Here is a 72,089-nt window from a genome sequence, read left to right as displayed (position 1 = left end):
GACTTGGAAAGGAAGAAAAGCTTGCCAATGACAGACGAGGAATAAATAGATGAGCTGCGGCTGAAGCTCTTGGCTGTCTGGCTCCAAAGCTTTTGCTATTTTCTTTCTAACATGTTGCATTCCTTCACATGTAATGTGCAAAAATTACAAGGGTATAAAAAGTCCTATATCGTGACAGATTTGCCTCTCCTCTCTCTCAATGCTTCCCCCAGTTCTTTTTCCCAGCCCTCCCCAATGGCAGGCTGAAGAGGAAAATTAGAGGTAAAGCTGAGTGCACACACACACACAAATCATATACACATTTAATCTCTAGAGCAGGGGTTCCCAAACTACGGCCCGCGGGCCGCATGCGGCCCCCTGAGGCCATTTATCCGGCCCCCGCCGCACTTCTGGAAGGGGCACCTCTTTCATTGGTGGTCAGTGAGAGGAGCACAGATGCATCCTGTGCTCCTGGAGTACTGATTGCGGCGGTGCTGCAAAGCATGGCATCGCTCACGTACAGTACTACTTCCGATGACACGGGATGCACCATTACGGCTCTAGAAGCGCGTCATATCACTTGTTACGGCTAGCAGTAACAAATATGGAACCGGACATTGACCATCTCATTAGCCAAAAGCAGGCCCATAGTTCCCATTGAAATACTGGTCAGTTTGTTGATTTAAATTTACTTGTTCTTTATTTTAAATATTGTGTTTGTTCCCATTTTGTTTTTGTTTTTTTTACTTTAAAATAAGATATGTGCAGTGTGCATAGGGATTTGTTCATAGTTTTTTTTATAGTCCGGCCCTCCAACGGTCTGAGGGACAGTGAACTGGCCCCCTGTGTAAAAAGTTTGGGGACCCCTGCTCTAGAATATTGTTATATGTTCACCCTGACTCAAAACACAGTATATACTCAGGGGCACTGAGCATTCCAGTGTAAATTTTCCTAAATGCTTAGTGAAAGGCTTTTCCCATCTCTTCCTTAAACACAACCAATGGGGGACCCTTAGGCAATCCTGTGTCCCTGGCTCCTCAAAGGTGACATACTCTGAATCAGTGCATTGCTCCTAATTCATCTCCCATAAAAATCTTAAAGGATTTTAAGACTCTTGCAGAGACTGGGAGAATTTGGGGGAACTATGACTAGATATGTTAGGAGACGAAACTCAAGGATGTCCCAAATCCTCGAGCTTGATAAAAGAAAGAAAGGGAGCAAAATGAGTGGATGTTGTGAAAGCAACCCGATTCTGTTTAAATATTTAATATATATGCTGGCCATTCCTGAAAGAGCAAATGAGGCCACTGATACATTTCTACTGGAATACCACTGACTGTGCCATAGAATGACTAGTTCCTATTTGTTCCTTGTGCAAATCACAGTTCGGTTTGTCTTTTGTTGATGGTTTAGGCATCTGTGTGTGTCAGAGTTCCTGCAGTCCATTGTTAAAGTAATGGTGATACTCTGATTAATGATGTCCCCATTTCTCTTTACTGCCAAATCCAACAAGAACAGCCACACAGAAACCAAATATATGTTGTTCATTTGCCTCTTCAAGTAGAAGCAAATATCCAGGGATAGAAGTATGCTCTGTTCAAAGTTTACCCATTAAAAGAGAATTTGAATATGTAAACGCAGATTAATTACCCCGAAATGACTAGCTAAAGTTTAATAAAATATAGGCTCATTAACATTCAATAGTGCTGCTTAGAGAAGAGAAGATAGAAAGAAAAGATTAAAGTTAAATGAGAACAAGTATATTTTCAGTAATTGCGTTGAGTTTTTCAAGAATGGATTTTTCCTCTATTCTAAAACAAATTCTGTTGATAAACAGCCTCTAGTGACAGATTCGTTGGGTTCAAATTCCAGCTTACTAGCTGTGCAACTTGAGAAAATTCCTAAACGCCTCTGAGCCTTAGTTTCTTCGTTTGCAAAATAAAGTATACTGTCTAGAGTTGCTTGGATCTTGAAATGATTTAAAACTCAGGATTGTTTTGATGGTGAAATAACTTAAAACACATAGGACGGAGCACTCGCAGTCCTTGTTCCTCAATAATTTAGCTACATTTAGTAATGTTTTTATTTCCACAGTGTTCTGTCTATTTATTTATCTCTTAATTATGAAAGGTTTTGTTGTTGCTGTTCTTTCGAGAGCTGGAAAATATCCCTTTGGGTCAAATAAAATACCACAGTGGCAGTATTTTGAAAAGCATTAAGTGTTATATAAGTGTAAGCAAGGGAAGTAGGAACAAAGGAGAAAATAGTACTCATGTCTTTTTCACAAATAATTACTTTTATGAAGATAACAATGATAAAGATTATACCACCTGTTTGTCTCACCAACAGATAGCTTCTAAACCTTAAACTATCGGGTGGTTATCTTCAAACAAACCATTTCTAGGAAAGAATCACGCTATCCACTTCAATAAAAGATAAAAATTCTGGTTATCTTTTCTCCCCATTTTTCCAATGAATAACTCATGATTTTAAAAAATCAATTTGATTTAAATGTTGCACTCCCTTTGCGAATACTAATAACACTGCTGGCAATATGTGTGGGCATGCCTGGGATAATTGTCTGGGGTCCACTTTGCATCTCTGAACATTCTCTTCATTTAAGTGACTATAAATGAAAACACCAGATAAGAGGAGGTAAATGAAGACTGTGACATATCTACAAATGGAAGATAATTATTATTTATGACTGATGTCGGCATATAGCCACTATATCATTTTAGCATTGCACCTAAACTTGAGTGCGCGTTGATCAGAGTTTTAGTGACAATTTCCTCTTAACTGAATACTAAGCTCACTAGGTTGATAGGAGCCTTCAGCCCATGTCTTAGTCCCTTTGAGCTGTTATGACAGAGGCAAGGTGGTTTATTCACAACAGAAATTTATTTCACCGTCTTAAAGACGAGGAAGTACACAGTTAAGGCACTAACAGACACGGTGTCTGGGGAAGCTCTGTTCCATGTTCATCGATGACTGTCTAGTTCATGGATGACTGTCTTCTGGCCCTGTCCTTCCATGGTGGAAAGACAAGGAAGTGCCTAGGGTTCTCCTTCATTAGGGCACTAATCCTTTTCCTGAAGGTTTCACGCTAATCGTGTCATTACCTTCCAAAGCCCTCATCCTAATATCATCATATTGGCAGGACTTAACTTACGAATTTTGGATGGCTGCACTCGGTATAGATGATTATAAAATTTAAAAAATCAAACAATGTTAACAAAAAGTATGAAGTTCCCTGGGCTTGAAGATTCCTGAGATGAAGGAGCATCATGTCTTTGAAGAGACCACTCCCTACAATACATTCAATATGCTCTGCCCCTGGACTGGGTGAAGCTTCCTTGTAATGCATTAAAGCCTCATGGAAAGGGCCTGCTTTTATATCTGAACTGGCATCATATCATACAGAAGGGAAGGCAAAGAACAGAGTCAGAAAGAATTTAAATTTAAAATACTGGGACATATCCAAGTGCATGTTAAGTCTGAGACCTTCTAGTCATCGCTCACATTCTAGGTCTTATTTATTTGCCACACACACATTTGCTGTAGTTGCTCATACATATACCTTCTTTCCAAGCCCTTCCAACTTTCCCCCGACCCATATCTCTTTCAGGAGCCAAAGAAATTATCGTATATATCAATGTATTTTTTTCTGCTGCTGCTAATAGGTGAACAAAAAACTTATACTATGTAGAAAGTAATTTCTTCACAACCTAAAGTAGGTACAAATTGCCATGGGGTTTTATCTGTATACTGTCCAGAGATAGAACCTTATATTCTTAAATTTGTGGCAGTATTATTTTCTACACGCTAAAACTTCAGGGTCTGGGAAATACTTAGGGAATTAACAAAGCTGCCCTGGCCGGTTGGCTCAGCGGTAGAGCGTCAGCCTAGCGTGCGGAGGACCCGGGTTCGATTCCCAGCCAGGGCACACAGGAGAAGCGCCCATTTGCTTCTCCACCCCTCCGCCGCGCTTTCCTCTCTGTCTCTCTCTTCCCCTCCCGCAGCCGAGGCTCCATTGGAGCAAAGATGGCCCCGGGCGCTGGGGATGGCTCTGTGGCCTCTGCCTCAGGCGCTAGAGTGGCTCTGGTCGCAACATGGCGACGCCCAGGATGGGCAGAGCGTCGCCCCTGGTGGGCGTGCCGGTGGATCCCGGTCGGGCGCATGCGGGAGTCTGTCTGACTGTCTCTCCCTGTTTCCAGCTTCAGAAAAATGAAAAACAAACAAACAAAAAAAACAAAACAACAGAAAAAAACACAAAGCTGTAACTGTAGCCCTGCCCTTCTCAGCCCTGCGTGATCTCTAACAGGAGATGATGGGCCATGGCTTCTGGACTGTTCTCTCCCCTCCTAAATGGATTACACTTTCCTATCAGTGGTGCTGGCAGATGACCTATTTAAAGTCCCAGAAAAAGTTTCCCAGGAAAGCACCCTTCGGAAATATGATTTAGAGGAAGTGCAAGGAAGGAGAAAGGGACCATTCAAGTCCTTGCTTGCATTCCTCATTAATTTAGAGGCATCTCAAGTCTTAGCTCCTTTGTCAATAAGTGATATTTTCATTTTGTCTTTTTGGTTCATAGGGCTGTGGAGAGAACCATGAGAAATCAAATATGTAAGCCATCAAGTACGCTACAAAGAGGAGAGAGGATTATTTTCCTACCTCTCTCCCATTCCTTGTTCCAGAAATATAGAGGCTTGATCACAAGACTCTGAGACACCCTTGCTGTTGAAAAGACAAAGACAATGGCAGGAACGATCCTGACACACCTGGATGACACCCAGGCTGGGATAATGACATAAGGCACCGAGAGTTCCTGGCTGAGATGCGTGCTCCTTCCAGAGATGAGGCAGATGACTCCATTCGGGAAAGAGGATGGGCCAGGAATAGACAGGAGGTATTGGGTCTCGCATCTTGTTTAAACTGAGGTCTTTTCTTACATTAAATCCAGGCTTTCCAAAGCTATTCCCATCCCAAACCAAAGAAGCACAGGAAACACATTGTCAGGATTACAGAGGGTCCAGGGACTGAGAAGCCACACAAATAGTGAGGCTCTTCATAGAAACATCAGCAACTGCAGAAGGCATTTTGAAAACATGTGGGAGATGAACTCTTAAGTTCTACAATACACATCTTCACAATAACTGAACCACTGAAAATGTTGTTGGTGAGGACTCGGTATTTAACACTAGATTCTTCAGAGGCTGATGATTCTTTGGTACTGATAAAAAACATCTTGGTGGATGTTTATGTGGATTGTATAGGATGTTTCTATAGCCCTTGATCATTAGTGAAGTGGCTCATTATAAAATCCTGAGTTGTTGAGAGAGATAAAAGAGAGAGAGAGATGGGTGGAGAATTTGGACTCCAATTAACAACTAAAGATGACAAGCTAATCATATAAGAAAGTGGCACCACTTACAGATCAGGGTCTTACCAAGGGTTAGTGCTGTCTGCGTCTGCTTTAAGTTATATATACTCTGGGGAAAGGAATTGCTTGATAAAACAATATACAGATTGCAATAGAATTTTATCTGCACTGTATCTAAAGAATGAACCTTGCACTCTTACCTTACAAAAAGGTTATTTTCTATACGCTGCAGCTTCAAAGTGCCAAGACATATCAGCAGGGCTGCCATTCTGGGTTGCTTGCACAAGGATAATTACATCTTGGTTATTGAGAGCTCAATTCTGGCTATGGTATGGGGCCACACTACAAAGCTCTTTGCTATGTAGCCCATGTGTTGTAGCTATCTGTCCCAGGGAGGAAATGAAACCTATATAGCCTTATCATCAAAAGCAGGAAGTTACCCCTTATACACCATTGTTGGGAATGTAAACTGGTGTAGCAGTATGGAAAACAGGATGAGTTTCCTTAAAGAAATTAAAAATAGAACTACCATACGATCCAACATTTTCCACTTCTGGGTATTTATCTGAAGAAAGTGAGAATACTCATTTTAAAAGGTATTTTGGAACCCATGTTCATTGCCACATTATTTATGATAGCCAAAATATGGAAACAACCTAAGTGTACCTGGAGAGATAAATGGATAAAGAATGTGCTCAATCATAAAAAATAATGAAATTTTGCCATTTGTGACAACACGGCTGGACCTTGATGGCATTATGCTAAATAAAATAAGTCATACAGAGAAAGACAAATACTGGGTAATCTCACTTACATGTGGAATGTAAAAAAAAAAAACATACACACAAACAAAAACTTAACTAAGTTCATAGAGCAAAAGAACAGACTAATAGTTGACAAAGGTAAGGGCTGGAGGGTGAGAGAAATGGGTAAAGAGGTCAAAATATACAAACCTCCAATTATAAAATAAATAAGTCATGGGGACATAATGCACAGCATGGTAACTACAGTTAATAGTGTATTACATATTTGAAAGTCACTAAGAAAATAATAGATCCTACAAGTTCTCATTGCAAGGAAATAAGTGTTTTATAACAATGTATAGTGACAGATGTTAGTTTATTGTGATGATCATTTCTCAAAAGTATACAAATAGCAAATCATGATGCTGTATACCTAAAAATAACATAATGTTGTATGTCAATTATACCTCAATTTTTAAAAAGAGGACGTTATCACTGATTTTGCTAACTGGCTCATACTAACTACTAAACTTTAGCTATAAAGAACCATGACATTCTATATTTCTGACATGTAATCAATTATGTGTTTCAAGTATATTTCTTTTGGAGTATATATATTAAGCCTAATTTTTGCATATTTCTTTTATCCATTTGCTGGTTTAAATAATGTTTTACTTGGAAGTGTATTATTTATTACTATTCTGTTTCTTAGGATGTAATTAAGCTATTTACTTTATAATTTTGAGCACACACATACCGACTAACATACCTGTAGTGTATACTCACTGTACCGTGGCAAGACTAGAAGACAATACTCCGGGTCTTATATATAGGAGAAAGTCTCTTTCAGTCATATCCTTTCTGGATATGTAGTTTCATATGACAGTCTGATTTTGTTTGCAATTTTATTCGATAGTTCGTTCCCTTGATTCCTTGACACGGCTCTTGTTTCTGATCCACTAGATTTCCTATCACTTTTTTCAACTGAATATATCTAACAGAGGCATTTTATTACCAGACAAAAATACTATTTCTTCACCTCTTTTCTTTGGTACTTCTAGTTTCACTGACAGGGTGCTCTATAGAAATGAATGTCTCAAGGAGAACCAGGGGCTCTAAAACACAGTCAGATTATACACACTGTCAAAATTAAGTTAATTGATAACATTATACGAAGTGAAATAAGTAAATCAGAAAACACTAAGAACTATATGAACCCATACATAGATGAGACATAAAAATGAGACTCAGAGACATGGACAAGAATGTGATGGTAACAGGGGGTGGGATGGGGGGTGGGGAGGAGGTGAGGAAGGAGAGAGAGGGGGTTGGGGGAGGGGAGAGGCACAAAGAAAACCAGATAGAAGGTGACAGAAGACAATTTGACTTTGGGTGAGGGGTATGTAGCATAATCAAATGTCAAAATAATCTGGAGATTTTTTTTGGAACATATGTACCTTGATTTATCAATGTCACTGCATTAAAATTAATAAAAATAAGATAAAAAAATTAAGTTAAGAAGAAAATAATAAAACCTACTGAGTCTCAGTAACAATATGGTCGACAACTCAGATTTCTTCCGATCTTCTGTTTGAAAGACTGTCTGAAAACTCTTATGCCTTCTGAGCAGAAATGTAGAAGAAGAACAGGGTCTAAATTTACACCTTTAAATCCCTTATCCTTTTCAAAGCACCTTTCCCAGCGAGTGCAACATGGACAGTCTGAGAACCCGCGCCTGGCTGCCCAGGTATCCAGATGGTTTTAAAGGGAAGCTCAGGAGTCTAAGAATTTATTTTTCATATTTCAGAGAACTTAATGAAAACTGTTCATTTTTTTTTCCAAGCTAAGGATGGTCAGACTGACTAAAATGCCACGGGATATCATTGAATCTAAGGCAGTTACTCAGTCTCCCCACGGCCGTTAGAAACTGTTTTATGGAGCAGTAGATTTAACAGAGACGAGAGCAATGAGTTCTTACTTTATAACCTTCTTTTACTTCACAGGCATCATTTCTCAACATATCGTGTTCATTCGGAGATACATAATTAAAGACTTCTTCACTGATAGAATGCTTAGAAAATGAATCCCTGAGGGTTGGTCATCTAACCTTATTTTGAAATCCTTTAATCATACACATTAACACATGTTCCGGAAGTCTCATGGTTTGCTCCAAAACCATCCCACATAGTCTTTCCTCAAACTCAGAAGATGTTAATATATTAGTACCTTTCTTTTCTCTCTTATGTAAACAATCTAAAGTTCAATATGCCCCAACTGTGGCTATCCATCAATAAAAACAAATTCACTTCTTAAAAATTCCATATGCTATTTCACCCTATTCTATTTGTACTCTGTCTGACTCAGCTACTTTTCTGTTTCCTCTATGTATTAATAATCTAGTCTGTTCCAACCACAGCACAAACTTTCTTATATTTTATTTATTTATCGTTCTTAGTTAGTTCCTTGGCCAAAATGTGCTTTCATTTCTGTCCTGCTTCCCAAACACTTCAGCACAAACTGTAGATGTTTTGTCCATCAGCATCATAAACACCTTTGGCTTATCTGTACTTGGAACTCATTTTTTCTCCCTAGGATTGGTAATATTTCTTTATTCTTTTTTTTTTTTTTGTATTTTTCTGAAGCTGGAAACGGGGAGAGACAGTCAGACAGACTCCCGCATGCTCCCGACCGGGATCCACCAGGCACGCCCACCAGGGGGCGTCGCTCTGCCCACCAGGGGGTGATGCTCTGCCCCTCCGGGGCATCGCTCTGCCGAGACCAGAGCCACTCTAGTGCCTGGGGCAGAGGCCAAGGAGCCATCCCCAGCGCCGGGGCCATCTATGCTCCAATGGAGCCTTGGCTGAGGGAGGGGAAGAGAGAGACAGAGAGGAAAGGAGGGGGGGGGTGGAGAAGCAACTGGGCGCTTCTCCTGTGTGCCCTGGCCGGGAATCGAACCCAGGTCCCCTGCACGCCAGGCCGACGCTCTACCACTGAGCCAACCGGCCAGGGCCTATTTCTTTATTCTTAAATGCAGTAACATCATATGTAACTTCCTATTTGTATGCCCCCAGTTTCCCCACGGTTCCACTCAGAAGTTATAATTTCTTAAATTCTATTCCAGTTTTCTGACCCTGCTTAAACATTGCCCTTGTGAATATCTACACAGCAGCAGACAACAAAGCAGGATTCTGCCAAGTGTGAAGAATCCTAAAATAATAAGAATGACACTACCAAAAACACCTTGTTCTCACTGAAACATCTGAGACGCAGCCACAGAAAGAAAAATTTAGCTCTAAAGTTAAAATATATTGATGTCAAGAGAAAGATATTTCTTTACAGCAATCAGACACTTTGATCCCAGAAGTTGGGAGTAGCTAGAATACAAATATCACCACATTAAAAATGCTATAATTTATGAAAAAGTTTTTAAGTGCTTTTTAGAATGAGAAAATGAGACCCAAGAAATGAATGCTGTACCTAAACATAAAAAGAAGTGTCAAATATGTGTAGATCCTAAATCATGAAAGCCTAGTGGGGATGGTTAGAGCAACCAGTCAGCGCCTCAGAAGGTGGGAGGGGGACTTGGCACTCAGTTGGAGCTCATCACTATAGAACCAATGTCTTGGGGGAAGAGTTAGCAGATGTTACATATTACACAGATACTGAATTTGGATTAAGAATTAAGGAAAACCAGTAAGTGTCCCCACAAAAATCTATGCAGAATAGAGCTCACATGTAAGAAATATAGGTTAGCTACTGGGCAAACTAGTTTTTGTAAGAAATATAGGTTAGCTACTGGGCAAACTAGTTGTTGTAAGCACCAAATTAGGTGGCTCTGCTCTTTTTTTTTTTTTTTTTTTTTTGACAGAGCCAGAGAGACGGTCAGATAGAGGGACAGATAGGGACAGGCAGACAGGAAGAAAGAGAGATGAGAAGCATCAACTCTTTATTGTGGTACCTTAGTTGTTCATTGATTGCTTTCTCATACATGCCATGATGGGGCGGGGTGGGGCTACAGCAGAGTGAGTGACCCCCTTGCTCAATCTTGAGCCCAATAATCTTGGGCTCAAGCCAGTGACCTTGAGGTCATATCTGTGATCCCATGCTCAAGCCAGTGACCCCCACACTCAAGCTGGTAAGCCTGTGCTCAAGTAAGTGACCTCGGGGTTTCCAACCTAGGTCATCTGTGTCCCAGTCCAATGCCCTATCCACTGTACTACCACCTGGTCAGGCTAGTTCTACTCATTTTAACAAGAGGGACTGGTTGTTGGCAAACCCAAGAGTGATCAGTCAGAAAGAAGTAAGATCATCCCAAGTGTTTACAACAGCTTTGTGTGGAGGTCATTATTAGGATACAACCATTGAAATCAGAAAGTAACCTGTAGGCAAACCTGCCCTTATGGCACCAAAGTGCAAGCTTTGGGAAGAGTTACCTAACCAGGAGTCCTCCTACCAAATACCCATTTTCTCCTACATTCCAACATCTTCTATTTCTTCACTGGTTGTATGCTCAGGTCAGGGGTCGCCCATTTGAAAATAAAAACAAAATCCTTCTCTGAATTCATATGCCTTTAATACCTGCCCTAATGCATTTTCCTTTCAGAGTGAAATTTTTCAACAAGTCATGTACGCCTGACTTCGTTTTAACACTAACAGACTCTCCCTGACTCCACTCAGCAGCACTCACCAGCTCTGAATCACCGAGTTTACTTCTATTTCTCTCCCCTTTGACCATGGTTATTCAGCACCTTAAACACTATTAAACCCTACTTTATTCTCCCTCCAAATATGACTTTCTGACTCAAGCTGTTCTTATCTGCAAGCCTTCATTTCATCTCCCTACATTATACTTACAGAAACTGCCTTCTTTAATTCCCTCTCATGGGTTCCTGACCTATTCCACTCCATTATTCACACAGAGCTGCCAAAATAATTTTCCCGAACATTTTCCATTTCATTCCTTTAATCAAATATTACGGAGGTGATTTCTCTGGTTAAGCCTGGCAAATTGAATACATGTGTTTACCTCTATTACTTTCTGAAACCCCATTGAAAATTACAGTTAAAAGTATTTCAAAAAATATAACTAGCAAGGACAATGAAAACAGGAGAAGAAAAAGAGCAAAGGAGAGAGGTCCACCAGTGTGGGCAAACTGGGCAGCAGACATCTGACTTAAGAGAAAATCGAATATAAGCACTTAAGGGCTGTGAAATGTAAACGCCAGTCAAAACCTCAAAAAAGTCTTCATTAGCCCTGGCCGGTTGGCTCAGTGGTAGAGCGTCGGCCTGGCGTGCGGGAGTCCCGGGTTCAATTCCTGGCCAGGGCACACAGGAGAAGCGCCCATCTGCTTCTCCACCCCTCCCCCTCTACTTCCTCTCTGTCTCTCTCTTCCCCTCCCACAGCCAAGGCTCCATTGGAGCAAAGTTGGCCCAGGCGCTGAGGATGGCTCTGTGGCCTCTGCCTCAGGTGCTAGAATGGCTCTGGTTGCAGCAGAGCAACGCCCCGGATGGGCAGAGCATCGTCCCCTGGTGGGCATGCCGGGTGGATCCCAGTTGGGCGCATGTGGGAGTCTGTCTGACTGCCTCACCATTTCCAGCTTCAGAAAAATACAAAAAGGAAAAAAAAAAGTCTTCATTAATTGAAATGCAAAGAAGAGAAAAAAGAATGAAAGAGTGATTGGGTTGTAAACAAGGGAATACAGTCTGTTTGAGCAGCTTTAACAAAGATACTATAGACTGAGTGGCTTAAACATTATTTATTTCTCACAGTTTTCGAGCCTGGGGAGTCCAAGATCAAGGCATCAACAGAATCCCATCTTCGCGCTGTGTCCTCACATGATAGAAAGGACAAGAGAGCTCTCTCTGTGGTCTCTTTTAATAAGGGCACTAATCCCATTCATGAAGGCTCCACCCTCATGACCTAATCACCTCCCAGTGGCCTCACCTCCTAATACCCTCACATTGGGGAGGTTGGGATTTCAAGAGGTGATACAAAAATTCAATCAATAACAAAGACTTACTCAAAATCTACATAAGGAACTCTCCTGAGTCTGCTCTCCTCTTTCAACTAAGCGGTGAGACAAGATGGATAGACACTGAGCAAGGAAAAAATAGCAGAGATCCACTAAAAGAAATGCACTTTAAAAATAAATGTGTACCATTAGCGGTTTGAAATATATTACAGTCCATTAGAGCGGAATAGGATATGTATTATCACCTATTCCAACTCTTCTATAGAAAGGTAAGGAAACTTTGGCCAGTGTATGGAAATGTCTTGCTCAAGTCCACTGTGTAATCGTTGACAAAACTGATACTTAAACATAGGCCCTTGACTCCCAACCCAGTGCTCTGAAGTGGTTTCGCAACTACTATATAGACTATTAAGATTGCAACATGAGAAAATACCTACGAATGAGAATGTCTCCCTGGTACTAAAAAGAGAGTAGAGGGTAAAAATAAAAGAATGTTTTCCTGTAGCCACTATAGGAGGTATTTTAGATATTTTTAAGTGACTGAAATCAGGTCTTTATTAGATGGTTCTAAAGTTTAGAAGAGCATTTCATCAGCTTATTTTAGAGAGAAAGAACATCAGTTTTCTTTGATGAGACTTAATATGTGAGAAGAAACTCATTGCATTGTTTTATCTCCTGAGCTAGAAGAATTTCTAGCATTGATGCTTGCCAACCCTCTTACCACAACCCCACTGGGATCTCGTTGCCTACCAGACCCTACTAGTTCTCAGGAGAAGTGAATTTCCTACTGTAAAATAACTCTGATTTATGAGTCATGTTCTTATGATTTGGCTAGCATGAATCAGCTTGCCAGAGACGGATTGTCCTCACAAATTTCTGGAATTGAATGCTTTATCCTATAGACCTGAGTAAGAGCAGAACCAAACAGCAACTGCAAATCTGCCCTACAATAAAGAAAAAACTGCACCCTGACCTTCTCTCAACACCAGCTGTATCAGCCCTGTACTTCTGGAATAGCTCCAGTCTCTTCTCTTACCATCTCCCAAGATGACCCATCTCAACAGCTAGACTCATTTATTTCCTGCCCAAATCTTGCTTATTTCTTTGTTTCCGTAACTTTACAACAGGTATCCTGAAATTTCTTTGTAGCTAAGTTCAGATTTATTTTATTCAAGTAGCAGAGTCTGCTCATTCTGATTATTTACTGGCTCTCCCTCTGGAGTTGGAAGACTGGGGTCATGTATCAATGTCAATGAAGTGCTTCAACTCTGAACTCAGTTTCCTCATCAATAAAACTGGAACGATTCTGTGTAATTCAGGTCTAACTGTAAAGATTAATGACATAGTGAATGTGAGTGTCCTCAGCAAAGCACATCCCTGATAAGTATTTCACCCTACAACTGGAACCACAATATGTCAAAATAGGGTGGTGGAAATAGCATCGAAATGGGAATTGGGAGACCAGGTTCCAGAACAGGTGCTATTTATTGGATAAAGGCTTCAAGGCAAGTAGATCAACTCTTCAAAACTCCAATTGAAAAATACATGCATTTAACAAATATTTATTATGAGCCTTCCATAAAGCCAGGCAGTGTTCGAGAGTCTTAGGAGGCATTAATAAATGAAAATGAGAAAAAATCACTGTCCTTATAGGATGGGAATAACCTTAAAACCTACCTCACAGCATTATTGTGAAGATTAAGAGATACTTAAAAAGGAAAGTACATTATACATAGAGTTGTATTTTACTGATTCTGCCTGCACTCATAGAATCACAAGCTGGAATGGATAAGATTTTGTTAAACAATCACATTCTAGTGATAAAGAAATGAAGACCAAGCTGTGATATGATTACATAGCCATAGAGTTGATGCAAAACCTTGTCTCCTACCTACCATAGTAATCCTCTTTCCCCTACACAGTGGGGTACCAGGTGTGGGGTGCTGAGCAGGTGAAGATGATAAAAAGGAGCAATATGGAGATCTAAAGGTAATAAAGCCAACTAAAAATTGCTCTGCATTATGGATTCAAACATAGTTCTGTAATAATATTTATAGTATTTTGTTTTACAACAGCCAAAGGTGCAAATAATCCAAGTGTCCATCAACCGGTGAATGAATAAACAAATTGTGATATATACATACAATGGAATATTACTTAGCCTTGAAAAGGAATGGAATTCAGATACATGTGTATACAACACGATCAAACTTAAAGACATTATGCTAAGTGCTAAGTGAAATAAAGCAGACACAAAAAGACAAGTATTGTATGATTCCACTTACATGAGATACCAAGAGTTAGCAAATTCATAAAGACACAGAGTAGAATGGTCATTGCAGTGGATGGGGTGAGGGAGAAATGGGGAATTATTTTGTAATGGGAACTGAGTTTTCATTTAGGATGGTGGAAAAGTTCCGGAAATGGATAATGGTGATGATTGCACAACAATGTGAATGTACTTACTGCCAATGAACCATAATCTTTAAAGGTGGTAAAGTTTGTTATGTATATTTTGCCACAATAAGAGAAGAAATGCTATTTTTATTACCGCCACACTCCAGCAATTTTAAACAATGTCAGCATATACTCCATCCAACCAAAATCTTTCTTTTGTATAAAGTTTAAAAATGTATCACAACATTAGAACTACCCATTGATACTACTGAGTATACTTAAAAAATCATTACTGTCAGGAATTCTTAGATCTGATAAATTCCAAGACTTTGGTTCTCTTTAAAACCCAGAATTTGGGGGAATATATAGACTAAGTCAGTAAATGATGTTAAGACACCTGAAAAACAAAGTTTGCTGCAATTACTGTTGAGATCTAAGTAGATAGATGATAAGTACATAGATGCATAGATGGACAGATGTGTGTATATAAGCATATATACATAAAATTATGTAGTAAACGCATTTACTTATAACATATAAATATACACGGGTGTATGCCTCAAATAAGCACATTTTTTATTACTATCTTTAAATAATCCTTGCATTCTACGTGAAAGTTAATGGGGAGAGATCTGTTACATAGTCAGCCTCCAAAATATGTGGACTCAACCACATGTGCTCATTTTAGGAGTAAGTTCCTAGCAGTTACAAATCATCCAAACACACTCAGACACAGTTTGTTTCTCCCACTAAGATTCTTACATTTAAACAGTAGATTTGAAATTACAATAATAATAGAGCAATTGTGAAGACAAAGAAATGGAACTTGGGTTAATTCAATTCTATCCTGTCATATGACCACTTAGAGTTTCTTATTTATGTTTAAGGATTTAACAGTGAAATAGTATTTAAGCTGCAAGGTGTAATAATTTTCCTTAGTAGGTGCAAACTTCTGTTATATATGTGTATTGGTTTCACTTCATCTTTACTGCTGAAAATGATGTTGAAATATAGGGAGCGAATGGGTGGTTTTAGAAAATATCAGACATCAACTTTGTTTCATATAGCAGCATCTTAATAAATGCCTGACAGATGCAATTAATGAATGAACAGTGAACAATGCAAATACTAGAGTCAAAAACATCATATAGCCCTCACTTGAAGCAAATAAATCTTGTACTTTTGCAGGAAATTACTTGAAAATATTCAGAGAGATTTTATCAAATGACAAGATCTCTGGAGCTGTAGGATTAAGTGCCACACCCAGAAACACCATAGGGAAATAGCTTTTGAATGATTTATTTTTCTTGTTCACAGTCAGGCGATATCTGTTCTGATGTATCAGCCATGCTAAGAATTCTGAAGCATGTCTCTATACTAAGGAGCACACACACTCTCATAAAGATTATTCTCCCAAGGTTCCAGTCCCATCTTGTGGAATATTGGTGTTTTAATACCAAATCTATTTTTCATCTGGAGAAACAAGAAAGTTATCATTGTTGGAAAGCTGTAAGTCAATTCTCTTCCTTCTCAAACTAAGGAGGAAAATTGGGCTACCCTGGAAAGTGGAAACAGACTTGAAGTCTCACTCATGCTACATCAGCTCCTCATACATACAATCCAGAATAAATTTTAATCAGTTAAAAGCATTTATAAAGCATTATAAATGACTGGCTTTTATTTTATCTTCTGGAAGCACATCATGTATGAGCATTAATTGCTTTTTCCCTTTTTGAAAGGCTATTAGAAGAAGTGAATTGAGCTGTATACAGATCACTTAACTGGCTTATATTGGTTTCTTCCACAGTTTCTGTAAATAGCAATTATTTACCCTCAGGGACAAGCTCACAGTGAATGTCTTCAACTCTAAGACCAGATAACATTGCTCAGGGAATCAAAACCAACACTTTGAGTCGTGCACAGTAGCTCCTAGGCTATCATCCCACCAGGAATCCAATCTTCATTCACAGAACAGCGTGCATACTAAATTGAAAATGGCTACAGAGAGAATGGGGTACCGCACCACCACCCCAGTCTTGCCAGGTCTAATATTGAGTTGAAGAACAATATGTTAGGCACTGTTTGTTTTGGGATGGGGAGGAAATTTCTTCAATTGGTAACCCATGGTGTCCTAAAAAAACTGGATTATAAAATGGTTTGTTTTGTTTGGATCTTTTTTTATTTTCAAAGAAACACAGATGACACTTTTTTATTTTGTAAAATTAAATATACTCACAGTTCCTGTGGTGCAATTTAAATGTTTTCAGTATTTCCTCTTGAAATTTACTAAGAGTGTAAAGGATGTGCACAGCTTGAGTTTCTCTTTTTATTGACATAGAATTAACTCTGATGACTTGATAAAACAAAACTAAATTAAACCATAATTATATTAATTTTGTTTTTTTAGAAATAGCTGCTTCAGTTAAGAAAGCCTTTGTGCAAATGTCCATTTTCTGCTTTAACTCTGTGGAGTTTCTCTCTCATTAATGTCTCGGTATTGAATTGCTTCATTTGGATGTTTTTGTTTACTTACTGGTTTGGCAAAAAAGCAGTGTGGTGTTATGTCTGGTTTCCTTTTTAATGAATCAGAACTTCCAAAATGTGAAGATCGTTTGGGCTAATTAGGCCACTCATTAAAAAAAATTGTAGCAAAAGTGAAATTTTAGTAATGCCCATTTCCCCTTGCATGCAAAGAATTCTCATAAATATATAACTAATCATACACATAAAGCTATGGAGGGGGGGAGGCCAGGACAAGTGTGGACAACATGTTTGAGGGGTTTTATGATGGATTAGAAGGGGAAACGGGCAGTGGTTGAAGGAGAATGAGGAGTCAAGGTCAAGTTTTCTATAGTAGTTCTCAGATTTTACCATAATCAGAATTACCTGGTGGGTTTATTCAAAAGCCAATTACTGGCCCTGGCTGGATAGTTTGATTGGCAGAGCATCGTCTCCAAGAGCAGAGGTTGCCAGTTTGATCACCAGTCAGGGGACAAACAGGAACAGATCGATGTTCCTATCTCCTTCTCCCCCTTCCTCTCTCTCTCTCTCAAATCATTAAAATAACCATAAAATAAAATAAAGCATTTGCTGGACCTCACTGTTTCGGATTCAGTAGGTCTCGAATGGAATGTAGGAATTCACATTTCTAACAAGTTCCCAGTTAATATTGATACTGTTGATCCTGGGATTACACTTTGAGAGTTTGGGTCTAGAGCAGGGGTCTCAAACTCGCAGCCCACGGGCCGCATGCGGCCCGCCGAACAATTTTGTGCGGCCCTCAGACTAATCCACGAAGTTCAAAATATTTTGGATAAAATTAAGTAAGCCTAGGGGCCTACTTGTACTTTTCATTTCTCTAGCATCCTAGCTAGATATTAGCTTAGTTAACAGCAGTTGTGATGCGAACTACAGTTTCTGGTCGTTTTGTGACACTGAGTAAACTGCATGTACGACTGTGCTTGTTGTACTGATTTTTTTTTGTTTTCAACTGCAGTGAGAAAAGTGTTGCGTAACAGTTGCCTTTTGTAGACCTAGTGCGGCCCGCCTAACGGTTGTGATCTTGCTCTGCGGCCCACATGCTGAGTTGAGTTTGAGACCCCTGGTCTAGAGTATGTGTTTATACTGCAGAAAATGGTCCTGTGGAGAGAAAAACATTAATAGTGCAAGAAAGGAAGGACTTTAGGAGCGAAGTTTCTGAAACTGTGTGAGGGTGTAGGATCCAAAGAACAAATATTCTTGATTATAACAGGGACACTTCTGTGTAATCAGGAAGACACATTCATGGTCCCTAGCATCTCTCTGGAACCTCCCTCTGCTCCTAGATCCAGGTCCAACCTGCATCCGTCATATGGGATGACAGAGCCTGATCCGTTTCATCATGTGGGGGTCTCACTGCAACACTGTTACTGCTAGCACTCCTGACTTTCTGCCTCTTCCTCTCCTCCCCTACTCCAGCTTTGGCATCTGTACATCTGCCATGTTCCTTTAAACCAGGGGTCCCCAAACTTTTTACACAGGGGGCCAGTTCACTGTCCCTCAGACTGTTGGAGGGCCGGACTATAAAAAAAACTATGAACAAATCCCTATGCACACTGCACATATCTTATTTTAAAGTAAAAAAACAAAACGGGAACAAATACAATATTTAAAATAAAGAACAAGTAAATTTAAATCAACAAACTGACCAGTATTTCAATGGGAACTATGCTCCTCTCACTGACCACCAATGAAAGAAGTGCTCCTTCTGGAAGTGCGGTGGGGGCCGGATAAATGGCCTCAGGGGGCCGTATGCGGCCCGCAGGCCGTAGTTTGGGGACCCCTGCTTTAAACTAAGACTTTATTCACTTGCTAAGTGGAACCCTAGAGATATTAAGAACTAACTTTTGGGGCTGCTACTCTATAGGAAAAAGAGGGGGAGACCTTGATGATTGCAACCAGAACAGCTCTGCCTCTGTTGTCATCTAACTTACATCTTTGGAGTTCCGGATGTTTCATTTGAAATAGCAATTAAAGATGTAAAAGCTAGTGCCTTACAGATGGCTGTGTGTCTTTAAGTCCTAGCTGTCTTCTCTAGCATGAGTTCCTCCATCCGTAACCTGTGCTCCGTGATGCACACTCACCCCTCGGCATTGCTCAGTGACGGGAGTTAATTCCTAGACTCCAGTTTCCTATCTGAGACTCTGCCTCCTGCTGATACCAGTCTACATCAATCTGTGCATAGTCCGTGCTCCGAAGTTCTTACGCCCATTGTCTGTCTAACTGAAATGCAGTCCTTATCCCTCTGGGGTGGGGCTTTGTAATGCCAACTGCTTGTCTGGATGGAAGATACATTCTTCTCTGGCATTACACTCTCTCAGGTCATTCACAGGTTAAACTTGTTCCTGGACCTTTTCTCCTGGCGTTTTCTCAGTAGATGATGTTGGTTTATGATGTCCGCTTCTTTGCTGGCGATCCCAACCACATGGCCTCTCTATGTGGTCCCACACATTAGGAGATGGGCTATTTGGGAAATATTGGATGATTTGGGACAAAGGTTATATAGGAATCTCTTTGGTTTAGGGAAACTTATTTCATGACAATGTACAAGAGAAACAAGGGTTAAGGAGGCAGTAAAGAAAAAAAAAATGTCTGCCAAAAGACTAAAACAATGGCTTAGGTGAGCAGTTAAAAAAGACCAACCTAGTAAAGTGACACACAGGAGGAAAAGGTAAATATATCAGACCAGTGGTGGGATTCAGCTAGTTTGCACCGGTTTGGCAGAACTGATAAATTTTTGTTGAGTTCAGTGAACTGGTTGTTAAAATGGCACTGGTAATCAGGGTTCTCTTTAAGGTGGGCGCCTGGGCAGCTGCCCATTGTGAAAATCACAAATTTACATTCCTTACTCTTTTTTAACATTCATCTGCGCAACAGTGTATTCTAAGCACCTGTAGTAATATTCATTCCTCCCATAGGTGAAAAAATTGCAAGTGAGGATGCCAATCAAGAAGCAATATGGAAATATCTTAAATAACAGTTCTATTATTTTTTGCCAGGTACTATTTAATATTTTTTCGTTAATATTTTAAAACTCTTTCTTATAACATAATCTGGTTTCATGTACCTCTTTTATTGTTCTTATTTAAGTATTAAATGTATGAAATAATAAACTATCTTTTGATATATCATTCTTTTATACTTAAAACAGTCATTAGGGCAGAGAACCAGTTGTTAAATTATTTGAATCCCACTACTGCATTACACGATGTGAATACATAAAACTTTGTGATAGACATTACTTCCTGGTGCACAAGATGGTTGTAAATACTTAACTCCCCTTTGAAGGCAAATGTGCCACGTGATTTCTTTTAACTAAAGAAGTGTGGGTAGAAACAATTTTTGTTTTTGACAGGGGAAGATAGACTCCCACCTGTGTCCCAACCAGGATCCAACTGGCAACCATCTGGGGTCAATGCTTGAATCAACTGAACTATTCTCAGTGCCTGGGGCTGATGCTCAACTAAGTGAAGCCACTGGCTGAGATAGGAAAAAGAGAGAGAAGGGGGAGAGGGAGGGGAAGAGAAGCAGATAGTCATTTCTCATGTGTGCCCTGATCAGGGATAGAATCCGGGATGTCCGCATGCTGGGCCGATGCTAGATCCACTGATCCAACCAGCTAGGGCTGAAATGATTTTTTAACTTCCAGTTGAAAACATTCAGACTGGTGAGAGGTTCACCATGGCCTCTCTGCCCTCACCAACCTTTAGGTAGGTATTATTTGTAGAAGCCGTAGGAGAAAAACAGCCTGAAATACTGAGCCTCCCTTGGAACTGCCCTGGAGAGGCCCTCAGATACCCATGAAACAGTGTGTGCTGTCTCAGCCCCTTTGGGGGCAGGACAGAGGGGAGAGAATGAGATGGTTTCTGCTATATAACCTAGGCTAACCTATGTAATGCAAATTTTATCAAAAATTATTGTACTCCTGGCCCTGGCCGGTTGGCTCAGCGGTAGAGCGTCGGCCTGGCGTGCGGGGGACCCGGGTTCGATTCCCGGCCAGGGCACATAGGAGAAGCGCCCATTTGCTTCTCCCCCCCCCCTCCTTCCTCTCTGTCTCTCTCTTCTCCTCCCGCAGCCAAGGCTCCATTGGAGCAAAGATGGCCCGGGCGCTGGGGATGGCTCCTTGGCCTCTGCCCCAGGCGCTAGAGTGGCTCTGGTCGCGGCAGAGCGACGCCCCGGAGGGGCAGAGCATCGCCCCCTGGTGGGCAGAGCGTCGCCCCTGGTGGGCGTGCCGGGTGGATCCCGGTTGGGCGCATGCGGGAGTCTGTCTGACTGTCTCTCCCCGTTTCCAGCTTCAGAAAAATACAAAAAAAAAAAAAAAAATTATTGTACTCCTTGGCAAACTATGACCTGGAATCTAAACATCACCTTCCCCCGCCACCAGCTTCTCTCTCATTTCTTCAGTCATCGCTTTTTCATCTCAGAAACCTGGTGCATATATATATTTTTTTGCAGTGCCCTAGATAAATCTTTACAAACGTCCCCAGTTTTCTTCATACATCTCTCATTTCTGATGTAAGACAGTCTTAAAAATTTCTAGGATCAGACCTACTTACTAATGCCTGAGAAATAGAGAAAAAGGAGCTTATTTTCATTGGTTCTCTTCAAGTTTCTTTAAACTCAAGTTCAAAGCTTCCCCTGGTAGTTTTTTATAACAGATTTTGTCTTTCCCTTGGGCAATTAGTGACCTGAGATCATTGGGATTTGAAAGAAGCCAAAGTTTTGAATCTTTTTCTAAAGCTAATTGTCTTTCTAGTTAAAACTGGCAACAAATCCTTTGTTAAAAATCTTATTTGGAAAGAATACATTGTTGTTAGACAATAATAATCTATGGGACACACACAGAAATCCATATTTACCCTTATCAAAGCATCTTGACCATGTACTTCCCTGGCTACTTTCTATTTCTCTTTAGGCAATGTTTAAACAGTGTTTCAGACCTTAATGTCACAGCTATTTCAAATACTAAAAAATGCTTGGCATTGTGCAATAGAATTATTTTCTTGAAAATACCAACACATTGTCAAGTGGAAAAATGGTTGAAATAATGACACAGTATATCTGCAATGATTAGGCAAACACTAAGTGAAATATTAGAATAAAATTGAGAAAAATGCAACATACAATGTCTTTTGATTAAAAATGCAAGTAAATTTTTTGTGAATTGCTTATATTTTTAAAATATATGTGTTTTAAATTATTTCCTAGGCCTCACTAAAAAACTTAGGAGAAAAATCTATTAACTTATAGCATAGCTATTGATCTATTTATAATAATAAGTTCTATGATAATTGCATTATTAATGCATATGAACTCAGAACTGACTTAACAACCATCTCTTTATAACAGTCACTCATTTATTTATGTAACACTCGTTCTTGAAGTGATGAGTATGTCACAGAATTACATTTGACCTCCTTGTAGCTAAATTGGCTGTGTAAGCTCTGATAAGAATTCTCAGACTCCCTATTGTTTTCAAGCAATTCCTCTTGGTTCCCATAAGGGTTATAATGTGGCATAAGTAATTATGATATTCATGTGGTCAAACCTTGTGTACATATGATATAGGGAAGGGCACAAAACCCCTTCTCAAATGCAGAAATCTCTGAGAGTGCATTCATTTCATAGTACTTTACAAATAAAAAAGAGTTCCATAGATTTACAGACTTCATGAGTAATTAATATGTTGCAACATGTACATGAACTCCAGTCTGGATTGGTTCTGAGATTAGCAGAGATGAGGTTAGGGATGCTAGTAGTAAAATTTTTAAAGAGACGTTCCTAAGATATGTTGGATAATGGCCAAGGCCTTGATGTCAAAATGTGGTCCATGAACCAGAAGAAATCGACATCATCTGTGAGCTTGTAAAAATGCAGACTCTTGGGTACCACCCCCGACCTCCAGAATCAGACTTTGCCTTTTAAAATGATCTTCAAGTGGCTGTAAAGTATAGCATAGAAAATATAGTCAATAATATTGTAATAACTATGCATGGTGTCAGGTGGGTACTAGATTTATCTGAGGGATCGCTTTGTAAGTTATATAATGTCTAACTAGTATACTGTACACCTGAAATTAATATAATATTGAATGCCAACTACAGTTGAAAAAAATTAAAAATAATTCAAAAAAATAAATAAGATCCCCAAGTGATTCTTTTGTATATTAAAACTTTTGAGCAGTATTCAGTTTTACAGAATAAGCCTTTAGGATTAGAGCCAAAATCAAATCACTTTGCTTCCAAATGAAACCTTGGACTAAGTAAGAATTGATGGCTCTAACAAGATCCTTACTTCAGCTACTGTTACGCTCCTGGTGAGGTTTCATCAATGTCTCTTTGAGCTTTATGCTGTGATGATGCTAAGGGCGATGCTGACGCAGTTATTTTTCCTTTCCCATGAATTAGTTGTGGACAATTCAATATATAATATAAAGAACAGAAGAGAGTCAATATTACTGCAATCCCATATCCCTTTTATGTTCTTTGCTGAACAGTTTATTTTATTCCTTCATTTATCCATTGAAACTACTTTACACAAAATATAGGATATGTCACGCACTGTGCTAGGCACTGGAACTATAGAAAAGGAATATATTCCTCAGCATCTGGTATCATTCCCTATTTAATAAAAAAAATTATTTTCTAGATGAGTATTGTAATACAAGGAAGAAAGCCATTGAAGATGCTATTAGTAGATGAGTTATTTTTGCCCTCTAAAATGTTAGGCCATATATTTTTAACTGAGCAACTGGCATATAATTTGCAGTGTTCTCCATCCCTTTGGGTATATTGTCTTGATAACTAGATGTATGCTCCTTACAGCAGAGGCTCCTTCTTCCTTTGACCTGGTTGCTAGCATAATACCTGACTCAGTGAGTAACTTTGATTGATGATCTGAACTGGCTTCTCTTCAAGAGAGTGCTGGAAACCTGCCTTTGACATGAGTCAATATTGACCACCCTGATATTAGATATTCTATTCAAAGCAACCACTTGAACAGTAACTTCATGGCTAGTGACAGTGTTTTGGTACAGTATTTATGATTTCTTGTACCTAAATGATGAATACCGATACTAATTAAAAAGAGAACAACAACAATAATAGCTACCATTAATTAAGCAATGAGTAGTGTGCAATACATTATTTGGAGTATGTACCAGTATTCTTTAATCTTCACAATGTTATGATTTCTATATGTTTTATGACATAATGCACCTTTTATATGAGCTATAAAACCTTTACATCATCTTCGTTTTTATTTAGAAGTTAAATTTAATGGGATGATATTAATCAATGAGTATATAGGTTTCAGGTGAATATCTCTATAGCATTTGAACTGTTGATTGTGTTGTGTGCCCATCACCCAAACTCAAATCATTTTCCATCACTATACATTTGTCTCTCTTTACTCCCCTCTCCCAGTACATCATCTTTTATAATAAAAGCTGAGAGAGTTTGAATGATTTTCCTCTTGTTAAAACACTACTAAGGGGCAGTGTTACTATTTGATTCCAGCTTTGGATCCAAATACTATGCTAATTAACTATGCACATAAAATTAATGTCAACAATAAGTATAACCATTGCATTTTTATATAACTTTTTTCAAAGTATTATATTTAGGAATGTGGCAAGAGAACCCATTTGCTTTAAAGATACCGACATTTTGAGAAAAACTTATTCACTTGCACTGAGCAGTTAATGTATATTAGAAGCACATCGAGAAATGGTTTTTATAATCAGGATTTTCAGCCTCCTTCTATCAAGAATAATGCTTTATATCCATCATCAATTCATTTAACAAATAAATTCTGAAAATATATTTTCCAGCTCTTCTCTTAGTCACCAGGGATGCTAGGATGAATGAAATCCAATTTCTGCCCTCAAGTTGCTCACACCATTGGAGACAGACCTCATGACACACAAACCTTAAAATGTTTACTAGCACAACAAAGTGGACCAACAAATGAATGCTTCTGTGTGTGTGTGTGTATGTGTGTGTGTGTTTCCCTCTTCCTCTGCTTCTCTAAAATTAATTAAAAATTAATTTTAAAAATGTTTACTAGTTGAGTCTTAATAGAGTGTTTCTTGATCTGCCCCACACCCCAACCAGCATCCAAATACATAAATGTAAAACTCAAGGAAGACATCAGAGCTGGGAATCATCAGAGTCTAGTTCCACAAAGCCAGGAGGCAGGATATGATCACTCACGGAAGGAGGAGAAGCCTGGGGTATGAACGCTGGATCACAACATTTAAAAAAGTGGTGCTCAGTGCAGTAGTTAAGACTGGGGGATTTGATATTAGGTCTACTAGCAACTGAAACACATCTATCTCAGCCAGTTAGACTTGTGTGTAACTTAGGCTAGTTCCATAAACTTAGTGAATTTCAGCTTTCTCATATGTAAATTATGATTAAAGAACCCACCTTCCATGAAGGGTGCTAAGTCATTAGAGTGCTAAGTCAATTCACCAATGATAGATACATCTGATTAAGGGATAACATCCAAAATTTATAAAGAGCTCATACAACTCAACACACACAAAAAAAAACCCCACCCAAATAACCCAATTAAAAAATAGGCAGACCTGACTAGACACTTCTTCAAAGAAAATATACAGATGGCTAACAGACATATAAAAATATGTTCAATGTTACTAATAGTCAGAGAAATGTGAGTCAAAACCCCAATGAGATAACACTTTATACATGTCAGAATGGCTATCATCAACAAATCAACAAACAAATGTTGGCAAGGACGTGGAAAACACGGAACCCTAGTGCACTGTTGTGGGAATGCAGGTTGGTGCAGACACTATGGAAAACAGTATGGAGGCCCTTAAAAATTAATAGTAAAATTGCCTTTTGACTCAACTCTTCTACTTCTGGGTATACATGGGTGAGCAAAAGTAGGTTTACAGTTGGAAGCAACCCAAGTGCTCACCAAAAAATGAGTGGATAAAAAATGCTGTGAGATATATATATATATATATATATATATATATATATATATATAGTGATATATATATATATAGTGATATATATAGTGATATATATATATAGTGATATATATAGTGATATATATATATATGGTGGAATACCACTCAGCCATTAAAAAGAAGAAAATCTCACCTCTTACAATATCATGGATGGATCTCGAGTGAATTATGCTAGGTGAAATAAGCCAATCAGAGAAAGACAAGTACCTATGATTTCACTTATATGTGGAATCTAAAGAACAAAATAAATAAACAAACAACATTGAAACAGATTCCTAGATACAGAGAATAGACCGATGGCTGCCACATGGGAGGGGGGTTAGAGGACTGGGTGAAAAAAGTGAAGGGATTAAGAAGTACAAACTGGTAGTTACAAGACTAGTCGGGGGGGGGGGGGGGTATAAAATACAGTGTGTCCGTAAAGTCATGGTGCACTTTTGACCGGTCACAGGAAAGCAACAAAAGATGATAGAAATGTGAAATCTGCACCAAATAAAAGGAAAACTCTCCCAGTTTCATACTTATTCAATGCAGTTCGATGTGGGCTCACGCACAGATTTTTTAGGGCTCCTTAGGTAGATATCCCGTAGAGCCTCTACAGACTCGTCACTGACTGATGGCCTACCAGAACGGGGTTTCTCCACCAAACTGCCGGTTTCCTTCAACTGCTTATCCCACCGAGTAATGTTATTCCTATGTGGTGGCGCTTTGTTATAAACACACCAATATTCACGTTGCACTTTGGTCATGGATTCTAATTTACTGAGCCACAGAACACACTGAACTTTCCTCTGTACCGTCCACATCTTGACTGGCATGGCCGTGGGCTGCTCCCCTGTATACATGGTGTTATGTCATCATCTGCGCATGCTGCCACATCATCCTACAGAAACTGGAAGGGTTTTCCTTTTATTTGGTGCAGATTTCACATTTCTATCATCTTTTGTTGCTTTCCTGTAACCGATCTAAAGTGTACCATGACTTTACGGACACACTGTACAATATAAAGAATATAATCAATAACATTGTAATAACTGTGTATGGTGCCAGGTGGGTACTAGACTTACCAGAGTGAAAACTTTGTAAAATAAATAGTTGTCTAACCACTATGCTATACACTTGAAACTAACACACAATAATATTGAATGTTAAACTCTAATTGAAGAAAAAAATTTAAAGACTGTTAATTCATTTAAAGTCTCTGGCTTTTAATGATGGGCCACACAGCATAGCTGTTGGAAGCACAGGTGATAGGGAGCTTCGTTGGTGAGTGCTGGCAAGCTCCTGATGCTCTCTGTGTCTCTGTTTCTCTATCTACAATATGGGAATAGAAACAACACTCTTGCCTCCTAGGTTGTTGTCAAGATGTCCTGGTTAATTCTTGAAAAGCATTTAGAAGAGTGTCTGGCGAACAGTAAGAGCTGTATTGGGTTAGTACCATTAGCTAGTTAACAAGCACTGTTGTGAGCCACTCAAGAGGCCATCTTTCTATCAGCCTGGGCTTCTGCAACAAAGAAACAGACTGGGGAAAACCCCACAGAAGAAATCAACCGAGCTAACTAAGCAAGCTCTTCTCTCGAAGAAAAAGAAGTAGGTGCTAAGAGGAATAGGAAACTTTAATCAAACCCAAAAGAAAGAGCGAGTCAAGCAAAATTTCAATAAGGCCTCAATCTGCTGGAACAAGCTGTCCCAGAGAGAATGTGCTTCAGGACACTGAGCGATCAAGACTGAGTTTCGGGCACTGAGCCACAATTTGGGTGATTCAGCAGGCACGCAGGCCTGGTGTCAGAAGCTGCACCACTGGGGCACGGGGTTTTACTTTCAAAAGTCACCTCTGTCCATTTGCCGTAGATTATACCTGGTTTTATTCTAAACGAATAGGTGATGGGCATTCAGTCTATCCTTTCCCCCTAATTTCCCTAAGCAATTACTCTAAGTGAACTGCCTTTTCTATAAATACTCACCATTCAGGGAGTCTGCTGCTGTTTTCTCTGTGGCTTCCCAACCTTTTGAGAGGTCAGTGGGTCTACTGTAGTCACTCAAATGGAAAATGTGAAAAACACCTGCAGATGAACTTAGGACATTTTGCGTACAAGCTCCATTTGGTGCCGCACACACATTTACCTCCAGCATAGCATGAAAGAAAATAAGAGATCAAAGAGAGCTCTTACTCACACTTAAGGTCTAATAGAGCCAAGGATTATGAAAATGGAAAGCTCTTTGTGTCTATGTGCATACTTTTCTCCAAAGGCATTATTTCAACAACTCTATTCCTTTTTTGCTCCTTGCTCCCTGGAAAATTCCTATTCATCTTTCAATACCCAAGAAAAATGTCTACTATTGGATGAAGCCTTTCACTCCCCCCAAACTGAATTACTTGCATTCTTCACTAGGCTGCTTCAGAATCCATCCTTTCTCTACTACCACATGTGATGCCACATTACGATTATTTACCTGGAAGATCCTACTTTCAGAACGCCGAGTGTCTTGTTTTATCCCCAGTGTCCGTCAGCATGCTAAAGTAGGCTCCCAAACCTGTAATAATTGATTAAGAGCTGATGTAGTCTCGCTTGAAGCTGAAATTCACCAGGGGCCACATGGAGACGAGAGTATTTACCAAGTTAAGAAATGTGGCTTCAACCTCAGAATTCACACCGCAACAGGCAATGTACTGATTCACTCATCCGGCAAGAGCTCCAGTTTTCTCTTCAAAACTTCTGAAGCCTCTCTTCTCAGATCAAGGGTGTAAGGTTCCAAGATCTAGAAGCACCTGATTTCAGTTTCCCTCGCTGTCAAACTGTCCATCAGTAGTCTCGTCTGTTTCACTAACTCTCCTAGTCGCAGTTATTTCGTAGCTCATGACATTTGTGTAGAACGAAAACGTAAGTGACCAAAAGAACTCAGGAAGGCTTAAGTCTTGAGTTACCTCAAGGATATGTAGTCAGAAAAATATTTGTAAATTCTGCTCCTGATGTATTATTTATGGTGAGGGAACAAAGGAAGTAAAAGAAGACACAAAAAGAAGAGTAATACTTACAACGCACTAGTCTGGAAAATACTACATTTCTGAAACAGGAGAAAGAAGCTATTCCCCCGTGGAGGCAGAGCCCAGGACAGCCATTACTCTGCTTTATTCTATGCCCAGGACAGAGTTATGTTTTGAATGCTGGTCATCTATTCATATAACCCAGTTAGAGGCCCCATAATTGAAGGGTTATGTATTAAAATCTAACATCTAATGAGTCAGAAATGGGTTTTTGCTACATTCCATACATGTTGAAAAGAGATTTTTGTTTCCTTCCACAAGTCAGGATATATAATGGATCCTTAAAATGTTTTGTTTTTTTTTCAATAGTGACTTAAATAGCTTTTCAAGAAATTCCAACCTCTTTAGCCTTTTTTTTTTTTTTTATGGTGCCAGTGACAGGGATGAGCTGTTTTTTACTTAATTTATATAGTATTGTTAACATAGTAAGTGGTCCATTTGAGAAAACTCAGTAATTTTGTAAGCAGACACCAGTTAACCAGTCTCTCTTTTGGGATCACCTAGCACCAAATAACAGAATGTTTAATTTTCCAGTTAGTTTTCTTGCTGCCACTGACATATAAGGCCATTTCAAGATAAACTTTCTAGATAAGCATTCGACAATATTTAGTTCCATTTATAAACTAAATTTTTAAGAAGTCACCTTATTGAATATGAAAAACATGGACATTACTGAGCATTGGGGAATATAATCCCAGATGAAAGGATAAGGACAAAGCTAATTATATGACATGAGAACTTTGTAGTAGCCAAAATCTGGTGTGATGGAAGGTATATGTAGATGGTCCTACCACCAGATGGCTCCACTTACATATTTCCATTCCCTAGTCTCCACTGAGAGGACTTGAGGCACAAGGAAGAGAACTGTGTGGATTCCTCAACGTCAGTTTAAGGCTACATAGATCTGGTGTCCCAAAATATCTGGACATGTCTGACAAACTAGGGAGTCTGACCTACTGGAAACCATTTTTTTTTTTTTTAGATTTTTTCCTAAGTGAGAAGTGGCGGGGGGGGGGGGAGGCAGACAGACTCCCACATGCGCCTGACCGGGATCCACCCCGCATGCCCACTAGGGGGCGATGCTCGGCCAATCTGGGGCGTCGCTCCGCTGCAATTGGAGCAATGCCCCAGATGGGCAGAGCATTGCCCCCTAGTGGGCTTGCAGTGTGGACCCTGGCCAGGGCACATGTGGGAGTCTGTCTCTCTGCCTCCCTTCCTCTCACTAAGAAAAAAAATGAGTAAGGACTTTATGGACTAGGTTTCTAGACATTGGTTTCATAGATGCTTTATTATTATACTATTCTCTGGAACCTTCTGGACATTCTGATAAGTGAAATTTATTATTTTTTAACCATGTTTACTTAGTTTGTTTCAGGTAAAGAAATTGTTTTTTGAGGTAAGGAAATTAGCCTTTTGGTGGAAGTCACAAATTACTACATATTGTATAATCCCATCACATCAAATGTGTAGAATTAGCAGATCTAAGGACAGTTGTCAGAGGCTGGGGAGGAAATGGAGAGTTACTGCTAATGGGAGCAAGGTTTCATTTGCAGGTGATGCAAATGCTCTAACATTATGGTGATGGTTGTACACCTCTACAAATACACTAAAAAACACTGACTTGTATACTGAATAGGTGAACTTCATGGTAAGTAAATTATATCTTAGTAAAACTATGTTTAAATAGGCTCTTTTTCAGTAAATAAAAACAACTTCAAAATAAAAGTGTTTTTATATTACCATAATCCTAGTTCATCATGATTTTAGTGAAAATCACAATTATATATATATATTTTTAATTAAAAATGCACTGTGTCAATGGGAGAAGCATTTGAAATACCAAGGTATAAGGCAAAATGTAATTTTGGAATTGTATATATTTAACTAAACATTATCTTTTTATAGTTCTTATAAGTTACCTATGCTATTTCAAACATCATAATGATTTATAGTATGTAATATAAAATATATAAAGTGTTTCTTCAGTGTCATATTTTCTTATCACCATACAGAATTATGATTTAAAATTTCATTAAAGGAATTAGTCGAATGGTCCTAATATGGTAACTACTTGGCACACGTGGCATTTCTATTTACATTTAAATTAATTAATATTAAATAAAACTAAAAGTTCAGCTTTTTTATCCTGTTAGCCACAAAACTAGTGCTCTAGAGCCTCATGTGGCCAGTGGCTATGGTATTAGTAGAGATAATAGAACATTTTTATCATTGCAGAAAGTTCTACTAGACAGCATTTGTCGGGAGCCGATCCACTAATGCTGGCTAACTAGGTCACAGCAGGAGAAGATCCACAACTGCTAGTTGACAAAGTCACAGCAAAAGAAGATAGAGTCACCGCAGTAAGACCAACAGCTGTGGGTTGACAAAGTCACCGCAAAGGAAAGGCACGATACTTCCCTCTTTAATCTTTTGAATTAATCTGGCCTTATATTCCCCCCTTTTCTGGGTGTGTGCTATTATTTATGGCACAGGGATAATAGTACTGTACTTTCCCTGTAGATTTGTAGTAATTTCTTTGGAAATGAGACAGAAGGTGTAAGTTCCACAGAAAAGCCTGTAAGCCCCTTGAACTGGGCTCATAAACATAAGAGGCTGGCCATGATATCCCTCATAAAGGGTTAAGTTTGTAGGAGAATTTCTTCTTATTAATCATGTTAGAAAGAATAAAGTTAGAACTTAGCTAGTATATGAATATAGTAAATAAATAAAGTTTAACTAGACATTAGAATCTTAGGTAAAGTGTAGTAGAGTGGCCTGTTGCGTGGCCTTGGATAGGAGTGCAGCTGGCTAGTAAAGAATGTTTTGTTAAAAGACTTGTTTTGTCACTGAAGACAGTTGCTGGGCTTTTCTCAGTAAAACATTCTCATGAGATTTTTGCATTTTCCAAGAATAAGGGGAGGAATGTGGTGGGATTCATAGCAGCAGTAGCAACTAATGCCTTCTGATATTATGTTGCTACTAGCTATCTTGCAGGTGCACTCTATGTATCTTTAAGTAAAAATTACTCTTAATACTATGTCAGTTTCTTAATAGCAAGCCTTTTGTAGTCTTGTGAGAAAAGAATTAGGACACTACATGAACTCAAGGCTATTTGCCTGAGCAAGCGGTGGTCCTCTGCTAGTCCTTGATGATTTCATCTGCTATCTCTTTCTGTGCCCTTGACTCACAACAAGAGTAAAATAGAGTTATTAATTAGTAGTAATCTTTTAGAAGTTTGTACCAATATTATTATTACTATTGTATAACTGTACTTTGAATAACTTACCACCTGACTTGTAGCTTATAGATATGAATTAACTGTTATCTAAAAATATGTAACCATAGTGAAACTAAAACAATGATGTATTCAAAATACCATGTGATTGTAACTTAGTGTGTGTGCATAAAAAGTAATGTTAGACCAGCCATTGGGAGAGATGCCTGGCAGTAAATGCTAACCAGAGAATAAAGAGAAAGAAAAGAATTCGGCTCTCTCACTCAATTTTCGCCGACGCTGTCTCCTCCTGTGGGACCCCTGGATTTCCCCCCCGGGGCTGGACCCTGGCAAACATTCACTTTTAGTCTTCAGGTATATAAGATAAGTCTATTTAGAGATTGATTTTTGCATTTGTAATTCTTATGTTTTAAAGAATTTACTTATAAATAAATCACTGTTAATTTATTGTTATTTATATTTTTACCATTACTTACAAAAATCTCATCCAAATGCATGGGAAAAAAAAATTTCTGGGCATGACTATTATAATTATCTGTTAATGAGACTGTTTTACCTAAGCCTGATAATTTTCAGAACTGATGTCCATAAAATAACTGCAGGTCCTGCCTAGTACCTCTGACATCATCCTAGTCTCAGACGACCACTGGTCATTACACTAAAATAATTTCCCTTCTGTTCCATAATGTTCAAAAGGATCCATCTCTTCCAGTGACTTGTGAAGTGGTAATCAAGAGAGATCTTAAGGAAGGAAAAATAAAACCACATTAGAGGGTTGGAGAGAAAAAAAGCTTCTGGGAACAATAAAATAATCACTGATTCCAACTGTAACTTTGGGGTTTCTTTGGAAGTGGGACCCATAGTGTTCTCTTTTAAAAAGTGAAGGATGGATGGTCTGTTGACTTCTGTTGAATACCAGAGGGACTGTCCAAAATAACCAGTGAGTCTCATCTCACCTGTTCAATACTTTGATCTATAAAGCAAAGTAGGAAATTTTGGGTTTTATTTATTCCGGTGACTTTGCTAGTTGTTCCAGATCAGCTATTCCCAGAGGCTATTTGGTCCTTTGACAAACACAAACACTGTATCATGCTCACAGCAGAAAGCCAGATATCCCAATTATTTCAAGATGAGTTGAAGGTAGACTCTATCTATGTCTAACTTCCGTTGTCTTCCTGCCTTTCATAACTTATGATGCTGTGACTATAGCTAGGTTTTGTTGTGTTTAGTTTTATGATGTTACCACTGGTCTTTTTTTTTTAAGCCATAAATACAAAGCATAGTTGACTCTAGTATTAAATGCCTCTTCCTTGTCCACAAGTGAATATTTCAAAGGACGTAGAAGAGTGATTGCCTCATAGTGAGACTGCATGCAAGATAGATAAACAGACAGACAAAGACAGAAGTCACTCATTTCTCCTCATGAATAACAACTATAAGTTGTGAAACACTGTGACCCAATCATACAAAGTTTTCAGCAGTCTCCCTCTTTTTTGCCTCAATGGGTCAGGCTCAAGACTGAAGTTTCTTATACAGATGAAGGTAGATATATTTCCTAGCAACCATTTCCCTCCACTCCAACCACACAAGGCTAACATATCATCTTAGAATAATTACTATGAACCAGGTCTCTCTGATGTCTATATATCATACTTAGAAAAAATTAAGATTATTATTATTAATAAAGTCACTAGATTAATTTATCTCATCATAGACATAATGATGAGTTACAACTATTCAGCTGAAAATGTTTATCTCCTGGCAATGATTCTCTGGAAATTCTCAATAACTTGAAATACTATCTCTGAGGCTGCAAAAATAACCTTCGATGAAAATTTCCTACAATAAGCTACTTCAGTCCAATTAGACTAAACATTACCAGCTAGATCAGGGCATGAATAGTGAAGCACTTCATAGATAACATGAAGCCTTGAAGTTTGAAGTCCCTAAACCTTATTGCCAGAATTCACTTAGACATCTCATCTTTGCCAAAAAGAAACAGTGGTATTAGAGATTATTTTGAATTTCTAATTTTTTTTATAAATGTGTCATTTCTTACAAAGAACATTATAAACTAGAAAGTAGTCTATAAGATCTCATATGTTATGTTCCCTTGTGTTCTAGTGATTTGTGGCAGATCCTACACATTGGATCAGAAGTTTCTTTACATGTATTTAACTTATGATTATTTTCATTCAGTGTACCGATGGAATCAACCTATCAAGAAGAATCAAATAAGTGAAGAGTGTAAGCCCATAATAACTTTCTTTGTGGCTCAATTACCATAAACTTTCTTGGTTATAGTCCTTCAACTAGCTTTTTGGGTACATTTACCAGAAGGGGCTGCCAAATTATTGTTTAATTCAAAAACAGATGATCGACTTTAAAGCAGCACATTAAGATCTTGAGGTTGACTCACAAACCGGCTTAAAACGACAATTTAAATGTGTTTATTGTAACTGTAAAATAATGGGGTATTAATAAACCAGTTTATCCATTCTTCTGCCAAGCTAAGCATAAAGAATGTAATCAGCATTTCAAAAGGCTTCTAAAATTAAACTGAAATTGTAAATAGAGAAGCTAAGTGAAAGACAGCCAGCCAACGATGACTTTGGAATACTGTTTGTTCTCATGATAAAATTTGGGAAGAAGTGAGCCTCGTTTGCCCAAGTCCATATTAGTACATCTTAGAGTAAATCTGATCATGTTTTTATGTACTAAAGGGTTTGGGGGCGGGGGCACACTCTGAGTTCAGGAGACAAGAAGAAAAAAAAAGGTAATTCAGGCAACGGAAATGGGAAACAGCCCCAGCAAGTAAGACAGGACATTTCACCTATTAGTCAGCCTTCTCAGAAAAAGCATCCCTCTGGAGTGGAGTAGGTTCTCTCGCTGTTTTAAAGGTGACAGGGCATGTCTTTAAAATGAGGCAGAGATCCAAGTTTTGCTGTGAAGTTGGGTCTATTTTGCAGGGAAAATAAAAATACAGAGTTTAATAGTGAACCCTCCAGAGTGCCACCCAAGCAGGCAAACACTCCAAAGTGCTAAGAAAACAACTGCAGCACAAGGATGATGTTTTCTTTCTATTCTATACAGTCATCACATTTCTAAAGATTACAAAATATTAGGTTAAGGAATATCATCATATATAAATTATATGAAAATATTCATGCTATGCTAAGTGAAAAAAAAAAGTAGGTTATACAACTATTTACAAATCCCTGTATTTTATAATTAGACATTTATATTTCTTTTTAAAAACCAGTCTGTAAGTAAAAAAGGTAGGTAGACTATTTGGGAATATGAATGATTACCTTTTTATATAATAAATCTATTAACCCTTTATGATCTTAAGGAAAAGCAATAAATGTTATCTTCCTGTGGCCTGACATTCTCTCTTTAATACTTAGCCCATTAATAGATTGTTTCTGGATAGGAGTTAAGCAGCCTTGACTCTTTGTCTTTTTTAGCTCTGAGAATATTTCCCAGGAAGTCCTTACCATAAACAGATTACAAAGACTTTCATTTTATCAGGGAAATGAGGAAAGGGAGAGAGAGATACTAAAAAAAATAATGTGATGGATATTTTTAACAGGTCTGGAAAATGTAGGATTAAGTTAAACTATTGAATTAACTCATTGAGTTAATAAAATTAACCACTGACACCTCGGATAGTATTATCTGCACTTTAAGGCTCAATATTTTTATTTTTTTTAAATTTTATTTTATTTATTCATTTTTAGAGAGGAGAGAGACAGAGAGGGAGAGAGGAAAGAGAGACAGAGAGAGAGAAGGGGGAGGAGCTGGAAGCATCAACTCCCATATGTGCCTTGACCAGGCAAGCCCAGGGTTTTGAACCAGTGACCTCAGCATTTCCAGGTCAATGCTTTATTCACTGCGCCACCACAGGTCAGGCCAGGCTCAATATTTTTAAAAGACTGATTGCTTATTAATGGTTTTACTTTACTTTTTTTTCTTATTTATTTATTTATTTAGACAGAGACAGAGAGGGAGTCAGAGAGAGGGACAGATAGGGACAGACAGATAGGAAGGGAGAGAGATGAGAAGCATCAGTTCTTCACTGCAGCTTCTTAGTTGTTCATTGATTGCTTTCTCATATGTGCCTTGACTGGGGGAGAGGGGCTACAGCAGAGTGAGTGACCCCTTGCTCAAGCCAGCAACAACCTTGGGCTTCAAGCTGGTGAGCCCGCGCTCAAGCCGGCAACCTTGGGGTTTTGAACCTGGGTCCTCCATGTCGCAGTCCAACACTCTAGCCACTGCAACACCACCTTGTCAGGCCTCTTTTTTATTTTTAAATTAAGAATTATTATGGAGACAGATAGCAGACAATATATCTACCTACCAATCTACCAGGCACACATATTTAACAAATGTTAATATAATTAAACATACTTCAAAATAATTTTTTTACTGAAGCACAGCATACAAAATGGAAAGTGCATTATTCAAAAACATACAGATAAATAGTGTCCTATGGAATGTATACCCATGTAACCACCACCACACTCAAGAAATAGCACACTCACTTGAAAGTACTTCATCCTGGCAATCATTATCCTGACATCTGATAGTGCAGAAGGTTTTAGACTGTTTTTAAATATTGTACTAATAATATCATACATATTTTTGGACCTTGATTATTTTGCTCAAAATTATGTAAGATTTATACAAGCACTTGCTTATAGTAAAAATTCATATTCATTGCTATGTCTTAGTCCATGTTGTAAATATAACATTCTTTTATTCACTGTGCTGTTAATGTACACTGAATTATGTCCAGTTAACTATTATGAATACTACTACAATGAACTTCTCTTATATGTTCTGTGGTGAACATATAGCACATTTCGCTTGGGTGGATAGAAGTGGAATTGCTGAATCATTGGATGGGCCTATGTTAACCTTTAAAAGATACTGCCAAATAGTTTTTGCAAAATACTAATGCCAAGTTTTATACCAACAAGTAAAGTATAAGAATTCCATTTACATCACATTCTTGTCAATATATAATATTGCAAATTTTTTTCTTCATTTTGGCTAGTTTTTAGTTGATTTTTATTTGGTTTTAACTGAACATCATATATTTGTCAGTCATTTGAAGTGATTATTCAAGACTCTTGCTCATTATTCTATTGAGCTAACTGTCTTTTTCTTATTGATTTGTAAGCGTTATTTACATATTCTGGATATAAGTGTATTGTGTTTTATATGTATCTAGGACAGCGATTTTCAACCGAAGTGCTGTCAGAGGCACACTGTTGTGTTGCAAGAATTTTTAAAACATGTACAACCTATTTAGTCAGGGCACTGACCTCTTTTCCCTAATGTTGTCAAATAAAAAAAAGTGACAACAGCCAACACAACAATACCCATCTAGTGTGAATCAAACTTAAACCTTTTTTTGTCAGGTTAGCAAAAAATATATTTTGGGTGTGCCACAGAATTTTAGACATTAGTTTATGTGTGCCATGAGATGAAAAAGGTAGAAAATCATCTATATAGGATATAGTTATCCATCTGCTCCTTGCTTATTAACCCACTTTTTAAAAAAAGCAGAAAGTAAAAGAATAGAAAATGGTATCCTGCAAACAGTATGCCCTCCCTGGAGAAAGATTTTAATTATTTTATTTTCTACCTTCCTATGTTCTTATGTCTAGGTTATGGTTCATATAAATAGATTATAACTGAATTGGGCTTTTAAAAATATTTGTTTTCTCCCTTTACTTTTTAAAGCCCATTTTGGCAATCACTATATTTTCTGGTAATAGCTATGCCTTAAATCCGTGGTAGTCAAGCTGATCCCTACTTCCCACTAGGGGGCGTTCCAGCTTTCATGGTGGGTGGTAGTAGAGAAACCAAAGTATAAATAAAAAGATAGAGTTAACTATAGTAAGTTGTTTTATAAAGATTTATTCTGGAGAGCAGGCCAAGATGGCCAATGTGCAGGATCGGGTGTCGGATGAGGAGAAGATGATTCTGGATCGCCTGTAGCTCCAAGAAGGTTGCTGAGGGCCAGTCAAAAGCGGTGACTCCCACTGGTCTTCGCCAGTTTCCGGCCTGTGAGTTCCAGGGCCAGTACATCCAGCGGCCAGATACAGAGCATCAGCTCAAGGCCTAACAACCATAGTTAGAGTGGTATCTTAAGGAAAGGCTCCTCACACCTGACCCAGCTAAGGCAAAGAAAACGTTGTCACAAACAGCAAAAAGAGCAGTAGAAGCAGACAAGTAGCCCACAGTGGATTACAAACAGCTGAAGCCAACACAGGAAGATTTAGAAATTACACAACTGAAAGCTGGAGTCAGACAACTCCAACCTTATACTCAGCTACACAAACAACATATTTGAAGGAGCAGTCTATATTGAGACAAAATGGAAAGACAGGGAAGTGCAATTCAAATGAATCAACTAGAGGAATCCCCAGAAAAAGAATTGAATGAAATGGAAATAACTAAGATGCCAGATGCAGATTTTAGAATAATGATTGTGAGAATGCTCAAGGATCTTAGAGCAACCATAGATAGACAACATGAGCACCTAAACAATGAGATATCTGGCATCAAAAAGGACATTGAAATCATAAAAAAGGATCAGACAGAAATGATAAACACAATATCAGAAATGAAGACTACACTAAAAGGAATGAAAAGCAGGCGGGATGAAAAAGAGGATCGAATCAGCAATTTAGAGGACAAGATAAGCAAAAGCACAGAAGCAGAACAGCAAAAGAAAAAGAGGATCAAAATGTCTGAGAAAACTCTAAGAGAGTTCTGTTACAATAGGAAGAGAAACAACATCTGCATCATAGGGGTTCCTGAAGGAGAAGAGAAAGAACAAGGGATAGAGAACCTGATTGAAGAAATCATAGTTGAAAATGTCCCAAAATTGATGCAGGAAAAAGTCACAATCCCATTAAAAAGGAACCCAAATAAACCTAAACGAAGACACATCATAATTAAAAAACCAAAGCTAAGAAATAAAGAAAGAATACTAAAAGCTGCAAGAGAAAAGCAGTCAATCACCTACAAAGGAGACCCCAAAAATATGACATCTGACTTCTCAACAAAAATACTTGAGGCGAGAAGGGAATGGCAAGAGATATTCAAATTTATGCAGAACAAGATCCTACAACCAAGACTTCTTTATCCAGCAAGGCTATCGTTTAAAATAGAAGGAGAAATAAAAAGCTTCCTGTACAAAACAACAACAACAACAACAACAAACCCTCAAGGAATTTATTACAACCAAACCAATGATGTAAGAAATGTTAACGGTCCTGTTGTAAACAGAACAAGGGGGGGGAGGGCGGGGAATCTAGTAAAGAGGAATGTAGATTTAAGATTTTAGAAATGCATCCAAATTGAAAAAGAAGAAGTAAAACTGTCATTATTTGCTGATGATATGATACTGTACATAGAAAACCCTAAAGTCTCAGTAAAATAACTACTAGAGCTAATAAATAAATTCAGCAAGGTGGCAGGATATAAAATTAATATTCAAAAACCAGTGGCATTTTTATACACCAACAATGAACTGTCTGAAAGAGAAATTAAGAAAATAATCCCCTTCACTACTGCAACAACAACAAAGAAAGTACCTAGCTGTAAATTTATCCAAGGAGGTTAAAGATTTGTATTCAGAAAATTATATAAAACATTGATAAGAGAAATCAAGGAACATAATCAAATCAAAAATGGGCAAAAGAAATGAATAGACACTTCAAAGAGGACATTCAGATGGCCAATAGGCAAAAGAAAAAATGTTCAATATCACTAATCATTAGAGAAATGCAAATTAAAACCACAATGAGATATCACCTCACACCAGTCAGAATGATACATTAACAAAACAAAACACAATAAGTGCTGGTGAGGATGTGGAGTAAAGGGAACCCTCCTGCACTGCTGGTGGGAATGCAGACTGGTGCAGCCACTGTGGAAAATAGTATGGAGATTCCTCAAAAAATTAAAAATGGAACTGCCTTTTGACCCAGCCATCCCACTTTTAAGAATATATACTAAGAACACCAAACAAAAAACAACAAAAAAAAAAGAGAACACCAAACCACTGATTCAAAAGAAGAAATGCACCCCCATGTTTATGGCAGCATTGTTTACAATAATGAAGATCTGGATACAGCCCAAGTGTCCTTCAGTGGATGAGTGGATTAAAAAGCTGTACTACATATACACATGGAATACTATGGGGCCATGAAAAAGAAGAAAATACTACCTTTTGCAACAACATGGATGGACCTGGAAACTATTGTTAAGTGACATAAGCCAGACAAGAAATAAAAATATCATATGACCTCACTCATATGAGGAATCCAATGAACATTGTGAACTGAGGAATAGAATAGAGGCAGAGGAGGGATCAAAGGGACCAGTGGGCAAGCAGACAGAGGGAAAGGGGATGAGAGGATGAGATAAGAGAAGGGAAAGAGCTTGGTGAAATTATATATACATAACAGCATTATAGAGAGCAGAAGAGCAAATCCTGGAGGAAAGTGGAGAGGGTGCTGGGGGGAGGGGGCAAGAAGGATGTTGAGGGGAATTCGGGGGTGCGGGACGATGTATTCGGTGGGACACTTGAATCTATGTAAACACAATAAATTTAAATTAATAAAAAAAAAGAAATTAAAAAAAAAGATTTATTCTGCCAAACAGCGAAAATCCGACATAAAGTACTTGGTAAGTAATTATTATTATATGCTTTAACTTGCTGTAACTCTGCTTTATAAATTTTATAAAGTAAAGTTACTTCCCTACTTTATAAATCACCATTACTGTGGAACTGGTGGGCGGTTAGAAAATTTTACTACTAACAGAGATACAAAGTGGGCGGTAGGTATGAAAAGGTTGACTACCCCTGCTTTAAATAAAGAGTTTAATTAACAGGTATAGCTATAATTTAAATATTTGGACCACTTTTTCCTCTAACTCCTTCTTGATAACCCTTCCCTCATATGTTTGTTATAATCTATCCAATATCTTCATTTCAGCATAAAACTCTTTATATCTGATCTCCCCTACAATTAGAAACAATATTATCATCTCTCAGTTGATTGACATTAAAGTTCTTCCTATAATGTTGATGTTGCCCACAATTCTGGACTGTACATCCTTTTGTGTGTTTCCTGTTGATCTCTATTTTATTTCTCTGAATTATAGCCAAGAGAATACTAACTGAGCATGTAAATATTTAAATATATTTGATTTCTGGGGCAGTTAAACCAATTTATATTACAATTCATAGCATCTATGATATTTTCCTACTTCTCTAACATTTGATATTTGAATCTTTCTCAACTCCGCCAGTTTGAAATGGTGCTAATTATCTGATTACAGATTAGATTTGCATGTATTTATTAGTGACCTTGAGTTTCTTGTGTTTATTCAACATTTCAGATTCTTTTCATTCATATCAGTGCCTATTATATATTGGGTAGCTTTTGTTTTACACATTCACGTGAAATTTTTTTATATATTCTTGATTCTCATCTTATATATTGTTTCACTTTGTTTATTCTGTCTTGTTTTATATTTCCTCGCCCTGGCCAGTGGCACAGTAGATAGTGTGCCATTCCTGAGCACCAAAGTGGCCAGTTCTATCCAGGGGTTGCCAGCTCAATCCTGGGGTTACTGGTTCAAACCAGAGGCTGCCAGTTCAAGCCCCAGTCAGGGAGAGAAATCAATGGATGCAGAACAGTGAAACAATGAGTTGATGCTTTTCTCTTTCTCTCCCTCTCTCTCTCTTCACCCTCTCTCTCTCTCCATTCCTCTCTCTCTCAAAACAAAGGAAAATATTTTTTTCTCAAGTTTTTAAGTAGTTTTCTTTGTTGTGTTTTGAATCTCTGAAAGAATATCTCTCTCCTCTTTCATCTTTTTAATTAAATTTTGAGAGCTCTGGTATCAGCTTACATTTGTGAAGATTTCCAACCAATTTCACCTTTCTTTCATTTTTCTAAAGAGTACTTGTCATTTCTTAGGAAATATATGGGTAATTTTAAAAAACATTTCTTTGGTTTACTGCAAGGATTTTAAAGTAAATCTAACACAGAAAGGCCAGCATTTGAACTTCGAGATTGGACTTCAAATAAACGTATCCTGTATGTGAATAAAACTGCAATATAAATAGAAAAACACTGAGAGCTTTTACCCCATTGTACACCTAAAGTTTACTCGCAATAGTACTAACCTATTTATGGGAATATCTATATTCCCACAAACAGAATGAGAGAAAATGAAGTTATAACATGTCCCTGTTGTCTGTCAACAATCATCACCGTAACACTTGAACAGCTGGATCCATTGGACACGTTGATTGATGTGACTGAGATACCTGAGCAGGAATTTTAGATCAATGATTGGCAACTTAAACTATGGATAAGCCAGTTTTTCTAAGGCTATAGCACAACAGAATAAAATAGTAATTTATTTTAGGACTGCATACAAATATCCATCCATCCTGCTATTGGTTGCTCCTGTAATCAGAACTAATATCTCCACATTTTAACTAGAGACATGTTTGAAGGCACCTATGTGTGTGTGTGTATTGAGACACGCTCATTTCAGTTGTCTGAATATTCAGTGTAGTTGACTGTATGATTAATAGTGATTACTAATTGCCAAACAAATTGAGTAATGGAGTGGCCTTTCTCTAAGCCCTCTGCTTTCCTAGAAGATGGATGTACTTGCTTTCTACTGAAGTGACCTTCCTAAATGGTCTCTACAACCTTCCTCTTGTTTATCTAATACAAGATTTATGTAAAATTTAGCATACAGGATCAAAAACACACCAAAACTTGGAAGAAAGGTAAACAAGTCAGGACTTAATAGAGACAGTGGTTTCACAACCATCTGAACACATTAGTACCACTGAATTTTGCACTTTAGAATGATTAATTTTATCTTACATATATTTCACCTCAATTTAAAAATAAAGCACTAAGACAAGATGTGCCCAGAGTTAAGTAAACTATTCTATGTTGTAATTACAACTGCAATTCTCAACCCCCAAATAAATATTTAGAAGTATATCACTAGTAGTTTGTAATCAATAGTAATCAAGGTATAAAATTTATGAAAATTGGTGTTGGTATAAATTAGTACTGACTCAAGATTAGTCTTAAAATAAGTCACTCTCACACACTTTCATCCTAATATGCTTTTTTAACTAGTAGAGAAAAAGTAGAGTAATAGCATCTACCAGCTACAATTACACATAATCTACATTCTGTCATATTCTTCTAACCATGTGAGGAATAGAACTCTACAGACACACCTTAGAGTAGGATGCTTGAAAATTACCACTGTGCCTTTTAACTGTAATTTTATATTTAGTTCTGAATATAATTTCATTTTATCCATAGATAAATAGGTAATAGGGAAAAAGAAAAAAATAGTGATTAGAGCTTTTATATTCCCATTGCCTTTAAGGAACAAAAATGCCAGAATATCCCTATACAGACAAGATAATTTTACATATCAAATCAAAACTAGGCAAAATTATGATGCAGGTGAAATTGAAAATATTATTATTATTTAGTGAGAGAGAGAAAGAGAGAGAGACAGACAGGAAGGGAGAGAGATAAGAAGAATCAACTCGAAGTTGCAGCACTTTAGTTGTTCATTGATTGCTTTCTCAAATGTACCTTACCTGGGAGTGCTCCAGCTGAGCCAGTGACCCTTTGCACAAGCTAGTGACCTTGGGGTTTTGAACCTGCATCCTCAGTGTCCTAGGTCACCGCTCTATCTACTGTGCCACCACCTAGGTCAGGCAAAAATATTATTATTTATATTAAGAGTCATGTTAAAAAATCTATATATTCAGTATATTCTCATTTTAACTAAAAACTGTCATTTTGTTTGTTTAAATGACATACTTGTCTCCATTAATGTTTACAAAAACATTTTATCTTTCCAAAGAAAGTAAAATTCAATTTTTTTCTTTTCTTCCTTTTTCTAAATTTTATTTTATTTTTTATTTATTCATTTTTAGAGAGGAGAGAGAGAGGGAGAGAGAGAGACAGAGAGGGAGTGAGAGAGACAGAGAGAAGGGGGAGGAGCTGGAAGCATTAACTCCCATTTGTGCCTTGACCAGGCAAGCCCAGGGTTTCGAACCGGCAACCTCAGCATTTCCAGGTCGATGCTTTATCCACTGCGCCACCACAGGTCAGGCCAATTCTTTTCTTTTAAATCAGCATAATCATATTAATTTTTTCATGTAAACTTCTGAAGTTTAACATGAATAATTTTGTGAGTCTTGGGCTTATAAAATGGTGTGTGTGTGTGTGTGTGTGTGTGTGTGTGTGTGTGTGTGTATATATATATATATATATATATATATATATATATATATATATATATATATATATAAATTCCAGGCCAAAAGGAAAAAAAAAACTTTTATAGGTATAGGTTATCTGCTTTACCTATAAATTGTGAAGTGGTTTTATGAAAATCTGCACAGGCCCATTATAATACCATATATGTGGTTTTACAGTGACTTAGAAAGTCAGAATTAACATAATTATCCAAAAGGGATCAATAAATCATGAAACCCATTCTCATTAATTCAGCAAGCATTTGTCAACCAAATATTCTGCGTCCATTTTTTTTCTGGCTGCGTCATTTGTATATTCCATAAACTGCTCCTCCCTTTGCCTTTCAATGGCTCTCACACCACTTCTGTCCCTGAGAGTCAGTCCTGCTGCTCTGGTCTCCTTTGATTGTACACCAAGTCAAACATCATTTCCTATTCTCCTCCCAACCAAGTCCCTGCCATTTTTCTTCCAATACCCTAATTTATTCATTACCCTCAGGATGGTCTTGTCTTTAAGAGAAATCTGGATCACAACCCAAGCCGGAGAGGGTGAATCATAATGGGTCTAAGCTAATTATGATAGTGTCATTCATCTTCCCAAGTGATTGGTTTTGGCCTTGGCCTGGGACACAATTACAGTCAATAAAAATGAGAGGAAGTCTGCTGAGTGGTTCTGGGAGTGGTTTTCTTGCTCCTCAAATTGACACAATAGAGGTATGTTCTCTTTTTATACCTGGAGTTAGGATAGCGGGCAATCTCAGGTGGAAGGCCTACGGGGAATTGGATATGTCTGAAACAAATACTAGCAAAGAGGTTGGGATATTATTCTGCCATTTGTGACAATATGGATGAACTTGGAAGACATTATGTATGCTAAGTGAAATAAGGCAGTCACAGGATGACAAATACTGAATGATTTCACTGACACGAGCTATCTAAACTAATGAAATGTATACACGCAAAAAATGGAGTAGCGATTTAGAGAAAAGAATTGTTTAATGGTTATAAAGTTACAATTATTAGATGAATAAGTTCTAGAGATCTGCTGTACAACATATACCTGAAGTTAGTAGGGGATGTGTGCTTTAAAGTTTAAGAGGGTAAATTTCATGTTGAGTGTGCTAACCACACACACAAACACACACCCAATAAGTTAAGGACATAAGGAATATTTTGAGGCTGATGGAGATGTTTATTACCTCAATTGTGGTAATGGTATCATGAGTGTATGCATTTGTCCAAACTCATCAAAATAAATATAATATGTATAATTTGGGGTATAGCAATTAAATCTCAATAAAGCTGCAGAAACAAAAAGAACACTTAGAATGGCATAGCCTTTAACCCAATAATTCTATATTTGAGAACATATCCTAAGATAATCATTTGGAATACATAAGAACCTTTATGCACCAGAGACAGAGGTTGGGGTTCAATGTGCTTACTAGGGATCAGAACCTGTGATAGGAAGTGGAAAGAAGCAGGGAGAAGTTCATTTGTAACACAGGCCCAACAACACTTCACAGAGCCCACAGAGAGCAGCAATATTACCTATACAAGTTGTCCTGCTGGGCGCTGAAATGGCTGTTTCTTCACACCTCACTTCACTTAGCCATCGGAAGGCATGACCTGAGGCAACTCTCTTTAGCTGAGGCAAAATGTTTCCAAAGGCACGGACAGCTGGAGGTCACCTGTTGACTTTACCCCTCATAGCAAGACCTTCCTTGAAGCAGGATCTGGGTAACAAGCCAGTCCACTGAAGATTTCATCAAGAATGATGGAAGATGTCTGGCTCCTTGTCCATGCCCGTGGCTCACTAAGTTATCCAGTCCTGGAAAGGCCCCACCTCTGGACTTACTATGGGATGAGATCATAAAGGGTTGCATTTTGCTAACATTTCCATTTCTGGCAGCAGGCAGGGTCTTATTTTATACATTGAAATTCATCTCAAAGCTCTTGACTTTTACACATTTGGGGACAAACTTCTTCAGCCCAACTTTGAACTCTTTCTTCAGGCGTAAGTCTATGTATGACTTTATCTTCTATTGTACTGCTGAGACCAAGAGATTCTGCCTGTTTTCTGCAGCTTCCTTCCTCAAAATAGGGGCTCAGACCTTATAGGTGTTTTAGGTTGGGAAAAAGAGAAGAAAAACAAGGAAAATTCCTATTACAAAGAGTTCAGGGACATATGGAGAACCCTGTTTTGACTTGTGTAATAAATAGAACTCACTAGAGTTATAAGCACCCTTTAAATGAGGCCAAGTGTGTGTCTCCATCTCCCTGCATTAAATTTAATCTTATCTACCAGTTAACTTAATTCTTATAAAGAATATTCAAGATCCACCTCCTCTTATGAACCAATACTGAAAACTTCAGAAAGTCCAGTATCTCACTAACCCTTGATTTCTTCATTCATTAAAAGAACGTTTAGGGCCTCTTCTAACTTTAAAATCCTACCATTCTATAAGCCATGCATTTATTTCTGTTCATGACTTTCTGTTTCCTGAAGTACTTTTTAAATAACAGCCACCAAATGATAGCCATCCAGACAGTCTGCTTAAATCACCCCTGTCATGGGATGTCACTCTGAGGGCCTCCGGACACCTTAGTGGAACAAGAGATGCAAGGGAAGCTATCAGACAGCAGCCTTCCGAGCTGTCTTCTGCTAAAATGCCTCATCATATCAGCTGTGTGCAAGCAGCCATTCTGCCCCAGGCACGAATCAGTCCCCAGTGACGTCTGTGTTCTAACAGGTTGTGAGCAATGAGAACATTTTACTGCAGGATCTTTTGGGAACCAGCTAAAGGACATCTCTGTGGATTTTTTTTTCTTTTTCAGGAAGTCATAGTTCTTTACAGACAATTAGCCTTGATCTAGAAAATAAAAATATATTTGTGTTGATTTGATTTTTCTTAAATTGGTTATTTCCAAGGGAAGAACTTAGCTATCCACATGAGAACATCTCCCAGAAAGTACAGTTGGTCAACAAGTCCTTGGTTCTATTAATGGGCTCACAAGAGAAGACAGACACTTCCGGTGGGAGTAGAAGTTGGAACATTCACTCTGGAAAACAGTTTGGTAGTTTCTAATAATTTTAAACACACGTTTCCCTTTTGACCCAGCAATTTTAATCCTAGGAATAAATCAAGAGAAATGAGAGGGTATGTTTACAAAAAGATTTGTTAAAGAATGTTGGGCCCTGGCTGGTTGCCTCAGTGGTAGTCAGTTAGCCCAGCATGTGGAATTCCTGATTAGAGTCCCAGTCAAGGTACACAGGAGAAGCAACTATCTGCTTTAATACCCCTCCCCTTCCCTTTCTCTCTCCTTCTCTCTTCCCACAGCCATGACTCAAAAGAGCAGGTTGGCCCTGGGCACTGAGGATGGCTACATGGCCTTGCCTCAGGCACTAAAATAGCTTGGTTGCTGAGCAATGGAGCAGCGACCTCAGATGGGCAGAGCATCAGCCCCAGATGGGGGTCGCTGGGAGGATCCTGGTCAGGGCACATGTGGGAGTCTGTCTCTCTGCTTCCCTGACTCTTACTTGATAAGAAAAAAATAAAGAAAGAAAGTTGATAGACTCTTTCATAATAGCCAAGCACTGAAAACAACCCAAATACCTTTTTTTTTTTGAGTCAGAGGTCACTTTATTATATCTTAAAACAAGAAAACATTCTTGAAAGCATTCTTGAAGCAAATGCAGATTTCAAATCTAAGCTTTGTCACTGATATAACCTTGAACAAGTTACTTAAATCTTTCTAGACCTATTTCTTTTTTTTAAAATAATTTTATTTTTTTAATGGGCGACATCAATAAATCAGGATACATATATTCAAAGATAACATGTCCAGGTTATCTTGTCGTTCAATTATGTTGCATACCCATCACCCAAAGTCAGATTGTCCTCTGTCACCTTCTATCTAGTTTTCTTTGTGCCCCTCCCCCTCCCCCTTTCCCTCTCCCTCTCCCCCCTCCCCCCGTAACCTCCACACTCTTATCAATGTCTCTTAGTCTCACTTTTATGTCCCACCTACGTATGGAATAATGCAGTTCCTGTTTTTTTCTGGTTTACTTATTTCACTTTGTATAATGTTATCAAGATCCCACCATTTTTCTGTAAATGATCCGATGTCATCATTTCTTATGGCCGAGTAGTATTCCATAGTATATATGTGCCACATCTTCTTTATCCAGTCATCTATTGATGGGCTTTTTGGTTGTTTCCATGTCCTGGCCACTGTGAACAATGCTGCAATGAACATGGGGCTGCATGTGTCTTTACATATCAATGTTTCTGAGTTTTGGGGGTATATACCCAGTAGAGGGATTGCTGGTTCATAAGGTAGTTCTATTTTCAGTTTTTTGAGGAACCACCATACTTTCTTCTATAATGGTTGTACTACTTTATACATTCCCACCAACAGTGTATGAGGGTTCCTTTTTCTCCACAGCCTCTCCAACACCAAATACCTTTTAAGAGGTAAAAGAAATGAAGTACTAACACATGGGTGATTGAAAAAATCTATGTTAAGCAAAAGATAGTAGACCCAAAAGACATTGTGTATAGTTCCCTTTATGTGATATTCTAGAATAAACAAAATTAATCTATGGTTACAAAAGTCAGAAGAGTGACTAGCTCTGAAAAGATTAGAAAGAGGTACAAGGGATCTTTCCAGGATATCCTATATTTTGATAAGATAGCAAATACGAAAGTACATATATATGTAAAAACTCACTAAGCTGTACATTCAAGAGTTGTGCTACTTATTCTATGTAAATTGTACCTCAGTGTACAAAATAAAATGACAAAATTTTGGTTCTTTCCATAAGATAAGAAGAGTAGCTTTGTTTCATGTAGATCCTACAGTGGACATGCTACTCTCCTTCTTGAAGCAATATTGCCAAATTGGACCCTCTTTGCTCCACATCACATAGAGACATGCACAGTTCAGACTGACTGGAACTTAATGGAGAAGTCAAAAGATATATCATCCATATGAATGGCTTCCATATATCATAGGCTTTCTATGTACCACACCCTGCATAGATCATGATTTCTCATTCCCAATCCATCTTGCAAGGCAGGTACCACTAACTATATTGTCTATATGAGAAAACTGATGCTCACAGCAGTTAAGTAGCTTTCCCTATTTAACCCAACTACTCAGTGTTAGACCTGGGACTCAAACAGAGTTTTATGTGGCTATACATCCCTGATCTTTTTAATGTGTCCTGCCCCTTTGCTGAAGAGAGGTGATAGAGGCCCTGTAACCCAGTGGTCCCCAACCCCCGGGCCATGGACCGGTACCGGTCCGTGGGCCATTTGGTACCGGTCTGCAGAGAAAGAATAAATAACTTACATTATTTCCATTTCATTTATATTTAAGTCTGAATGATGTTTTATTTTTAAAAAACGACCAGATTCCTTCTGTTACATTTATCTAAGACTCACTCTTGATGCTTGTCTCGGTCACATGATACATTTATCCATCCTACCCTAAAGGCCGGTCCGTGAAAATATTGTCTGACATTAAACCGGTCCATGGGTTGGGGACCACTGCTGTAACCCACCAGGGGAAATATCTGCATATTCTTTTTTGCTGTTTTGGAGATGGTCTCACTGGCCTGAGATAAGGCCAGAGTGGTCAGAGTGCAAGCACCTCCGGTGTTAGAGAAAGCTCCCTTGTATAAAGTGAGAAGTTAATGAATCACCCAGGCTGCCACTGGCCAAGCATGGTCTTCACACCTCCTCTGGGGAAGAAAAGAGCAACAAAGATCCCTGCACACACACACATACAAACACATACACACACACGCAAGTGAAACTTTAAGAATGTGCTCCTTAGTGGCATCACAAGATTTGCATTTTTCATTAAAAAAAAAATGACAACACAATTTCTACCTGTGACCCTCACTGTTCTTCACTTCAGGCTGCCAGGCATTCAGGTCAAGGAATTTTCACGTCTAAAATAGTTTCAAACCAAACAGTTCCTTGGGGACGGATAGCTGTGATTAAACCTGGCAACTGTTATGAGTCATATGAAAAGGACACTGAAATTAATGCCATTATGCTACTAATATCTGCCATTCTGCTGTCTGTGCCTTTGCAACAACCTTTTCCAAGTTATTATTAAAAATATATTGGGGCCTGGTGTAATTATAAATGCAGAGAAAAATAATGAAGGCAAACCACACCAAGCACCCACTGTAATTTCAACGTACGTACAGCAGCTGCTTAAATGTATGTGCTGGAAAATGCATAATAAAAGGCTTGAATGTTTAAAGTAAGGTTTTTAATCTTTTGGTTATTATCTGATGCTTAGCAAAAACCCAGTGGTAACAAGGAGCCCAAATTGAGCACTAGCAGCTTCTTGGGGCTTAAAAATCAAACTAAGAAAACAAAACACACTAAAGAATATCAAAGCCTCGTGCAAACAGCTGTGCAATCATTATACTTAGATCACTACAATTCCTATAAACTAGGATTGTAAATATATGCCCTACCTGTGGGAAAATTATCTAAAATAATATATCCGGTCATCAAACAGAAACGTTCATGCAAATCAATCAATAAAATAGGAATTCTAATTATTTTTTGGAAATACTGTGTCATCTCTGCAGATACATCTCAATATATATATATAAGCTGCCATTTACTACAGTGGTCCCCAACCTTTTTTGGACCACGGACCAGTTTAATGTCAGAAAATATTTTCACGGACCGGCCTTTAGGGTGGGACGGATAAATGTATCATGTGACCGAGACAAGCGTCAAGAGTGAGTCTTAGACAGATGTAACAGAGGGAATCTGGTCATTTTTTAAAAATAAAACATTGTTCAGACTTAAATATAAATGAAATGGAAATAATGTAAGTTATTTATTCTTTCTCTGCAGACCGGTACCAAATGGCCCACAGACCGGTACTGGTCCGCGGCCCGGGGGTTGGGACCACTGATTTACTAGATCTGTGACCTTGGGTAAATCTCTTAACCTATTAAAAGCTCAGTTTTCTTATCTACCTAGCAAAGGTGATAGTGAGGATGGAAGAAATTCAATGTATGCAAAGATCAATACCAAGGAATGGAACAGGTATGGGCTTGTCAGAATAAGAATGCTTTGTTTCACCCAGAGCTGAAGAAGTCATTTGGAGCACAAAATACTAAAATAGCACTCTGGGGGGTGGGGGTGGGGGTTGGGGGCTTTTACACCTGAGGGGGCTAACAGCAAAACCTTTCTCAGCATGGGCTTTCTCAGCATGGGCTTTCTCTCTCAGCCCCACTTTATCTTTGAACTGCCAGACACTGATCACATCAGGAAAATGGGCAAAACAAGGGACCACCAGCCCTTAAATATAAGCCAGGTGTCTTTAACACTGTGAGCTTGCACTTGGAATTTTAAATACATTTTCTTTTTTTAAAATTTAAAAAAAATTTTTTTTTTCAGTGAGAGAAGAGGCAGAGAGAGATAGGGTCCCACATGCACCCTGACCAGGATCCACTGGGCAAGCCAACTAGGGGGGTGATGCTCTGCCCATCTAGGGCATTGCTCTGTTGCTCAGCAACTCAGCTCTTCTTAGCACCTGAGGCAGAGGACATGGAGCCATCCTCAGTGCCCAAGGCCAACTCACTCCAATTGAGCCATAGCTGCAGGAGGGGAAGAGAGAGAGAGAGAGAGAGAAGCAAGAGGGGCAGGGGTAAAGAAACAGGTGCTTCTCCTGTGTCCCCTGACCAGGAATCGAACTTGGGACATCCACACTCCAGGCCAATGCTCTACCACTGAATCAACCAGCCAAGACTAAACGCATTTTCTTGTACCATATTTCAAATGGATGTATTTTATAGCTACCTAGAATCTGACGAGGCAAGTTGTAAACTTCTAAAAATCCTACAAAAAGTCTATTTTTCCAAAAATTCTAAAATAATCTAGCATGCCCACTCTGCCAAGATAAAACACAAGGTGTATGCTGGTTGATAATACATACTATTTTACCATTGTCTTCTCTTTCTCTCCTTTGCCCCATCCTTGGTAGTTATCAGTCAACAACACCTTTTATCCGTGGGCCACTGGGAGGTGGGTGTCCTCTTTCAAATAGTCTCTTTGGTGCCTCCTATGTGACCAACACACTGGATTCTATCACACCTGTGTCTGAACACAAATGCACCACCGTCCACCATCATAGGCAGCCACCCACACAGAGACAAAAAGGCACTGAAAAGAAGTCAGCTGTATGGAGCTGGCCTGGCTCCTGCAACTTACGGGAACAAAGTGCCCACTAGCAAGAACGCTGAAAATGGCAGCCATTCATTCTCAGGCCATTTGGCGCTTCTGATCCCCTCACAGATCAACAGACTACAGGCTGTCACTGAGCTGGGAGCCAAACCTGCATGCAGTTCCCTCTTCCTTCTCTTGTGAGTCTCAGGAGGCCCACAGGCCCGGCTCCCAGAGCCTCGGGCAGGAGGGACACAGGGTCCGGCAGCTGTTCATGGGAGAGCACTTGCTGCAGATACCACTTTTCAGTCTATAATCTCAAACTTTATATATATTGTATGATAAAACTTTTCATATTTAAATGGCCGAATTTATCTTTTCTTCTATAATATATGCTTTTGGTGGTGTTTTATTTAAAACAAATCCTTTCTACCCTCAGGTCATAAAAAATATTGTTCTATGTTGTCTTTGAAAATTTGAAAGTCTTTTGTTTGTTTTATAATTATAATAAAATTTTTGTATTATGCTAAATAGTGAACTAATTGTATTGGAAAAGGCAGCCAGCCAAATTTGCAGCTTACCATTTCCCTAGCTCATTGTCTCCCCGGTGATGTGAATATCATCTCTAGTCTATGCAATTTGTCACAGGTGTTTGGCTCTGTTTTGAGTTTTTGTTGTTTTTCGTTTGGGGTTTTGTTTTGTTTTTTAGTGTGAGAGAGAGGGAGAGAAAGACAGATAGATAGACAGGAAGGGAGAAAGATGAGAAGCATCAATGCACAGTTTGCAGCATCTTAGTTATTCATTGATTGCCTTATCCTATGTGCCTTAACCGGGAGCTCCAGCTGAGCCAGTGACCCTGGCTCAAGCCAGCAACTTTGGCTTCAAGCTGTCAACCTTTGAGCTCAAGCCAGCAACCATGGGGTTAATGTCTATGATCCCATGCTCAAGCCAATGACCCTGTACTCAAACTGGTGAGCCCGTGTTCAAGCGGGCAACCTCAGGGTTTTGAATCTGAGCCCTCAGCATCCCAGGTCGATACTCTAGCCACTGCGCCACTGCCTGGTCACGCTGTTTTGAGTTTCTGTATAATGTTGTTGATCTTGTCAGTACTTACAACAATAGCATATTATTTTATTCAGGTCATCTTTACAAAAAAAAAATGTTTTATTATGGTAGGACTTCTCTCTTCCTGTTTTTTTCTATAAGAATTATCTCAACTATTATTAGAACTTCCATCATCCATATTAATTTTTTAAATTACTTTGTCAAGTTTGTGGGGGCCTGAGCAGGCGGTGGCGCAGTGGATAGAGCATCGGACTGAGATGCAAAAGGACCCAGGTTCGAGACCCCGAGGTTGCCAGCTTGAGCGTGGGCTCATCTGGTTTGAGCAAAAGCTCACCAGCTTGAACCCAAGGATGCTGGCTTGAGCAAGGGGTTACTCTGTCTGCTGAAGGCCCGCGGTCAAGGCACATATGAGAAAGCAATCAGTGAACAACTAAGGTGTCGCAATGAAAAACTAATAATTGATGCTTCTCACCTCTCTCCATTACTGTTTGTCTGTCCTTATCCATCCCTCTCTCTGACTCTCTATCTCTGTAAAAAAAAAAAGTTTGTGCGGGAAAAGCCTTATAATTTCTACTGGAATTATAATAAATTTTTTGATTAGCTTGAAATAAAATTAGCTTAACAAATTTATGAAATCCAGTCACTCTATCCACAAACATGACTCAATTTATCTGTCTCTTCTTATATACCTTTCAATAAACCTGAAAATTTTCTTCAAAAGGTGTTTTAAATATAATTTTAGATTGATTTCTTGATACCTTGCAACTGGTCACTATTGCTAATGGAATTGTTTTCACCTTTTGAAGTCGCTATTCCTGGTATAAGTGAATACTATTAAATTTGGTATACTAATACTTTATTGAGTGACTTTCTTTAAATTATATTCACATTTATAAATCTGACTAGTTTCTTAAATTATATTGTAGACTTATGTTTTATCTATACATAATGATTATTGTACCTCTTCCTTTTAAATAACCCTTTTTCCTTCTTATTGTATAGGCTGTTATTACCTATAGATTGAAGAACAGTAGAGGTAATAGCAGACATGCATATACTCTTTCTAATTCTAACTAGATGCTTCTCAATTTTGACCGCTAACTATGATATTGATATATACCAGGTATCAGATAAAGGAAGTTGCCTTCTATTGCTAGTTTGGTAAGATATTTTTAATAAGTGTACTATTGGGTTATACCAAATGTTTTTCTATATCTTTTTAGATATTCATGTATATTTCCTTAGAATAGATTACATTAATTTTTCATCTGGATTATTGTTATAATTGTGAGATATACTCTACCTAATAAGATCTGTCTTTTACACAGTGCTAGATTTTAGTTTCTATGTTTTATTTAAGCAGTTTGCAACTATAGTATATATTCATAAGTGAGTTGTCTTAAAATGTTCTTTTCCTTTACAATGCTTGCCAGGTTTTGATATTAAGATAGTTTTACCATCATACAAAGGTAATACAGTTGGCAAATACTATAACTGTTTGTTTTATGAAGCCTTGGAAATGAAACTGTGAAACTGACTGAATCTTATTTTTCTGTTTATATAGAGGTAGAAGAAGACAATGGAGAAGGGAGGGACAGGAAATTTGACTAAATCATGGGTTTCACCAGCATTTTGGTTTTTTTGTTTGTTTTTACAGAGACAGAGAGAGGGACAGACAGATGGGATCGAAGAGAGATGAGAAGCATCAATCAGTTTTTCGTTGCGACACCTTAGTTGTTCATTGATTGCTCTCTCATATGTGCCTGACCGTGAGCCTTCAGCAGACTGAGTAACCCCTTGCTCGAGCCAGTGACCTTGGGTCCAAGCTGGTAAGCTTTGCTCAAACTAGATGAGCCCACGCTCAAGCTGGCAACCTCGGGGTCTTGAACCTGGGTCCTCCACATCCCAGTCTGATGCTTTATCCACTGCCCCACCACCTGGTCAGGTTCACCAGCATTTTGATCTCATGACCTTTTTACCAGCTTATCAACTCTTGAGGACCTCAAAAAGTTCCTGTTTATCTCAGTTATTATATCTATGGATATTTATTATATTAATTTTAGTCATGCAATCTCACTTGTATTATTTCTCTGGAATTTTTTCAGACTTATTTTATTGGCTTGTACTAAATAAGTATACACAAGGCTAATAAGTACTAGAAAAGAATATATCTTATCAATTTGTTGGATGAAAGATTTTGTATACATTTATGAGTTTAAGCTTATTAATTCTGTGTTTCCATTATGTCATAGTCTTACAAATGCTGTTGTCTACTTTTTCCATTTTTTATCTGTGTTTCTGAAAGAGCTGTGCTGAATTCTCCCAAAGTGTGATTATTTTCATTTTATGGCTCACAAATCCTGCCTCGGTTGTTAAATGCATAAAAGTCTTGAGAGTTACATATTCTTAGTAGACTATTTCTTTTCACATAAAGTGATTTTCTTCTTTATCACTTTTATATTTTTGGTTCTTATGCACTTTAGATTTCAGCCCTTTATTTTCAAAATTTCTCCAGCCTTAGATTTTAGGTGTCAGTCTTACTAAGTACACACTGCTTGCTCTTTTTTTTAATACTAGATAAACTATCTTTATTTGAATAGGTAAATTTAGTTATTTCACATTTATTGTACTACTGATACATCTGGCCTTGACTATATCTCCATGTAGGTGTTGAAGCCTTTGCCTCTACAGCTTATAAGACATACCAACAGATTGTTTCCTCAGCTAATATTTTCTCATTGTCAAAACTTATCTTATTTAGTATTCAAAATCCATACTCTCAATACAATGATTTTATGTGATGTTTATATAGAATAACAATTATATTTGAGTCCATAAATTCAATACAGTGTTTTTAACAAAATTCTATGTGGGACAATTCTTGAACGATGTTCTAAATACCTTAGCGAGAATGACCCAAGCAGTTGTATGGAAACTCATGTGAAACACATCTCAGAACTGTCCCACAGGATGATAGGGAGGCTGGGCCATTTAGGACCAGACTCTCATCCCCATTGTTTGAAGGTTTTCCCAGGGACATCTTCTCATAGAGAAGCTCTCGTGGGGCAAGAGAAACTGTCAGTATGTGAGGCGCTGTGTCCTCTACACAAAGGTAAACTGAACTCAGATGGTCAGAAGGGATGGAATGCAGAACATCAGCAACCTCTGTTACAGCCTGCATGCTCATTTCCTGGATTGTTATTCCTGTGAAAATTCATTATACTGTCCTTATGCTATACTTTAATTTATTAAAATATTGTTTGTAGGAAATATATGAACAATGCAGAGGGTGTCATTCCAGGAAAAAAAAAATAGAATAAAACTGAGTGCCTTACACTTAAGATCAAAACTGTTTCCCCAACTATTCTGGCTGGAGCTTCAAGGTGACCCAATCAGCTACTGCTTGTCTCACCAGTGGTTCTGTCTCAGAGCTCCCGATGAGGCATAAACGGCTTGCCAATTTGGAGGATGATGCTGGCCAGGCAGTTTAACTTAAGCTTATAAATATAATTATTCATTTGGTCACTCAGTCACTTGTTCACCCAGTATTGGCTGAGCCTTCAAGGAGCTCACAGACCAGTCAGGAGAATAGATAGATAGGTAACCAATTAAGTAAGACAAAGAAAGTTAAAAAACAAAACAGAACAGCAGCATTCGCAAAGTTCCATAAGCATTCATTTTGTCCAAGAAGTTTGAGAATGGCATTGAAGAGACATTTACAGCAGGACTAGGACTTTGATGAGATGAGAAAGCAGGAAAGAGAGAGAAATGTAAACAAAGTCATGAGGCTACATGGTGCATTCTGGAAGGAGGACAGAGTTGAGGATGAATAAACACTAGATGGTGGGGTGTGTGGTAAAGGAACAAGGAATGAAGCTGAGAGGGTAGGTAGCTTCAGATGGTAAGAGACTCCAAATTGTGTATTGGGACCAGAATTTATTCTGCAGAGAAATCAGAATCAGAAAAGTTTTTTAAGTAATAAAATGGTATTGATAAGCCAGTGTTTTAGAAAACTGGAACAGTAACCAGAGGATGGATTGGAGTGGTAAGAAACTATAGACAATGAGATCAATTGAGTAGCTATTAAAATACTTCCAGGGAAGATGATCAAGAAATGTATTTAGGAATGTTTTGGGCTAATAGCTCTATAGATGGTTAAATTTCATTATTAGATGTGTGGCCATGTCCTCAGAAGGCGCACAATGTGTAGTTCAAGCAATGAGCATATTTGTTAGACAAATAAAAGAAGAAAAAGCCCTCTCTAGGAATCCTAAAATTCATCTCCAGAGGTGAGACAAGGCAAGAAAGCACAATTTAAAAATACCCTGATATGAAATCAAGTTAAGACAGAGAGAAAATGAGCAAATAAAATTGAGATGTATGTGTAAAGAACTGATAAGGATGTTTCTAGAGGCTAAGATATTAAATTAACAAAAAAAGAAAATCAAGCTTTTGTAAAGGAAAAGTCACTTGGTACACAGCATAGTTTTACAAAATATAATACAGATATAAAAATTATTTTATAGCAGATAGAAGAGCATAAAAAACATCGGTCCTTGCCTGACCAGGCGGTGGCGCAGTGGATAGAGCATCGGACTGGGATGTGGAAGACCCAGGTTAGAGACCCTGAGGTCGCCAGCTTGAGTACGGGCTCATCTGGTTTGAGCAAATGCTCACCAGCTTGAGCCCAAGGTCGCTGGCTCGAGCAAGGGGTTACTCAGTCTGCTCTAGCCCCCTGGTCAAGGCATAGATGAGAAAGCAATCAATGAACAACTAAGGTGTTGCAACGCGCAACGAAAAACTAATGATTGATGCTTCTCATCTCTCCATTCCTGTCTGTCTGTCCCTGTCTATCCCCCCCCCTCTCTCTCTGTAAAAAAACAAAACAAACAAAAAAAACACATCAGTCCTTGCTTAGAATCTCAGAGATGTCTAACTTGTATATATAAAATATGTACACTAATTACCAAAAACAAAACAAATTATCAATTTCCTTGTGAAAAAAAATTCAACTTCAGGCCTTGGCTGGGTAGCTCAGTTGGTTAGTGTTGGCCAGATAAAATATATTATGCTCACTTTGTTAAAGATGGCACTGCCCACGTGAAAGCCTGCCACCCAGGTGATGGTATTGGTTACCCTTCTTGCTTGGGATAGGCGTGATTATATTAATGTGTGTTGGGGGTGGGCAGGCAGGATCCTTGTAGCCTGGGGCTTGGGTTTGGGACTAAGCCTTTCCCACCCTTTTTGATGTAGGGTGGTGCACTCTCATGAAGAATTCCATTATGCCTCAGATAAGTGACTTTGTATCAGACACTTCCTTGTTTGTATATTGGATTAAAGGTTTTGACTTTGATACTATAAAGTGGGGTAGACCCAGAACTTGCTCTCTCGGTTCCTGAGATTAACATTAGAGGAGAGAGCAGAAAAAGGAGAGCAGAGAAAGGCCATGTGGAGGAGGCCAGGAGAAGCAGCCAAGATGGTAGAGTGCTGAAAGAGAAGTCAGTTAGTGCAGAGTTTGTGCAGGAGAAGGAGATGGGGAACAGAGGTGAATAAGACTGGTGAGGTTAGAAACCTTTGATTCTAGGAAACTCGGATAAGTCAGTAGCTTTGTGAGCGCTGAATGAGTGGGTTTTGGAGTCCAGTGTGTGTTTTTACTTGCCTGCTGGGTCAAGCTAGGATTAAAGCTAATGGTCCACCAGTTCTTGGCTCCGTTGTTTCATTACCGACTGTCCGAATCTAATGCGAACCTGCATGGGCCAGGCGGCTGTGATGGTGGCCGTGGCTACTAGCTTTACATTGTGGCTACTGGCTTTACACTAACGCTCTGGCCTTCTTTACGTCCCTCAAACACTACAAATTTCTTCCTATGTAGCGCTTTTCTTCTCCTCTTCCATCTGCTTCGTAAGACTTCTCCCAAATATTCACATAATGGCTCCCTAGGCCCTGTAGATTCAGTCCAAAGGTCTTTGCCTCGTGACATTTTTCAGTTCGCACAAATTCAGAATGGTTCTCACTTTACTATCATGCCATTAGCTTATATCCTCTGAGCTTTGTGTGAGAGCAGGGACCATGATAATAAGTCAGGAGCACATATGCCCAGTGTCTACAAGCACTGGACAAATAAAAAATAGGTGTTCAAAATAAAACCCTGCAGTTAAATGAGCGAGAGTGTCTGTGTATTCGTTGCTTAACGGGAACAGGCACCAGACTATTGCAACTTAGTAACTGCACAGCCATTAGAATCAAAAGAAAGATAAGCTCTTTTCTACCACCTTGTGCTGCTTATGCGGCACCCAAGGTAGGAAGTTCTCAAACAACTGATGTTTGAGAATGTGGTGGCGATGATGACTGGTCAGTGCACTGAGGAAACAAGTCGGTGCACAAGTCAACAACCTTAACCAACGTACTTGCAACGAAAAGGCAGAAAGGTTGAGAAAGTAAATCATATTCTGCTCCTGGATTTCACTTATGACTTGCAAGGCACCTGTGTTTCACCTTCTCCTAGACACAGCCAGGACTACTCGGTTTTCTTACAATGAAATATGTACAGCAATGTATATGTGTATTCACTTATTCATTCATTCATCAAGATTTTAAGCAAGAGCCCCACGTTGTATTGACGCATCTAAACCTACAAATCTCCAAAGCCAGAAAAAGTAGCAAGGCTGACTAAAATCATTAGATAGGCTGTTTTGCCACCAATTTGGTGGCAATCAGTTCCCAGGTAATGTTTATGTGGCCTTTTAGTCCTAACAATATTTAAACTACAAAAGCTGAGAATCATGTGCACAGGCATAAAAAAGACTCGGAGCATCCTGTCGATTGCAGAGTGGTGAACTCATGCGTGCTGACTTTTCAATCAATCATTTTATTTTGTCTCAGTCAGTTCAAAAAGACAACCTCAGCTAAATAAACATTCCTGACAGTTGACCGATAATGGAAGAAGTTGATTATAGAAGAAAAAGAAAGAGAAACGTGCCTAAATTGCCTCTCAGCTTTTATTTTTGTAATAAGAGAGCTTTAGATAAACTGAAAATAATTACAATTTGTACATTCCAGTAGAAACATAATATAAAACCAAAATATAAAAGAGCCTTCAAAGTATCATTTATTTAATATTTAAATAAAGGACACTGAGGACAAGTGACATTGGCTCACTTTTACAGAGGCAGTGAAAAGACAGCATTCATGTCACAGAACAGTCATCTTCACCTCTGTCCTACTGATAATGGGCTGAAACATGGAGAAAGGGTGTCCTCCCTGCCCACGCTGAACTCTGCCCTGCAGCTGGAAAGTGAGCCAAAGGGTAGGCAGGGGAAGAACTCTGGACTGAAAGTCCAGCTGGTTCTGCGACCCTGGCTTAGTCATTCGATGGCTGAGCCTCTGTGCTCATATCTATGAAAAGGGAAGTTTGAAGATAAGCTCTATAGTTCTTGTCAATTGCTGTAGAGGCCCTGAATAGGAACTTAGAACAGAGACAGAGCTCAGTGCCCTGAGGCAAGGGCCACAGTGGCTTTACAGATGAAAATATTGAACCCAGTACTGTGCTGAACACAGCACAATAGAGATAGAATTGGCAATTCTGATTAATCAATAGGTGGGGACATTCGAGCTACTTCCCTTGCCTTTAATCTGCTCTAAGGAAGTTCCCCTTCTCTTCTCTAATTCCTGAAGTCCTCATTCTTGCCCCTGCTTCTATTATGTGAGGAATCAATAAATACCCATAAGGACTAGGGGTCAGCGCCCTCTGTATAGGGGATTGTGAGGTGGTCTCCCCTAGGTCCCTCGGTGCTTGCCATGTGGTCTTTGAGTAGTCATTGTCTCTGCAACAAATTCCAGTACTCCAGTAGTTTGATTTTTACAACTTACAGTAAATTACAGGAGGAAAAAAAAACTTGATAATGTTTTCTTCTTTCAATGAGGGTAAAATATGAATTATATTCAAGTTGAAAAAGACCAAATAGAACTGCCCCTTTTCCCTGTTACTAGTTTTCCCAATAATGTTTTCAATTTAATTCCATGTAACTCAGGACCTAAGGATGTTTCTTCCTAATTTGCAGCTGCCCAATGTGCTACTCTATGGCATTTACTTTTTAATGAGGACATATGGATATTCTTTAAGAAGCTATGTTGGTTTGGGGAGAACCAAAAGAGATCACTTTTTCAATTAGTTATCTGAGATTATAGGTATTTGATGTCTACAGATTTTTTAAGCTGATGTTTATAACATTAAATGGAAAATACTTGCCTTATGACATCTTGATTTGTGACACTAAATTTATAGTTAAACTAACCAAAGCTGGCCTTTACCATTGCTGAAACATTGCTACTAAAGTACACATTCCATTAATGGAACACAAGCAGCTCATTTACAGCATGTATATACAATGAAAACACTTAATGCATGTAAAGCCAGTAGCCACTGCGCCATCACAGCGGCCTGGCCCACGCAGGTTTGCATTTGATTTGGACAGACGGTAATGAAACAACGGAGCCAAGAACTGGTGGGTCATTACCTTTAATCGTAGCTAGCACCTGGTGGGCAAGAAAATACACACAGTGGGAAAACACTTCTGTTGGTCAAATAAGTTTGTAAATATGATATATAGGTTTGCTCACTTATAGTTTGCATTGGGTGTGGGGGACAGGCTGTAAGTAGGCAGGGTCATTATAGCCTAAGGTTTAGTTTTGTTTTTTTTCTTTTTTATTTATTCATTTTTAGAGAGGAGAGAGGGAGCGAGAGAAGGAGGGAGGAGCTGGAAGCATCAACTCCCATATGTGCCTTGACCAGGCAAGCCCAGGGTTTCGAACCGGCGACCTCAGCATTTCCAGGTCGATGCTTTATCCACTGCGCCACCACAGGTCAGGTAGCCTAAGCTTTAGTTTTAAGACTAAGCCTTTCCCACCCTTTTGAGGAATCCCATTATGACTCAGATAAGTGACTTTGTATCAGAGACTTCTTTGTTTGTATATTGGATTAAAGGTTTTGATTTCTACATTATAAAGTGGGGCAGAGGAGCCCATGCTGGAGGAGAGCAGAGAAAGGAAACATGGAGGAGAGGAGAAGCAGCCAAGATGGTGGAGTGCTGAAGGAGAAGCCAGTTTTTGCAGAGTTTGTGCAAGGAGAAGGAGATGGGGAACAGAGGTGAATAAGGCTGGTGAGGTAGAAAACTTTGATTCTAGGAAACTCAGATAAGTCAGTGGCTTTGGGAGCTCTGAATGGAAAGGGAAGTGTTTTCCCACTGTGTGTATTGCTTGCCCACTGGGTGCAAGCTAGGATAAAAATGATGGCCCACCAGTTCTTGGCTCCTTTGTTTCATTACCGTCTGTCCGAATCAAATGCAAACCTGCATGGGCCAGGCAGCTGTGATGGTGGTTGTGGCTACTGACTTTACAACTTCCCTTTCCATTCAGGGCTCCCAAAGCCACTGCCTCATCGGAGTATTCCTAGAATCAAAGGTTTCTACCTCACCAGCCGTATTCACCTCTGTTCCCCATCTCCTTCTCTCTGCAGAAACTCTGCACAAACAGGTTTCTCCTTCAGCTTCCACTATCTTGGCTGCCTCTCCTTTGCAGCGCCAATGGCAGTAACTGAGAGAGAGAGAGCCCCTGCTCTAAACTAAGCCTTAGGCTATAACCACCCTGCCTGCTTATAGCCTGTCCCCCACACCCAATGCAAACTATAAGCGAGCAAACACATATATCATATTTACAAACTTATTTGACCAACAGTAGGGAACCTGTGCCCTCTGAAAACCAAACAGTCCCATTCCAGTGTAAGCACCTCCTCTAAGGCAAGGAAAAAGACACCTGAAGTAAGTTAACAGTTCTAGGCCAACACAATCAGTGATGGTAAGAAGCTATTGTGCTGATGGGAAATTTCTTATCCTACTTTTTTACAATCAGATGACTCAGCTATATCTACTCCCATATTTCTCACTTTTCTCTAGATGCTAAGATAGTTGAGTCTACTTTTATGCAGTATTCTTCACCCAGAGTTTTGTTATAATATTTCTCTGCTTTTCTTCTTTTGCTTGAGAGGATGGGGATAGGAACTATAGACTATAAACTGGGCAGGGAGTTATATATATTTTATCCCATATAATCTTATAAACAGCTGTGTAATATAGCTGTCCAGGTTCTCTTTCTACCAATAAGACTGAAGCTCAGAGTTTAAGTAACTTGACTTTTCAGTTTTGTTGTTGTTGTTGTGTGACAGAGACAGAGAAGCTAGAGGGAGGGACAGATAGGGACAGACAGACAGGAAGGGAAAGAGATGAGAAGCATCAATTCTTTGTTGTGGCACCTTAGTTGTTCATTGATTGCTTCTTCACATGTGCCTTGGCCAGGGGGCTACAGCAGAGCGAGTGACCCCTTGCTCAAACCAGCAAACTTTGGGCTCAAGCCAGCAACAATGGGGTCATGTCTATGATCCCACACTCATGCCAGTGACACTATGCTCAAGTTGGTGAGCCCACGCTCAAACCAGATGAGCCCGCGCTCAAGCCTGCAACTTCAGGGTTTCAAACCTGAGTCTTTTGCATCCCATTTTGACGTTCTATCCATTGTGCAACCACCTGGTCAGGCTACTTTTCAGATTTTTATTGTAACATGCTACAAGCCTCTTTGGAAGTATAAAGGATACCTAAATAAATAATGTAAATCAGTAAATAATTTCAGCATCAAAAACATCCTTTTATTTAGTTCCGAGCACTAAAGACTGGTAGACTTTTAGAGCCAGAAGGAAATCAATCATCTCTTCAGCCCCATCGATGCTTTGATAAGTGAGTCCCAGAGAGGTGACCTGAATGACTGAGCCATATAACTGACCCTTGGCTCTCTATAGTTCCTTTTTTTTTTTTTTTCCCAAAATAGAGTGGAATCATCTTCTGTGGCTCATTTTTGTTTCCTGTGCCAGGATCCCACTGCCTATTAGTCTCAGGATCCATAAACTCCCAAGGAAAGAATGAAAGTGAGATTTAAACATATTAATAAAATCAGTTTGTACTACAGTGAAATAAAACTATACAAATAATAAACATTTGAACTTTATGTGCAAAAAAACATTGTTACTATTCTTTAACACAATATATTTTAAATTCTCTACTGTTATTATAATAAAATCTCTAATTTCCAGGTTTATTAATTGTGTTATTCATTTATATCCTTGAGAAAAAGAACTCATATAAATGGATACTTCTAGAGTATATCCTAAGGAAATCAACAGGAAATGTTATGAACCATATACACAAATATTGAAGTATTTGTTTTTTTAAATAGCAGCTTGGTTTTTTCACAAAACAAAAATGAGAGTCACTGAAATGTCCAACAATAAGATTTAAAGGATACATCATACAAAGGAATTCTAAAAAGCAATTTAAAATCATGATGCAGATCTATATTTATTGACATAGATAAAAGATAATCCCATTTATCTAAACAAACAGATATTTCTGTCTGCTTTTAGGCTTATCAAAATACCTAGAAGGGTACTCTAAAATGCAATTGGAGTTTTCTCTATATGGAAGAACTATTTTCTGGTCTACTTCTTATCTCCAGCACTGTAAGAGTATTTTTTAACTTTATTTTTTAACTTTTTACTTACTGATTTCAGTGGGAGAGGAAGGGGAAGGTGGAGGAAAAGAGACAGAGAGACAGAGAGAGAGGAACATCGAGCTGCTCCTGTATGTGCCCTGACCAGGAGTTGAACCAGAAACCTCTGCGTTTCGGGACAATGCTCTAATCAACCAAGCTATCTTGCCAGGGCACCAACACTGTAAGATTTTAAATAAATTTGTGCTATTTGAATCCACCAAATTGGTGGTAACTTGTAGCAATAGAAAATTAATACAGGTCTTATACTGTCATATGATTTTAAAGTTAAATGTGAAGAATCTTCTCTTGCTTTAATACTAATTAATAGTAATATATTATGATCTAAATATTAAACATCATCCTGGATCAAGGACTTAACCTTTATCTTTAAGCGCTATTTTACCTGGAATGCTATGACACACACACGCACATGTGCATGCACACACACACACACACACACACACACACACACAGCTTTCATTCATTTGTCATTCATTCATCTTTTAAACAAATCCTTATCTTAAAAGTTTTCATTTATACCAAGTATTTCAATGACTCACAGAATTCAACAAGTAGATTTCTCTCACTTCCTCACTACACCCCATTATAATATCCTCAGTTCTTGTTGTACTTAGTCTGGCCAAAGAATGAGTTCCTGACCCCCAGATTCTCACTGAGTTAAAAAAACTAGAATGCATCTTCTGATACAACCACAAGGGGGTAAACTATCCACAGAATAGTGTTTAGGATGAAAGGGAAAGGGGAACAAAGTGGAGTTTCGGTTCTCAGAATCCTGTTAGAACCATGGGCTCCGACACTCCATCACTTACACAGGTCCCCCGTGACGGAAGGTCTTCCATGTACCATCCCAGCCTTGGCCGCAATCTACTACAGAATTCTTGGTCCGAGTGAGCTAAGTAACCATGTAGTCACAAAACCAGATCTTAGGACCACATAAGCCAGGGGTCCCCAAACTTTTTACACAGGGGGCCAGTTCACTGTCCCTCAGACCGTTGGAGGGCTGGACTATAAAAAAAAACTATGAACAAATCCCTATGCACACTGCACATATCTTATTTTAAAGTAAAATAAGCCCTGGCTGGTTGGCTCAGCAGTAGAGCGACGGCCTAGCGTGCAGAGGACCCGGGTTCGATTCCCGGCCAGGGCACACAGGAGAAGCGCCCATTTGCTTCTCCACCCCTCCGCCGCGCTTTCCTCTCTGTCTCTCTCTTCCCCTCCCGCAGCCGAGGCTCCATTGGAGCAAAGATGGCCCGGGCGCTGGGGATGGCTCTGTGGCCTCTGCCTCAGGCGCTAGAGTGGCTCTGGTCGCAACATGGCAACGCCCAGGATGGGCAGAGCATCGCCCCCTGGTGGGCAGAGCATCGCCCCTGGTGGGCGTGCCGGGTGGATCCCGGTCGGGCACATGCGGGAGTCTGTCTGACTGTCTCTCCCTGTTTCCAGCTTCAGAAAAAAAAATGGAAAAAAAAATAAAGTAAAATAAACAAAACGGGAACAAATACAATATTTAAAATAAAGAACAAATAAATTTAAATCAACAAACTGACCAGTATTTCAATGGGAACTTTGCTCCTCTCACTGACCACCAATGAAAGAGGTGTCCCTTCCGGAAGTGCGGCGGGGCCGGATAAATGGCCTCAGGGGGTCGCATGCGGCCCACGGGCCGTAGTTTGGGGACCCCTGACATAAGCCTCCCTTCTCTCAATCTCCTCCTGTTATGAGGCTGCTTTTTACAAACCTTAGACACCTAGGGTATCAGCTTATTTCTCCTTCCCAAACAATGACTTCCTGGCCAGCTCCTAAGAGTAGGACTTCTAAATGCTTCCAAGATTCTACACCACCCTTTGACTCTCTTGGGACAGGACTTTCTGGACCCTCACTAGAGCAAAAGAAAACAAACTGACAAGTAAAAGCGAAAGGGGAATCTCCAGAATGCATCCTACTGCGTACAACCACTAAGGTAGTTGTTTCCAACAACAATTCATATATCCCCAATCACCTAATTTGTACCATTACCTCATAATTGCGTAATCTGTTCATGTTTTCTCCTAATTGAAGATTTGTGTTTCATCTTCCTGCCAGGTGTATAAAGAAAGCCAAAGTCATCTCACACGTACGACAATGCTCTCCTGTCTTTACTCACCCTGTTTATGAAGAATATTTAATAGTTGAACCTCTAAATATGTCCTTCTCTCTTTGTTACAAATCGTCCTTAGAAACCCACAACTGTGAGTAAATTTTCTTTTTTTATTTATTTATTTATTTATTTTTTTCATTTTTCTGAAGCTGGAAACGGGGAGAGACAGTCAGACAGACTCCCGCATGCGCCCGACCGGGATCCACCCGGCACGCCCACCAGGGGCGATGCTCTGCCCACCAGGGGGCGATGCTCTGCCCATCCTGGGCATCGCCATGTTGCGACCAGAGCCACTCTAGCGCCTGAGGCAGAGGCCACAGAGCCATGCCCAGCGCCCGGGCCATCTTTTGCTCCAATGGAGCCTTGGCTGCGGGAGGGGACGAGAGAGACAGAGAGGAAAGCGCGGCGGAGGGGTGGAGAAGCAAATGGGCGCTTCTCCTGTGTGCCCTGGCCGGGAATCGAACCCGGGTCCTCCGCACGCTTGGCCGACGCTCTACCGCTGAGCCAACCGGCCAGGGCGAGTAAATTTTCTTTAAAACTGACAAGCTTCATTTTCAAAACGTTAGAAGCTTTCTACAAAGGTACAGTATATATGTCAAAGATGTATTTATTTCACAAGTGAGGGAACTAGCAGATGGTAATCTGCTTCAAACAGCATTTGAGAAGCAGAGGTTTACGAGCTTTGATAGCCTGTCAGAGAGAATCTGCTGAACAGGTCTGGTAAGAGGCAAGGCAGGTTAATGTTCTCTCCAGAGCAATACAACCATAACTGTTATGGTCATCTACTCATCTGCATCTCTACCAGCAATCATTTGCTTCTCGATGAGATAAAAATCGACAAGTTACCATGTCATTTCACAGAGTCTGGGCCATACTTGGTAGTCAATAATAAAACATCGCTACATTATCTTAGAACATAAAATAATCCTTGGGTGGGATTGTAAATGCTCAGGTATGACACTGAGAATGCATACGGTCTTTTTGTTTTATTTCCAAATTTTTGGTGATTTTTCTTAATACAATTAGGTGGGAAATCCCTATGTACTCATATTACTCTTTACCCAGGATTCTTTCTTTCCCAATTAGTGCTTTAAATTTCCACGTCTTTGGTCTGTCCTTATATAATATTAATGGTGAACTCATTCCCTAATATTTTTTAGAATCCTCCATTTGTCAGGCTAAGGTCTAGATACATTTGAATAACAGTTTACATTTCACAAAGTTCCTTGATAGCAATAATCGCAATCTTCTTTAATATCGAGGAAAGAAAAGGTAATTCAATAAGATTTGAACAAATTCAAAAATATTCTTCAGTATCTAGATTTATATAAATATAAAATGACTACCGTTTGCTGATTTAATCTTTTAATCTTCTCAAAAACCTTAGAAGATAGATTTGGTTGCAGACCAGGGAACTGAGGCCCAAAGAAGGTAATTTGCTGTGTGCTTTCTACTAGACTGCACTGTCTTCAGCTATTATTGTTTTAAGCATGAGATTTAAAGTTTTCCATTTAAAGTTTAGGTTTATCTTATAGTTTTAATGCTGATCTGTGGTCAAAAAAGAAAAAGCTAAACAGAACTAAACAGATAATTGAAAATCATTTCTTATATAAAACTCTATAACTGATAGTTCTTTAAAATTATAATTAGGATAAGAGTCCCCCCCCCCTTAAATAATTACTAAAAAGCAATTCTTTCTTGACATCTATTAAATTTGTGCTTTTCTGTGAGATCCGTGGTCCAATAAAGCATTCCTTTTATCATTTAGACTTTAATTATTGTTGAATCTGAGTTAATTAATCTCTAGGTGTCTCCCTTGAGGTTTCTGTGTCTCAAAGTTCCTAGAATCAGTCATTTTAATACACACACACACACACACACACACACATGTGTATATATAAATATGTATGTATGTATGTATATATAAATGAATGAAGAGGTGTTTTATCAGATTAAATAGTTATCTGCTAAAGAAAGAACTACACTTCTCTAAACTCTGAGGATGATCTAAAAGTGTATATATTGCCCTAGTCAGGTAGCACAGTTGGTTAGAGTGCCATTCAGATATGCCAAGGTTGTGGGTTCGATGCCCAGTCAGGGCACAGACAAGAATCAACCAATGAATGCATCAATAAGTGGAACAACAAATCAGTGTTTCTCTCTCTCTCTCTCTGGCTCTCTCTAAAATCAATAAAATAAAAAATAAATAAAAGTGTATATATTAAATGTCCATATACTAGAGTACATAAACTAACAATAGAAGGGAATATGAACTCAGCATTAGGAGGTTGAGGCTCAGTTGTAACTCCGAGCCAGGAACTTACTTCATCCCTATTGACCTTACCTATATGTCAGCTAAGGTAACTGTGAGTAATATGCTAGCTATGCATGAGAAAGCAGTTAGTGAAATTTAAAGAGCAATGCAATGTCAGGTGCTATTACTCTAGGATGCACACTCCAGTACACTGAATTTCTTTCAGGGCTTTTAATGTGTCATGTTCTCTCGAGTGCAGAAGACCTGTACACACTCTGGCCTATGCCTGGAACTCTCTATCTCCACTACCTTCTATTTTCTGACTCCTACTGTCCTGCATAGAGAGCACTTCCTCTGGAAATGTTCCTTCATTCCCAACTCTGGTTTAGTTTCCAATATGTCCACTTCTTCCATCAGAACGTTCATTTCTGTAGTCTACTTACTTGCTCACCCCACCATTACCATTAAGCTCTATCATAGAAGGCATCGCATCTATTTTATATCTCCACCCCTTAATTCAGTTCACATTATACGGTAGATACTGAATAAATACTGGTGGAATGAATTTTAAACTGTCACATGGCATAGCTCTAGCTCATTACATCTAGACAAAGTGAATGGAGCACCAAATACTTCACAAGTGGTATAGGTCCATGTGATATTTAAATATGGCACCTACTCAAAGGAAGTATTGATATTTATATATAAAGGACACTTATTGACGAATGAAAACATGCTTATGAGTAAGCAGAGAATATATTAAATAAGTACTACTGCATGTACTGAAAAAAGGAAGTATTTTATAAAAAACAGGGTAGTTGAGGCATAATTATGTAAATAATCACTATTCAGAACTATAAACTCAGAGCCCTGTAAGCATGTGAGTTTACAGTGAAAACTAGCAGAAAGGGTGCTCCTGTAACACGACAGGTGCAGGACAAGGTTATGAAGGAGAAGACTTATTTCACGGTCACTTATGACATCACTTTCTATTTGTCACTATTTGCCTTATTGTTTCACTATTTGGCTTTTCTTGTTTGAACTCAAAGGAATTCATGCACAGTACAAAATTTGTGTGTCGGGTCATTTAAAAAAATTTTTTATTGATTGATTTCAGCGACAGAGAAAGGGAGAGAGAGAGAGAGACAAAAACATCGAGCTGTTGCCTGACCAGGTGGTGGCGCAGTGGATAGAGCGTCGGACTGGGATGCGGAAGGACCCAGGTTCGAGACCCCGAGGTCGCCAGCTTGAGCGCGGGCTCATCTGGCTTAAGCAGAGCTCACCAGCTTAGACCCAAGGTCGCTGGCTCCAGCAGGGGGTTACTCGGTCTGCTGAAGGCCCATGGTCAAGGCACATGTGAGAAAGCAATCAATGAGCAACTAAGAAGTCGCAACGTGCAACGAGAAACTGATAATTGATGTTTCTCATCTCTCTCCATTCCTGTCTGTCTGTCCCTGTCTATCTCTGCCTCTGTAAAAAAAACAAAAACAAACAAACAAACAAACAAAAACATCGAGCTGTTCCTGTATGTGCCCTGACCAGGGATCAAACCAGCAACCTGTATGCTCGGGGACGACACTCTAACCAACCAAGCTACCCAGCCAGGGCTGGGTCATTATTTTTATACAAAAAAACCTAGTATAATAAAATCTAGTATAAAAAAATAGCTAATCTTTGCTAATTGCTTTTTAGTTCCAACCATACTTCCCAGGAAGGTCCCTGATTAACCAGAATTCCCTATTTTCCTCAGAGCCATTAAATAGATTTGATACAAATCATTCTCATAGTGGCAAGTGCTAAAAAAAAATTATAATGTATTAGATTCAGATTTATCCTTCATTGTTTTGGCAATGAGTCTTACTAAATAAATTTATCATCATAGCTTTAAAATAATTTTAGACTCAGAAAGAAAAAGAACTCTGGCTTTAAAGCCGCTTTTTCCTCCAAGACTTCAGATAAAACAATTATTTTAGTATATTGTTTTGTGTTAATATACACTCACACATGTGTCAAAGTATATATGTGAATTTTGGTTTTGTGATTGTACGCATATAATAAATGTGCATATGTTAATTACATACACACACATGTACATACAATACACTATTTTTGTGGACCATACTTTGCATGGGTGATCATCAGTGCACCCTGGCGATGTCTGGAGATGGCCAGGATT

The sequence above is a fragment of the Saccopteryx leptura genome, chromosome 10, assembly GCF_036850995.1.
Source record: "Saccopteryx leptura isolate mSacLep1 chromosome 10, mSacLep1_pri_phased_curated, whole genome shotgun sequence".
Taxonomy (NCBI): domain Eukaryota; kingdom Metazoa; phylum Chordata; class Mammalia; order Chiroptera; family Emballonuridae; genus Saccopteryx; species Saccopteryx leptura.
This window is presented reverse-complemented; position numbering follows the sequence as displayed.